General features: G+C 46.9%; 2 protein-coding genes, 1 long non-coding RNA gene and 2 pseudogenes across 3 annotated transcripts; 3 read left to right on the forward strand and 2 right to left on the reverse strand.

Moving 5' to 3' along the window:
- The first annotated feature begins 8,685 nt into the window (after positions 1–8,685).
- On the forward strand, positions 8,686–11,384 carry LOC147989958 (uncharacterized). Its single transcript, XM_087536699.1, has 3 exons — positions 8,686–9,096; positions 9,148–10,107; positions 10,152–11,384. Exons 1-3 carry the CDS (start codon positions 8,686–8,688, stop codon positions 11,382–11,384), a joined length of 2,604 nt encoding a protein of 867 aa, XP_087392825.1.
- A 12,542-nt stretch (positions 11,385–23,926) lies between these two features.
- LOC147989959 (uncharacterized) lies at positions 23,927–25,772 on the reverse strand (annotated as a pseudogene).
- A 654-nt stretch (positions 25,773–26,426) lies between these two features.
- LOC147989960 (uncharacterized) lies at positions 26,427–27,499 on the reverse strand. Its single transcript, XR_015602174.1, has 2 exons — positions 27,295–27,499; positions 26,427–26,695 (listed from the first exon to the last, which is right to left on the reverse strand). It is a non-coding gene; the product is annotated as an uncharacterized LOC147989960 (long non-coding RNA).
- A 1,484-nt stretch (positions 27,500–28,983) lies between these two features.
- Positions 28,984–48,950, forward strand: LOC147989961 (uncharacterized; annotated as a pseudogene).
- Positions 48,951–66,609: 17,659 nt separating this feature from the next.
- Positions 66,610–70,677, forward strand: IQD2 (IQ-domain 2). The gene is made up of 5 exons (XM_087546600.1): positions 66,610–67,260; positions 67,801–68,103; positions 69,007–69,222; positions 69,458–69,577; positions 69,674–70,677. The coding sequence occupies exons 1-5, from the start codon at positions 67,186–67,188 to the stop codon at positions 70,400–70,402; spliced, it is 1,443 nt and encodes a 480-aa protein (XP_087402726.1). The 5' UTR covers positions 66,610–67,185; the 3' UTR covers positions 70,403–70,677.
- Positions 70,678–72,089: the final 1,412 nt, after the last annotated feature.

Raw genomic sequence — 72,089 nt, forward strand, 5'->3', positions numbered from 1 at the left:
GGTTCTAGAGGTCACTCCAGCCCCCATGCACACCGATGGGTAAGCTGGAGATCGTTGTTGAGCCACCAGCTCAGCCTCTCGACGCGCCCCGCTTTGATCCACCAAAACCTGAGCATTGTTATCCGTACACGCCGGGTCACGGCTATGGTGCTGCTCACTGCTTGAAACCGCCGGCGACTCAATATGCCTGCTATAGCTCCGACTGGGACGTGGAGTCGAATGAATCTGGTCGTGGCTGTATGAATAAGCCACTTTCTAAACTAGTGCTATGTTAAGAAGTTCCACAGCCTTCCGGGTCTCAACCACCACGGGAAATTCACCTTGTACTGGAAGAGCCGCCAGCCGTGTTGCCGCAACAACCAAATTATCCAGGGGGTTGGAATAGTGACCCGGCGGTATTAACTTCTGCTGAGGCGGAGTTAAATTCAAACAAGGCGGATCCACGCCGCGCGACTGCACCGTTGCACCGGTCGTAGGTGCATCCGGAGCCCGGTTCACCTCCGGCAGGTTACTTGGCCCTCCCCCTGGTGTGTTGAATAGATTCTGTGCACTATAGTCGAGGGGCAGGCGGCTCTCATGCCTTCTTCGCAAAACAGCGTTTGATGCATTCTGGTCCAAACTTAACCGGAAATTTTCAACATGAATCCGTTGGGACTCTGCATCCAGGGCGGCTCGCTCCATGTCATCCTAGCATTCTCTGCATTGAGCTCCTCCTTAGCCTGAGCTATCTCACTCTTAGCTTTGCAACATCCACCTTATGGTGTGCTTGAGTCGTCGGGGTGACCTCAACCTCCATGAGTGCTGCTAAGGCGTCCAAAAGCTTGGATAACACTTGTGCCAGAGGGCACGCTGAACCGCTAGCACTAGTCATCGCCGCAGCCGTTGAGCTGGAGGTCATAGCCACGGCGGTCGTTGAATCGAGCACCGGTTGTGTACCAGCCATGAAGATTGCAACCCTATTCGGCGGCTCATAGGGGTCCGGAATACAATCACCATCGGAACAACCACCAAGCATGTCGTCCTGCAGTTGATACATTGAATCGGTTTCACCGGTTGACGACTCGCCATCAGAGCAAATCACCGTCTCTTCCCTGGACACAGATCTTTCCTCAAGATCTGCCCCTTGGATGAAACCAACAAAGGCACGCTTCGCAGCGGCTTGAACCTTGGCGGGTCGTGCGCGCTGAGCCGTCTCGACGAGGTCGGTGCAGGTGTCCGGCTCAGGCCCCGGCTCGCCGATCTTGCCGATGAAGACATGGATTCCGCCGAAGGGGGCCCGGTACCCGTACTCAATTGAGCCGGACTCAGGGCCCAGCCAGCGTCGTCGATGTAGAGCCTGCCACGGCGACTCTTGGTCATCCGGCCCATGGTGTATCCCTTGATCCCTGAGAAGCTGCCCTTCAAGAACTTGAAACCACCGTGTGCTGGCCCCATGGTGGGTGCCAACTGTCGTGGACTTAACACGACAAATGCCCTAGCGAAATGACTTAGGTGTGGAGCCATCGCCACTAGGTTAGCTTGAAGGGGTTAAACGGGACAAGGGACACAGAGAGTTTACCCAGGTTCGACCCCTCTCAATGAAGTAAAAGCCTACTCCTACTTTAGGTTGTACGTATTGCTAGGGTTTCGTTTACCAGGGAGCGAATACGCTTGACCTAGCTCTCGACTTGTTGTTTCTTGAGTTAACCCGCCGCCGGGTCACCCCTTTATATACACAAGTTGGTGCCCGGCGGCTTATAGAGTCCCGGCCGGCTTATACACAACATGTCCGGCTCGGTGACTAACTAAGCTTGCCTTACAATACAAGTTAACCATATGGCGGTTCATCCTCTCGAGCCTCAAGTCGCCTTTGGGCCTTGGGCATTCAACAGGCTACTTTCATGACCCGCCATCTTCACTATTAACTCGCCAGTAGTATGACCCGGCCCCTCCTAGGCGGGTTATACCTAATAGTTATATCACCAACACCTGCAGTGCATATAGATATTGGAGTGTAACCATAGTTGATAAACCGTCCTCACAAAAAAGATGATCTAGATACTTCAAAATATACAGACTGAATTGAGTGGATAGGCATTAACATAGACTGTTCTCAGGACTCACCACACAACAAAAGCGGCAATACTAAACAATACAAGGTTCACACACACAAATCAAGTACTGAACAATAGTACTTACTACAGACAAGCAAAGTTGCACTAATTAAACTCTGCAGACTATTTCTTGCCACCGACCTACGGGATGTACCCCGCATAACTGACTAGGCCATGGACTTCGTGAGAGATGTCTACCAGCACCATCACCATCTCGTCAACCTTGGAGAACCTAACAGAGTGGTCTTTCCCCTCATAAACATGACGATGAAGACAGTCCTCATCAGATTTGTCGGGGATCTTTACAAGAACCACATCCTTCATAATCGAAGGCAGAACCAGGAAATTGTTGTGGTGAAGTACACCCTCGAGAACACGCCTGACAACAATGCTACACGAAAACACTAGTTCACGACACGTGGCGACAAGGACACAGCAGCTGGGTAGTTTAGCAGTAGAACTCATCCTCAGTCTTCCAGTTCACACGGCATGACTTTGAGAACTTCATCTCCACCGCGGACCTAGTTCTAATTCAAACAGAAACCAAATATTTTATTACTACCTCCGTTCAGAAATATAAGATGATTTTCAATATTTTACTCCATATAAGACTACATATATGAAGGAAATATGCCCTAGAGGCAATAATAAAGTTATTATTTATTTCATTATTTCATGATAAATGTTTATTATTCATGCTAGAATTGTATTAACCGGAAACATAATACATGTGTGAATACTTAGACAAAACATAGTGTCACTAGTATGCCTCTACTTGACTAGCTCGTTGATCAAAGATGGTTATGTTTCCCAACCATAGACATGAGTTGTCATTTGATAAACGGGATCACATCATTAGAAGAATGATGTGATTGACTTGATCCATTCCGTTAGCTTAGCACTTGATCATTTTAGTTTACTGGTATTGCTTTCTTCATGACTTATACATATTCCTATGACTATGAGATTATGCAAGTCCCAATTACCGGAGGAACACTTTGTGTGCTACCAAACGTCACAACGTAACTGGGTGATTATAAAGGTGCTCTACAGGTGTATCCGATGGTACTTGTTGAGTTGGCATAGATCAAGATTAGGATTTGTCACTCCGATTGTCGGAGAGGTATCTCTGGGCCCTCTCGGTAATGCACATCACTATAAGCCTTGCAAGCAATGTGACTAATGAGTTAGTTGTGGGATGATGCATTACGGAACGAGTAAAGAGACTTGCCGGTAACGAGATTGAACTAGGTATTGAGATACCAACGATCGAATCTTGGGCAAGTAACATACCGATGACAAAGGGAACAATGTATGTTGTTATGCGGTTTGACCGATAAAGATCTTTGTAGAATATGTAGGAACCAATATGAGCATCCAGGTTCCACTATTGGTTATTGACCGGAGACATGTCTCGGTCATGTCTACATAGTTCCCGAACCCGTAGGGTCCGCACGCTTAAAGTTCTGTGACGATCGGTATTATGAGTTTTTATGTTTTGATGTACCGAATGTAGTTCGGAGTCCTGCATATGATCACGGACATGACGAGGAGTCTTGAAATGGTCGAGACGTAAAGATCGATATATTGGATGACTATGTTCGGACACCGGAAGTGTTTCGGGAGGTTTCGGACATTTACCAGAGTACCGGGGGGTTACCGGAACCCCCCGGGGAGTATATTGGGCCTAATGGGCCTTAGTGGCAGAAGAGGAGGGGCGGCCAAGGGCAGCCATGCGCCCCCTCCCCCTCTAGTCTGAATTGGACAAGGAGGGGGGCGGCGCCCCCCTTTCCTTCTCTTCCTCTCTCCCTTCCTTCTCCTCTCATACTCCAACTAGGAAAAGAGGGAGGAGTAGGACTCCCCCCTTGGTGCGCCCTCCTCCTTGGCTAGCCGCCTCCCCCATAGCTCCTTTATATACGGGGGCAGGGGCACCCCATAGAGACAACAATTGATATGTTGATCTCTTAGCCATGTGCGGTGCCCCCTCCACCATAATCCACATCGGTTATCGTAGCGGTGCTTAGGTGAAGCCCTGCGTCGGTAGCTTCATCAACATCGTCACCACGCCGTCGTGCTGACGAAACTCTTCCCCGAGCTCTACTGGATCGTGAGTTCGCGGGACGTCACCGAGCTGAACGTGTGCTGAACACGGAGGTGTCATACGTTCGGTGCTGAGGATTGGTCGATCGTGTAGACGTACGACTACATCTACCACGTTGTTATAACGCTTCCGCTTAACGGTCTACAAGGGTACGTGGACGACACTCTCCCCTCTCTTTGCTATGCATCACCATGATCTTGCGTGTGCGTAGGAAATTTTTGGAAATTACTACGTTCCCCAACAATATACGCACAGAAATGAGTGAACAAAGACACTACAACATGTCTTCAAACGCATGAGAGCAGAGGGATTACTTGCAATATCCATAACACAAGTTACTGATGCTAATATACTCTCTTCAAAGGTAGCATTGATGTTCATCAAGTAGTTGAAAGTAATCTATAAGAAATCAATGTCAACCTCTCGCATGTTTTGGTCAAAAGAGCAATTTAGAACCGTCATTTGGCACACAAAAATCACATGCAAGATCACCCAGAAAGTTGTACTAGTAGTACTAGTACTGTGTGTTAGATGAAAAAACATGATCAAGATCGCCAAAAAGATCGTCAAGAAGAGATATTACCTGGACTTGCTTAATGAGGGATCCCGGAGAGGGGGCCTTGGACAGGGCGATGCCCTTGAGCTTGTCTGCGGTAGTCTCGGTGGGGTTCTTGCGCTTCTTTGTACCCTGAGCCTCGACGGTTTTGGCCAGAGTCATAGACATCACTTCGGCTGGTGCTCCAGGGTCCATCAAGAAACTGTCAAATAGAAAGAAAAGAAAAAAAACCATAATCACAAACTGTCAAATAGAAAGAAAGGAAAAGAAACTGTCAAATAGAAAGAAAAGAAAAGAAACTGTCAAATAGAAAGAAAGGAAAAATGTGCATGTAAAAGTATATTGTATCAAACGTACTACCTATGGTTCGACCTCGGGACCCAGCCAGTCCGTCGAAAACACCCCACTAGCCACACAGCTTTGTCATGCTAACGTGGCACGGAGGATAGGTGTGGTTAGCTCCGTCTCGACCAACAACAATGTATCTTGCTCTAGGTGATCCTTCTATTTCCAAGCTTTTTAGTTATAATAACACCACGACAAGCTCGTGCGGCTCTTCGTGTGTGTGCCCGTGTGTCTAAAGATTAGACGATTGAGAGGGGAGAGAGATTGCAGACATGGGACCCACCAATAAGTGAGTCAACGGTCATGCACGTGTTAGAGAGCCACTCCCCCTACTCTACTCAATGTAATATTGTATAAAATCAAGTTATGGGACAAAGCCAACAACCGTTGTTGTTTCAGGCTATCGACTTACGCTATGTAGTCCAGGTTGCCAGTTCAAATCTCATCTTTTAGATTTGTTAGTTTTAGGTCCAAATTTGATCAATGACAAGTGGGACCCCCGTGTGTTGTTCCGATATTTCAGTGTAGGGTGGTTTTTTTGCACAAACACTTTGGGCGGTTAGACAAGTAACGGCACGAGTTACACGTATTTTGCAAGTCTAGGAACAAAAATGACAGCGGCATAGAATATCACATCCACCCCGCAGCTTAGATGCTATGGTGATACGAGTTTTTACGTCGTTGGATCTGAGATCCAATGGCTTGGGAGTAGTCTTTGTAATTATGCACAATTTACAAACTCTCCAAGGTTTTCTGCAAATAAAACATTCAGGCCTCGTGTGTGCCGCTGCATCTTGGATCCAACGGCTCCCAATAGCTCATATTAGGTGATCCCCGTAGCTTAATTAGCCGCTACGGTGATACGAGGACCTAGGTCGTATGATCTGTGATCAGATGCCACATGCATAGTACTTGTACTTTTTGCGCAATTCCCAAACTCTTTGGGGCGTATATTGCATAAACATTCAAACCTCCTACTGTGAGCCGTTAGATCTCCGAGAACTCGTATCACCATAGAATCTACGATGTGGGAGCACCTCATATTCTCCTGTACGAGAAAACATCAGGTGCTCTCGCAGCTTGGATGCTATGATGATACGAGCTTCGAGGTCGTTCGATCTGAGATCCAATGGCATCTGAGCAGTCTTTGTGCTTGTAAGCAGTGGCCGAACTCTTTGGGGGCTTTTCTACAAAAAAATATTCGAATCACCAAGGAGTTGTTGGATCACAGATCCAACGGCTCCGAAGAGCTTGTATCACCAAAGCATCTAAGGTGTGGTAGCACATGATATTCTTACATACAGGAGAATATGAGGTCCTCCTACATCTTAGATGCTACGGTGATACGAGCTTCGAGGTCGTTGGATATGGGACCCAAGGGCATCTGAGTAGTTTTTATAAAAATTGTGTGCAATTCTCAAACTCATTAAGGTTTCCTGTAAAAATATTAAGACATCCTGTGAGCTGTTATATCTCAGATCTACAAAGTCCAACCAACTCGTATCAGCATATAGCATCTAAGGTGTGGGGGCACATGATATTCTCCCGGGGAGGGGGTGCACAACAAATCGGTGTTTGGGAGGGTGGGGACAAATATAATGTTCAAAAAATATAATTTAAACAATCCTAGATAGAGGTTCACAATTTTATCTAAGGTCGAGTGGTTAACCCCCGACAATCTACATAGCTCCGCCTGTGCAAGAGGTGTAGTGTGAGCGTTTATGTGTGAAAGATACGACGCGAAAAAGCAAGGTCAATGGAGTCATTTATAGAGGGAGAGATCGAGGGAGTGTGGCCTAGCGTACACTCGAATGTTAAATACGATACACCGAGATATCATGCGGCGAAGTTGTGGTGAGGGCTGGAGGGAGATAGTTACCGAGAGAGTGGCCTAGATAGACTTTATGTGTGCGCGCACGGTGAAGGTGTTTTACAAAGGCAACACATGTGTCTTGAGAGAGAGATAGGGAGCGTTTGTCATGGAGGGAACGAGGAGGTTGTGTGTGAGAAATACATTTGTTGAGAGTGTGAGGGCGGGAATGACATAAATGGAGATTGAAACGTGAAGAGCAATAATGAGCGCGCGTGTGATGGATACCAATAGCTCTATTAACAAAGAAATGAACAACAATCGATACATGAAGTATATGTGGGGGGGGGGGGGCTAGGGGTCGATGGAGAGACCTAAACACAACATTTGCATGTATGTAGTACTGGACTTAATATTCATGTTTCACTTTCCTATTCATTTTAAATATTGAATTAAGGATTATGCATGGCTTACATTTTACTCCCTTCGTTCCTAAATATTAGTCTTTTTAGAGATTTCAAATGGACTGCCACATACGGATGTATATAGACATATTTTAGAGTGTAGATTCACTCATTTTGCTCCGTATGTGGTTAGTTGTTGAAATCTCTAAAAGAAAAATATTTAGGAACAGAGGGAGTATTTTTAAATTCGTGCCATACATGCATGGTTTGGTAAAATAGATGCACTATACTTACTGGATTGTTGTGTGTGTGTGTGTGGTCATATGCTTGATACATACAAAATTTTCTCACTACCATACCTTTCATCTTTATAATTTGAATTTGCAATGGAAAACTTACTAGGGATACCATGAAATGTGAAATCCACGTTGAGATCACCCTATCACAAACTCACTTTAATTCAAGAACTTGTCATAAATCAATTACCATGCCTTTTGGAATGATCAGTAATTTGCAAGGAAAATACGGACATTCTAGTTTGTCATCAATCCGTACACAAAGTGTAAATTCGAACAACACATGTCCTATCATGCAAATACATCGAGCAAGACTAGTCAGAGATATTGCCCTACATTAAGGATCAACAATCATTAGTTCATCATCATATATATATATATATATATATACATATATATATATATATATTTCATACTTATTAGTTACTAAGGAATCGATGGCATATCACCACTACATGTGCATGAATAGAGCGAAGTCAGATGTTCTGTTTAGTAGTGATTATCTGACTTTGAATGTTGCCCTCTCAATGGAAGATAAGTTTGAGGTTGCACATGGAAAAATATTATGAATATACCCTTAGAATACACGTTATTAATGTGTTGCAGCATGGATTAACATGTGTTGTGTGCTACGGATTGGGGAGAGGCTCCCCCGGGGGGGGGGCATAGAAGAACAAATCATCTAGCTCTTGATTGCTTTATTCATAGAGGGCCATGTTATGACCGGTTTGGTATATACTAGGAAGAGGCTCACTGGGCATTAGTATTAGGGGCTTGGCTCACAAGTTATCTTAGGCAACTTATTTTAGGTAAGTTATCTTAGGCTAAAGTTATAAATACTAGTTGTAAGACACCGTTGAAATTAAGCAATAAAGATATTATCATCTTCTGTTGCCCGGCTCCTTGAGGAGCCGGAACCCTAGCCGCCGCCGCCTCTAAACCCTAGCCGCGACGGCGCCTGTCCGCCGGCGCGCCCGCTCAAGCCCTCGTCCCCCTCCTCCTTGCACATACAATCTGCGCCGGAGGCCTGGTAGGAACCCTAGTCCTACCAATTTGGTATTCAGAGACACCAGCTCGATCATGTCGCTTCCTCCATCACCGCCGCCGCTGCCAAACACCACCGCCTCGCCTATGCTGCCGCCAGCCCCGTCCGTGTCCATGCCGGCGCTCACATCCAGGACGGCCACCCCGACAGCGTCGACCGCCACCACGGCAGAGCCGCCCCCCATCCTCTCGCCCGAGGAGGTCTCGGGCACCCTTCGGGAGCTCGTCCAGGCGGTCAAGGGCATCAGCCTCTACCTCACCAGGAACCAGCCCCCGCCGCCAAGCGCCGCCACCACCGCCTACGGGCCGCCGCCGCTCCTGTGGGCCGCCCCGGCCTTCCAGTCGCCCTACGGAGGGCCGCAGCATTACCCGACCACGGGGCACCCTTGGCCCGCCTGGCCGGCTGCCACCGCACCGCTGGGGGACCCCTCCCAGCAGCTTCTCCAGGCACCTCTGCCGGCTACTTCGACGCTGGCTGCGGCGCCACAGCTCCTCTAGGCGCCACCACCGTCAACTACATCACCACTCGCGCCCAGGCCCACGGGTCGGCCCCTGCACCAGGTGCAGTTTCCGCCATCACCGTCGCCAATTCCCGCATGGGCGGTCGGCTCGTCTCCGGGCCCGGTGTATACCACGGCGCTGGAGCACCCGACGCCCTCCCTCCGGTTTGACCGTCCCTCCGGCTCGGCGACCTACGCCCCGGCGATCCCCGACCCGGCACACTCGCTGCCGCCGACTGCAGAAACCCCCGGGCACGGCGGTCCGACACCCCCTCGCTTCGCCAAACTGGATTTCGCCACCTACGAGGGCACGGAGGACCCGCTCAACTGGCTCAACCAGTGCGAGCAGTTCTTTCGCGGGCAGCGGACGCTCGCTTCGGATCGTACCTGGCTCGCGTCCTATCATCTCCGCGGCACGGCGCAGACCTGGTACTACGCCCTCGAGCAGGACGAGGGCGGCATGCCACCATGGGAGCGCTTCCGGGAGCTCTGTCTTCTCCGGTTCAGGCCTCCTATCCGCGGGAGCCGCCTGGCGGGCCCCGGCCGTTTACAATTCACCTCCACGGTTCAGGACTACGCCGACCGCTTCCAGGCCCTGGCGTGCCACGCGCCGAGCGTCTCCGGGATTCAGCGCGCCGAATTATTTGTGGGAGGTCTGCCGGACCATATTCGCGTGGACGTCGAGCTCCGAGATCCCCCCGACCTCCAGACGGCCATGTACTACGCCCGAGCTTTCGAGCAGCGGGCCCAGGCACTGCAGCAACAGCCCGGACGGGGCGGCCGCCAGCCCAGTCGACCAGCGCCGACTTCCCCAGCACCGGGCCGGCCTCCTCCAGCCGCGACGACCATGCCCCCGGCCACCACACGGACTTTCCGCCGGTTTTCACCGGCCGAGCAGCAGGAGCATCGCCATCAGGGACTCTGCTTCAACTGCGATGAGCCCTACACGCCGACCCATGTCTGCCCCGCCTCTTTTACTTGGAGACGGTCGACTACACCGAGGCGGACGACTCGACCGATGCGACACCACCACCCGAGGCAGCCGCGGACACGCCCGCGGATCCCACGGCGACGGCGTGCGTCGTCTCCCTCCACGCCCTCGCCGGCATTCGTGGCGAGCGGACCATGCTGCTGCCGGTGACGATCCATGGCGAGCGGCCGGTGGCACTGCTGGATACTGGCTCCACCCATAACTTCTTGCCCGAGGTGACCATGCGTCGGCTAGCCCTTCCGACGATGGGCGGGGAGCGCTTGCGGATCACGGTGGCGAACGGCGATCGCCTCCGGTGTCATGGGCTCGCCCGTGACGTTCCCATCTCCATTGGTGGCGAACACTTCTCCATTACCTGCGCAGGGATCGACCTCGGCTGCTTCGACTTCATCCTCGGGGTGGATTTTCTACGGACCCTCGGTCCCATCCTATGGGACTTCGACGCGCTCACAATGACGTTCTGGCGGCTGGGTCGCCGCATCCGGTGGGACGGCATTGGGGGCGCCGCGCCGGCCATGCCATATCTCCAGCTGGTCGCCGCGTCCTCGGAGGCCGAGCAACCCCTGCTGGATTCCCTTCTACAGCAGCACAGCGACCTCTTCGACGAGCCACGGGGTCTTCCGCCCGCCCGGGTGTACGACCATCATATTCACCTCATGCCGGGTACCCCTCCCGTGGCAGTTCGGCCCTACCACTACCCTCAGCTGCAGAAGGATGAGTTGGAGCGCCAGTGTGCCTTGATGCTCGCCGCGGGCATCATCCGGATCTCCAGGTCACCCTTCACCGCCCCGGTGCTGCTCGTCCGCAAGTCAGACGGCTCTTGGCGTTTCTGCATCGACTACTGCACCCTGAACGCGCTCACGCTCAAGGACAAGTTCCCTATACCGGTGGTCGACGAGCTCTTGGATGAGCTCCATGGGGCGCGCTTCTTCACCAAGCTCGATCTCCGGTCGGACTATCATCAGGTGCGTATGCATCCCGACGACATCGCCAAGATGGCGTTTCGCACCCACCATGGCCACTTCGAGTTCTTGGTGATGCCCTTCGGCCTTGCCAACGCCCTAGCGACTTTCCAGGCCCTGATGAACGACGTCCTCCAGCCCTACTTACAGCGGTTTGTGCTTGTTTTCTTTGATGACATTCTTATCTACAGCGCCACCTGGGCCGAGCACCTCCAGCACGTCGACATCGTCTTCAATGAGCTTCGGGCGCACCACCTCCACCTTAAGCGCTTGAAGTGCTAGTTCGGGACACCTACTGTCGCCTACCTCGGCCATGTCATCTCTGCCGACGGGGTGGCTATGGACGCCGACAAGGTGGCGTCCGTCTCCGCATGGCCGACACCTCGCTCGCCGCGGGCTCTCCGCGGGTTCCTCGTCCTTGCCGGCTACTACCGGAAATTTATCTGGGAGTTCAGGCTCATCGCGGCGCCCCTCACGCGGTTGCTTCGCCGCGACGCTTTCGCTTGGGACGACGAGGCGACAACGGCGTTCGAGGCCCTCAAGGGGGCTCTCACGACGGGCCCCGTCCTTCAAATGCCCGACTTCGACCGCTCGTTCGTGGTGGACTGTGACGCCTCGGGCGCTGGTTTCGGCACCGTGCTTCATTAGGGCGATGGACCCCTCGCCTTCTTCAGCCGGCCTTTCGCTCCTCGCCATCTCAAGCTGACGGCATACGAGCGGGAGCTCATTGGCCTTGTGCAGGCCGTTCGTCATTGGCGACCGTACTTGTGGGGACGGTCCTTCCACATTCGCACAGACCACTATAGCCTGAAGTTCTTGCTGGACCAACGGCTGTCGACCGTGCCACAGCACCAGTGGATCGGCAAGCTCTTCGGCTTCGACTTCTCCATCGAGTATCGGCCAGGCCGCCTTAACACCGTGGCCGACGTGCTGTCCCGTCGCGACTCCGACATCGCTCCCTCCGTCGACGAGTCCGCCGGGGCGGTCCTGTGCATCCGCTCGGGGCCGACGTTCGGTCTCTTCGCCAACATCCGCCGCGCAACTGCGACGGCCGACGACGTCGTCCTTCTTCGGCAGCAGCTCACGGCCGGCGACCTGGAGGAGCCGTGGCGCTTCTCTGACGGCCTGCTTCTCCATGGGCACCGGATATTTGTTCCGGCGCATGATGATCTCCGTCACCAGGTGTTACAGCTCGCCCACTCGGCAGGTCATGAGGGTGTGCAAAAAACCCTCCATCGTCTTCGCGCCAATTTCTACATCCCTGGCGATCGCGCCCTGGTCCGCGACTGGGTTCGGTCGTGTCAGACATGCCAGCGCAACAAGACGGAGACCCTGCGGCCGGCTGGGTTACTTCAGCCCTTGGAGATGTCGTCTCAGGTCTGGGTGGATATCTCCATGGACTTCATCGAGGGCCTTCCCAAGGTGGGCGGCAAGTCGGTCATCCTCACGGTGGTCGACCGCTTCTCCAAGTACGCCCATTTCATCGCACTCGGCCATCCGTACACGGCGGCGTCCGTGGCCCGGGCCTTCTTCGACGGCATTGTCCGTCTACACGGGTTCCCTACTTCGATCGTCAGTGATCGGGACCCTGTATTCACGGGCCATGTCTGGCGCGACCTCTTCAGGATGGCGGATGTCCAGCTCCGCCTGAGTACGGCGTTCCATCCTCAGACAGACGGTCAGTCCGAGGTGGTTAACAAGGTCATTGCCATGTATTTGTGTTGTGTGACAGGTGATCGGCCTCGCGCTTGGGTGGAATGGCTTTCTTGGGCGGAGTATTGCTACAACACCTCCTATCACTCCGCCCTGCACGCTACGCCGTTTGAGGTGGTCTATGGTCGACCACCCCCGCCTATACTACCGGTGGACCCGGAGACGGCTCGGACAGCGGTTGCGGGTGACCTTATCCGCACCCGCGACGAGATGCTTGCTGAGGTCCGTCAGCGTCTCCTTCAGGCCCAGCAACTGGCCAAGCATTACTACGACGATCATCATCGCGAGGCGGAGTTCGCGGTGGGTGACTGGGTGTGGCTGCGTCTTCTCCACCGCTCTACGCAGTCGCTTGACCCGCGCGCCAAGCGCAAGCTCGGGCCTCGCTACGCCGGGCCCTTCCCTATCTTGGAGCGCATTGGGATGGTGGCCTATCGTCTTCAACTTCCAGCCCGCGCTCGCATCCACGACGTCTTCCATGTGGGGCTGCTCAAGCCTTTTCGTGGCGAGCCACCGGCGGCTCCTCCAGCGCTTCCGCCAACCGCCGATGGTCGCATTCTTCCAGAGCCGGCAAAGGTGTTGCAGGCACAGCTCCGTCGTGGCGTCTGGTTCGTCCTCGTTCAGTGGGCAGGCCTTCCGGAGGAGGAGGCTACTTGGGAGCATCGTGAGGATTTTCGCCAACACTATCCAGACTTTCAGCTCGAGGACGAGCTGTGTGCGCAGGCGGGGAGAGATGTTATGACCGGTTTGGTATATACTAGGAAGAGGCCCACCGGGCATTAGTATTAGGGGCTTGGCCCACAAGTTATCTTAGGCAAGTTATCTTAGGCTAAAGTTATAAACACTAGTTGTAAGACACCGTTGAAATTAAGCAATAAAGATATTATCATCTTCTGTTGCCCAGCTCCCTGAGGAGCCGGAACCCTAGCCGCCGCTGCCGCCTCTAAACCCTAGCCGCGATGGCGCCTGTCTGCCGGCGCGCCCGCTCAAGCCCTCGTCCCCCTCCTCCTTGCCCATACAATCTGCACCGGAGGCCTGGTAGGAACCCTAGTCCTACCAGGCCATCTTTACATGAAGGCCTAACAATCCAATGTAGGTAACAAATCATATATCATATCTCTAACTGGATGAAGGCCCAAGCTAAAAGATACCTTCCTAATTTAAAAGATAAACTTCCAAACAAAGTGATCACAAGGATCCTCTACCAAACTTGGCACTGGATGAGCCATGTACTATACGCAAATAAAAACATGCATATCACAAACTTGCAAGTGGTGTGATAAGAACAGTGTGCAGGTAGAAAGATGCAAGTTGTTAGAACTACAGTATCCCGCTTCACATTTACAGCTTCATAATTATCAATCCCACACCTGTAGACATAATGGCGCAAAGTTTCTCAACCACATCACATGCTGCGAAAAAACCAAATATCTTGGCACATGCAGGTTGGGCGTGCCGATAGCCAGCAATTTTGATATCAATGAACTGCAGTACGCTGGTCGAATTGCAATGGCAGCCATGTGAGCAATCAATGGTCCTAACATATTGTTGTCTACATTAACAGAAAAAATAATAAAGGAAGCATGTGATATATTCAGAGATTCAAATTAGTAAGGGTACACTCATATAATGTATGGCAGTGCGGCAGTGTCGCAAAAAAATCAATTTGCCTAAATAGACACATTCTTTCAGACTCATCATATACTCCTTGGTGATCAAAGCAATGTTTGTGCTTCTCAGCAATGGGGTCATTGAATGCACAGAAAAGATGATCGTCGGAGGGCCTAGTTGAATATCTGGATTTAGGTACAGAGCATCACCCTGCTCACAATGGTCGCTGCTAACCCTTGGGAAATCATCAACTGTAAAATGGTGGTGTTTATCTACATGCAAAATCATTGAAATAATCAATCAAGGATCTTGAGTTTAATCCAAGCAGAAGTACCATATATTACTGATACCAGAGATATCATTGGATGGTTCAAAATTCTGATGAATCAACTGAGGAAGCTTAGCATGAACCTGGTTGCGACCCAAAATATAGTATATATGCGTTGGAATCTATGTTTCTGAAGATAAAACTGTGATGTGTGTGCGTGTGTGTGCTGCAAATATGTTCAACGGGGAATCTAGGCATTGGAATCTATGTTTCTGAAGAGAACCTGGTTACAAAATAAGTTCACAGCAGGTATAATCTGGCAGGAACTGCACTACAGTTAAAATTAGTAAATTAACCAGATTACGGTTTTAAGTCACTCGAACATTGTCCTTGAAACTCTAACCATAGAATAATTGGTGGTATTAATTATTATTAGTCATCTTATTTTCGATCGGGCAGCAGAATGCTACACTGCTACTCAAATGCCAATAACATGCCAAAACCTTTGGATCTACCACATTCTTCTATCCAAAATAAAACTAGCAATGCAATCTATCCGGTTGAAATTGAAACAGTTTCTTGATCTTTTATTCTCCCTCGTCTTTTGGGTATGGGGATTACACAGCAGCATATATTCTTTAATGTTTGAACATCAAAATCGTACCTTTTCTTACAGAATTTGTTGGATCAAGGCGAACTGATATGTAATTCAGAGAGCAAATTGCACCAGGATACAGACTGTAATAGGCGGAAGAGAAAGCAAGGTACGGGCGGGGTTCGGCCGGCCCGGTGGATCAGACATTCAGACTGTGTAATAGAGACAAAGGGAATTCTAATGGGCCGCCTATTCGCCTCCGGCCACCTCTTTTTTGAATTGTTTGGATTGCTTACCACATATGTCACGTGGTTCTCCAGCCACTTTTGGTCTGAAGGATTTTAAAAGAACTTCATAGAATTTTAATCTAAAGAAAAACTTTTATCGAAGATTGTTTTTCTTCTATCAAAAACGCCAAATGCCACATACTAAAGTCGAGCAACCTTTACAAGACCATCATTAAAGAAATTTAAATTGCACTTAGGTCCTTGAAGAAATCAAGGTGATCTTCTTCTTGTACTTGCCAGCAGCGGAGCCTTGAGCAAAGCTCGATGCTGCTTTGGACCTCCATAGCCTCATCAGAGTCAGAGAAACATTGACACAACGGTCGGAAAGTTGCCATTCGAAGCCAGAATACACCAACGACAATGATCTAGAAAACAGACCGCAAACACGGAGAAGAAGGCGATGAATATCGTTGAACGACAACCCTACATTATGTCGAGCAGATTCAGGGGGACTCATAAGTTCCCACACAATGCCGAAGCTGATTGAACATTCTTGGATGAAGAAGTTAGAGGACCAAGACATAAAGTGGCCAAAAGTGGTGATCCCCCGCCATCCTCTATGCCGCTGGTGAAACCGTCGGTGATGAGTATGGCATCCTCGTTTAATAGGAATAATAGACAATTGTGCACTTTTTTCTCCGGAGCCCATCCAAAGAAACCATAAAAGTAAGCGTATTTGGCTTGCAGCACTTTGAGGATGTGTGGCCAAATGAGAAGTTGATCCCAGGTTTTTCTTTTCTTTTTCTTTGTTTTTTTATTTCTCAATTTTATTTTTCTTTTACAAAAAATATTCAGAAATTTACAATGTTCACATTTTTTAATATTTATTCAAATTTCCTATAAATGTTCCTGCTATCGTAATTTGTTCAGAAATTTCAAAAAAAAGAAATTTAGAAAAAGTTTAGAATTTCTTTAAAAAATCTCTTCGTTTCAAAAAGTGTTAAAAAATTCAAAATACTATAGAATTGCTAACTTTCAAAAAAGTTTTGTATCTTAACAAATTTTCCCATTTTCAAAACTTGTTTAAAAATTGAAAAATGATCATGTTTTCACAATTTGTTTGCAAAAACAAAATAAGTTTGGGATTTTTTTTAAGTTGATTTATCAAAAAATCGTAATTTTGAAAATGTTTGTGTTTTCAAATATTATAAGTGTTTGGGTTCCTAAAAAAATCACCTTTTTCAAGAAAAGCATCGCGTTCAAAATTTAAAAAATGTTTGGCTTTGTGCTGCCGTTGTTCTTAAGCTTCACGCTGCTATATTAACACGAACGCTCACTACAGCGGGGTGATCTTGGAGTCGAACCCTCGAGAATGCTACAGTAGCCATTCGTTACTGGACTCTAGCTTCATGGGTCGGCCCAATAGAAGATGCGCCTGTGTGTGCGGCCAACAATCTCCCGCAGAGAGTGGCAGATAGGAGCTCCCATACTTTTGCTCGCGGGAGCTCTCATATGCGATGTAAAAATCCACATAAAGGTGTCGACGCACACGCAGAGCCCCCCGACTAGACCGGCCCACTGGCAAATGTTCTGGCCAGCGTGAGATGTACTAGTACTGTTTGATGTAAGAAATCCAAAAAGGGCTTGCCTTCACGCGTTTTAACCGGTGTTGCTACCCAGTTGACCTGACTAGTGTAAGTGACAAATGAACAACACGAAAAATTAATAATTTAATTTTTTGGAAGATCTGAAAATTTTCTAAATCTTTCTAATAATTCTTAGAAAATTATGAACAATTTTATAAAAGTCAAATAATTTTTGAAATCTGAACATTTTCTAAAAAAACACGGACAAAATTTGTACTTTCTTGGAAAGTGTGAACATTTTTTGAATTTTGAAAAACATTTGAATACAGAAACATCTTTCTAACTCTCAACATCTTTTAAAGAAGATGATTTTTTTTTCAAAAACGCAAACAGTTTTTGAATTTACGACTTTTTTGAAAAAACTAGAACATTTTGTGAAATTCTGAACAACTATTGAAAAACACGAACACATTTTTAATCTATGAACATTTTTTAATGCAAGAGCATTTTTGGAAGTTCTGAATGGTTTTTGAAAAAAAAAAGGACATATTTTAAAATTCTAAACTTTTTTGAAATTTCTGAACAAATTTGAAAATAGGAATGTTTTTAAAATTTTGAACGATCTTTTTATAAATTTTAAAATTTCAAAAAAAAATTGAAAATAGGAACAATAAAGTTTTTGTAAAAATAAAAATAAACGTGCAAAATAAAAATAAAAAAGGACAAACAAATAAAAAAAATCAGGCCAGCCCAGTTGGGGGCGCCCTTTTGCAAAGCCCCGACTATTTACCGCAGTGTGCATTAAATAGGGTTTTCCTTGCTCGACAGCCCTGGCAGGGAGGTGCGCTTTTAGCGTTGAATTGGCCAAATCACTATTACTCTGTGCAAAGGTTATTCTCAGCATTTTGTGTTAAAAGGAAGTCATTCTCATCGCTTTTTCCTTTTTTCGTAGATTCGTATATTGAAAACATTTTATCTCTTAAATCATGTGTTTAAATCCCGAATAGCTTTACCCTTGGATTCCTCGCGTCAAGATCTTTGAAACTTGATCCCACGTTGATAAGTTTCAATGAAAAAAATAGACAAAAAAACTAAGCTGCAAGCAGTTTTTTTTTTCGTTTCCAAAGGAACATAGTTGTGCTCACGCAAAAGCAAATTCGTACCTCCATGAGAAGCAAATAAACGTGTTTTTTCCCTCACGAAAACAAATTTGTGCCTCTTGCGAAAGGAAAAAAACATTCTTTTACATGCGCAATAAATCCGTGCTTCTCGCGGAAGCAATAAAAACGTGTGTGTTTTCGAGAGGCGCAGTTGTGCCTCTCGGGTAGAAAAAAACACCCATTTTTCGAGCAAAAAAAATTCAAATACGCATACAGAAAATAAAGAAAATCCGGAAACTGGGCAAAACTGAAAGTCAGCCTTGCAGGCTCCCTCATGGAGTACTCCTTAATTAGTTGCTCCCACGGTGAATACTTGGAGTCTCACGGGCCATGGCCTAGTGCAGTCGTTCGCTGCAAGCTTTGTTTTGTTGCTCATGTGAACAAGAAATCACCACGCGCTGGTTTTGAAAAAAACCCACTAGGATTTTCATAGATTTGAAGTTCATGAATATGGAAAATATTCCTGAATCTCAAAATATGTTCAGGGGTTACAAAGTGCTCGTGAAATAAAAAGAAGAAGAGTTTACAAAAATCATGAATTCAAAAGGTTCAGAAATATGAAAAAAAAATGTATTTAAAATTATTCATTAATTTGAATATAGTGGTATTTGAAAAAAGGTGTTAACATACTGAAAAATATAATGTTCACATATGTCAATAAATGTTCTTGAATATAAAAAAATAAAGATAAAAAGATGAAAGAAGCTAAAAGGAAACAAAAGAATGAAACAGAAACCAGTAAACCGAAAGAGAAATATAGAAAAGAAAGTTCAAAGGGGACTTGCTATTCTTAATGAAAAACTTTGCCTCATATCAAGCAATAATGTTTACACGTATACAAAATTCATCCAGAGGTCGAACGAGACACGCATGACAACCCTTCGAAAGAGAAACTAAAAAGTGACATAAACTATAACAACATCCCCAACCACACTCGGCTAATTTGATCCCATATATGTTCGTGAACACGTCTGCAGACAGAAGCCGACAGACCCTCATTTGTCTACCTAGGCAAACTCACCTTCCATTTTCAAAACCTCAAATGCATATAAACACATGACGTGGATCATTCAATCGATATATCTACATATAAACACATGCACATGGATCATTCGATCGATATAGCACACAACAATTCACGCTTCAACACAAGCCAAAATAATCAATGCCAAGCAAATTCAACAACTCATACATAGACGATCGATCAACATGATTCTAGCTAGGCTCACCTTCTCTTTCTCGAGCTCAATAGTCTCATATGTATTCACCTTATCAACCTTCACTTTTTGCCATCTCTCTCTCTCTCTCTCTCACCTTCTCCCAGTCGTACTACATCTTCTCCCTTTGCATTCAAGAAGAACTCATACATCTCCTCCTTCTTCTCCCTTTTCTCCTCATTTTCTTTGATTCCTCTCGTTTGTTGCGAAAAATGTTAGTCCATGTGGCGGACATTTTGCTTTCCGCGTTGTCACGTGTGGGCCAATCCTTCTCCTACCTCTTGACCCTCAAGTGTTCATTCCTCTTTGGGCCAGTCCCATGTACGTCGTCCCCTCCACCTTGCCCATCATCGTCATCCAATCCAATAGATTGGTGGTAGCTTGTGACATTGTTGTTGTTGTTCTTCTTGGTGGGGTTTCTGGGATCTTCAAAGAAGTTTGACCACTTCGGTTTCCGTTCAACTCCACCATTGTTGGGACATCGTGAATGACTTCTTCTAAAATTTATGGTACAAAGGGGCGGCCAAGTCCATCTATTCAAAAATCACATGTGAACATAATGCCAGAAACAAAGCAAACCAGAAAGATGATGACCAAAGTGAAGGAAACGAAACTTATGTGGCTATTGACTCAAATACCACTTTGGTGCATATTCACCACTTGCACATAGAAAACGCAAAACTTGTTCATGAACACTTGGATGGCGGTCCTTCTATGTTTGATAGAGCCCTCAATGTAGGTGTTAATGGATTGGACTAGTGGGAGGGGCGCGCCCTTGGCGCGCCTCCTCTGCCATCCTCTGCGCACCTGCCTTAGTGGTACACCTGCGCGCGTGCATATGCAGCCCAATAGCTATTACTGCGGATGAAAGCTATTGGGAAAAAGGGGGAAACAATTCTGAGACAGGCCCCCCATCGCATTTTCATTCACCTCCTTGTGTAGGAGGCATTAACTCAGGCAGATTAACCAAATGTAATGGAATATCAAATCTTTGGTTAGTATTAGGAGGGTATTCATCTATGTGTAGGAATACTCATCTAAAACTGTTAATAACAAGCACAAACGGTTGGTTAGCCATGCATATATCTAAATGGAGACCGTAGAAGTCAAGGGGCAGAAAACAAACAAAAGAGACTCCCAGTAGTAAAATACTATGAAAACCTGTCAACTTTGTAGCATTACACATTTCAACTAATATGCTCAAATTTGATGTAATCACACAACCGAACTGGAATACATCTCCAACCAGAAATTGATGTCGAACAAGAAACCGCCCAACATATAATCTGGGTGAAGGATTCTACCTTGCAATCCTTGGCCATGGTGAGGCATCCAAAGTGTAAACTTTTGGAATGCTTTGCTTGATTGATACAGAGTACATCAGGGGATACATATAGTGCTGGCTAGACCAACTATCGCTAGATCGTGGAGCAGATCGTGCAACGATCGTGGGCAGAGGGAGTCTGCTTACTAACACCCCCCCGCAGTGTCAGCGGCGGGCTCGACGACGTTGAGACTGGCACGGATGGCGAAGAAGGGAGCTGACGGCAGGCCTTTGGTGAAGATATCTGCAAACTGAGCACTAGTAGGAACGTGTAGAACGCGAACGTCGCCAAGCGCCACCTTCTCGCGAACGAAATGGATGTCAACCTCGATGTGCTTGGTCCGACGATGCTGGACAGGATTGCATGACATGTAGACAGCCGAAATGTTGTCACAATAAACGATAGTAGCCTGATGAAGAGGACGATGTAGTTCACCGAGCAGCTGACGAAGCCACACCGTTTCGGCAACAGCGTGAGCAACAGAGCGGTACTCAGCCTCCGCGGACGACCTGGAAACAGTTAGTTACCGCTTCGAAGACCATGAAATCAGGTTGTCACCCAAGTACACACAGTAACCTGAAGTGGATCGTTGAGTATCCGGACACCCTGCCCAGTCTGCATTAGAGTACACGGTGAGGGTGGTAGGAGATGAGGGGGTAATGGAAAGGCCATGATCTAGAGTGCCCTTAAGATAACGCAGAACACGCTTGACATGATGCATGTGCGGAAGACGTGGATCGTGCATGTACAAGCAGGCTTGTTGGACAGCGTAGGTGATCTCCGGACGCGTGAGAGTGAGATACTGGAGAGCGCCGGTGAGACTGCGATAGAGAGTGGGATCATCAAGAGGGTTGCCGGCGGAGGAAAGCTTAGAACTGGTGTCAGCTGGGGTACGAGCGGGGTGACAGTCAGTCATGCCGGCTTTGGAGAGAAGGTCGAGAACATATTGGCGTTGCGACAGAAAAAGACCCGAGGAGGACCGGGAGACGGCAATGCCGAGAAAGTGATGCAGCGGACCAAGATCAGTCATGCAAAATTTCGAACAAAGAGAAGAAATGATGTGGGTTAGGAAAACCTCCGAGGAGGCAGTAAGCACTATATCATCGACGTAAAGGAGAAGGTAGGCAGTGTGCTCGGGAGAGTGGAAAATGAAGAGGGAAGAATCCGAACAAGAGGGAAAGAATCCAATGCGCTGGATAAAAGTAGCAAAACGCTGAAACCAGGCGCGTGGTGCTTGTTTAAGACCGTACAAAGATTTCTGGAGGTGACAAACGTGATCGGGAAAAACTGGATCAGAGAACCCGAGCGGCTGTCGGCAGTAGACAGTTTCAGTCAGAGAACCGTGTAAGAAGGCATTTTTTACGTCTAACTGATGAACAGGCCAGGACGAGGAGACAGCCAAGCTGAGAACCACCCGAATGGTGTTGGGTTTGACGACAGGAGAGAAAGTTTCGTCGAAGTCAACCCCGGGTTGCTGAGAATCGCCACGACGGACCCAACGAGCCTTGTAGCGAGATAGGGTGCCGTCAGAATGAAACTTATGGCGAAAGACCCATTTACCGGACACAACATTTGCGCCAGAGGGACGAGGGACGAGAGACCACGTGTTGTTGATAAGGAGCGCATCGTATTCGTCTTTCATGGCCTTGAGCCAATGAGGATCGAGAAGAGCAGCTTTATAGGACTTGGGAATAGGAGAGATAGGTGTAGCAGTGACAGAGGTTTAAACGATCCACTGGTAGCCCAAATCCTGCTTTACTACGAGTGTGCATGGGGTGGTTGTTATGTGGGACGGGAACAGGAACAGTAGTGGCTGGAAGTTTGCGGGAAGAAGGCGAGGGCGAAGAAGACGCTAGTGAGGAAGAGGGAAAGGTGGGTGCTGATTGGGTGGTGGCGGGCGAATCAGTAGCAGAGGTTGGGATGGGAGACGCAGCGGGCCCGGAAGAATCTGGGCAAAAGCTGGTGGTGGGTGAGTGGTCGATGATTGGTTGGGTAGAGGCGGATTGGGGCGCAGGCGATATGATGGAGGAGGATGGCGCCAGATCCGAGGCAGGTGGGTGGTGGGGTTGGTGCGCAGGAGATATGTCGGAGGAGTACGGCGGCAGATCCGAGGTAGGTGGGTGGGTGGTGGTGGTGGGTGGGCCTGGTTGGGGGCGGGGTCCAGATGAACAGGGCTATGCAGGCCATGCACGTCGATCGTGCGGGGTCTGGCGGAAGCTGATCTGGGGCCAGAAATTGGTGCAGAAAAATCCGGAGGCTGGTGGGAGGCAAACAGAAAGATAGTTTCGTCAAAGGTAACGTGGCGAGAGAGGATGACATGGCCGGTGGGGAGGTGAAGACAACGATACCCTTTGTGCAAGTCAGAGTAGCCAAGAAAAATACAGGGCATCGATCGTGGAGCTAGTTTGTTCTCTGAAGTAGCGGATAAATTAGGAAAGCAAAGACAGCCGAACACTCAGAGATCAGAATAGGTAGGGGAGGCAAGAAAGAGAGACTCGTAGGGAGAAACGAGGACATAACTTGGTGGGACGAATATTAAGAAGAAAAGTGGCATGTCGTAGGGCTTCAACCCAATATGAAGATGGCATGGAGGCTTGAATGAGAAGAGTGCGAAGAATGTCGTTGATGGTTCGGAGAGATTGCTCAGCTTTTCCGTTTTGCAGGGAGGTGTACGGACAGGAGAACCGAAGAAGAATGCCATGATGGAGAAAGAAATCACGATTGCGAGTGTTATCAAATTCACGGCCGTTATCACATTGAAGGAAACGAATGGGGAGAGAAAAGTGAGTGGAGACATACTGTTGAAACTTGACAAATAACGCATGCACATCAGATTTAGAGCGAATGGGAAAGGTCCATACAAAGTGGGAATAGTCATCTAATACAACAAGATAATACTTGAATCCAGAAACACTAGGAACAGGGGACGTCCACAAGTCACAATGCAATAACTCAAAGGGAAATGAACTACGGGTAGTAGATACACCAAAGGGCAGCCGAACGTGCTTGCCCATCTGACATGCATGGCACAAAGACGAATCATGCGTGGCACGGTCGTGAGGAAGCTGAAATTCTTGAAGAAGCGTGGACGTCGTGGTGGACTGTGGATGACCGAGGCGGCGGTGTCACGTTGTGACAGAAGCCACCATGGCATGAGGTGGAGCGGGCAGTGCTGGATGAACCGTGTACAAGTCGCCGGAGCTATTGAACCGAGCTATCTCCACCTTGGTGCGAAGGTCCTTCACAGACAACCCAAAAGGATCAAATTCAACAGAAACTTGATTGTCAACAGTAAACTGTCGAACGGAAATGAGATTTTTTTTATGAGAGCAGGTGCTACAAGTACTTCGCGAAGAAGAAGAGGGGAAAAGGAGGATGGGAGAGTGGTGGAGCCGACGCAAGCAACGGGGACCGAAGAGCCGTCGCCAAGAGTGATGGAAGGGAAGAAGAGCGAGGGGCGAAGTGAGGTGAGCGTACGATCTGATGCAAACATATGCGAAGATGCCCCAGAATCAAAAATCCATTCAGTACCTGCGTCCTCGGTGGTGAGTGAATTCATGGCGGCGATGAAAGCGGCCTGATCCCAGGCCGGCATTGCCGTAGTGGATGTAGATGACGCAGGCTGGGTCGGCGGAGCAGAGGGCGCTGATGGCGCGACATGATCCCAGGTTGGTGGTGGAGGCGCGCCGTAGGGGTACATGGAGTACGCCGTGGGCGTGGCGGCGGCCTGGTACAGAGGCGCATAGGCAGCGTAGGCATGTGGAGGAGGGTGCGCGCCAAGAAGACCGGGAGCGCCGACGGCAGGCCGGAGGCCGGGCGCCCAGCTGCCAGTATATGCTGGTGGAGCGCCGTACGGAGATGGCGCCGACTAGGGCATGGGCCACGCCTGAACGAGTCCAGTCCATGGGTCATGCGAGGGGCGCCAGGTCGAAGGATCTGATGCAGAAGGCGCCGAAGGCGGCGGTGGAGCCGTTGGTGTGGAAGCCGGCGTGGAGCTTGACGAGGAAGCGGCGGACCCCTGCCTGGGCGGGCGGTAGACGGGGTTTTTTCCCTTGTAATTGGGGTTGGGGCGCCAGCCGGGCGGCGGTTGAGGCGTGGCTGGCGCCGGGGGAGGGGTCGCCGGAACCGCCGCCAGCGCAGCCGCTGGTGCAGGCGCTGGGCGACCCGTCGCGTGGAAGAGACGGGGAGTGTTGGCCTTCCGCTGCTGGTTCTGCTCCTCCATCTGCAACATGGAGCGGGCCTCGGCGAGTGTGGGGAGCGGACGAAGAAGTGGGATCAACGTGGCCTGCTGGGCAAAGCGGTCGTCAAGACCGCCCATCAGAGCGTGAAGAAGGGAGCGGTCGGCGACCACTTCGCCAAGCTCACGTAACTCATCTCCGATGGCCTTGATGCGCTGACAGAAGACGCCAACGGGGCGATCTCCCTGCGTGATGGTGCGCAGCTCCGTGTTGAGAGCGGAGACCCGGGCGTCGCGGTTGTCTTGGAACAGGCGACGAAGCTCGAGCCAAATATCGCGGGCGGAGGCGCCATCAGTGATGACGAGGTTGAAGAGCTCGGTGGAGATGCGAGTGTACAGCCACTGGATGATGGCGAGGTCGTCTTTGAGCCACCGTGGATCATGCGGGGCCGGAGTGCGTCGCCGGAGATATGGTGAAGAAGGGAGCAGCGGCCAAGATGAATCTCGAAGAGATGGCGCCAGTGGTAGTAATTGTGGCTATGAAGATCGAGGACGATGGGGATGAACGGAGTGATGTCTGTAATGGTGTCGCTGAAGGAGAGTGGAGCGGCGGGCATGGCGGCGAAAACTGGCGGGGGCAGCGGAGGGATAGGGTTAACGGGCTGGCCGCCAGGAAGAGGAGGAGGTGGCGGAGCGCCAGGAAGGATAGCAGTTGGCTGGCCGCCGGGGAGAGGAGGAGCAGTTGGCTGGCCGCCGGTGTTGGGGAGGGTGGGTTGTCCTCCACTAGTCGTCATGGCGATCATGGAGAGAGGAGACCGAAACTGGTGTCTGATACCATGTAAACTTTTGGAATGCTTTGCTTAATTGATACAGAGTACATCAGGGGATACATATAGTGCTGGCTAGACCAACTATCGCTAGATCGTGGAGCAGATCGTGCAACGATCGTGGGCAGAGGGAGTCTGCTGACTAACACAAAGCAACGGCTGGATGCTGGCTCCCTTAGAGAATGATGAGATGATCCTTGTGTTGCCTGCGAAATAATTCACAACACAAATATAGCAATACTGATCAGAAGGGTATTATTAGTTTCCAATGAAGTTTCTTTTATTCAAATGTCCAATCTTTGACCAATCTGGCACAAAAAATTTGGTAAGCTTGGCAGATACATGTACAACTTAAATATGAAGCTTTTCATGTACTGTTTTTTTGGCACCAACCAACCAAAGGCCATCAAACAAATAACTGAAGCCCTTTTCTTACAGACCTACAAAGTACATGTAAATAGAGATCATGTGTGCGGTTAATCTCACTAGAAAGTAGAGTCCAATAGCGAATTGCCTAACAATGCATCTGAGCAAATCTCTGCAAGAAAAGCAAAAGAACACTCACCAATTACGCACTGCAAATCCTAGGTCAAGAAGAGAAAATCAACATGATGCGATATGTAAGATCTCACTGTTCTCTGTCCAGATAAATCAATTTTTTGTTCATCTAACAAACCTCGGCTCGCACCAGTTGCGGCAAGGATCTTCTCTGGATGCATGACCTAAAACCATGATTCAAATTTTACAAGCAATCACATCAACACACACGATGCTGCAGCCCCCGACCAAAAACATCATGAATCAATCTTCATTGCCAAAAGCTTGCTCTTGCCGCTCCATGTCAAGTAAAGCAGCAAAGAAAATCCCAATAATACAATTTGAGCGAACTCCTAAAGATAATGGAAGGAACAAAGGGGCAGGTGAGTGTTATCTATAAAAAATTCAAAGAATCAAATAAGAGATGATTCTTTTCAACAGAACAAAGAGTAGAGTATAATGTAGTTATTATGCCTTCTCTATTAGTATGAAAGGACCTTCAGTAAACTGGCTATAAGAATTAAGCCCATCAACTAGGTATCTATTCATGTCAGATCAAGGAAAGTATGTTCCCGGGAATAAGGTATTAATCTTGCTTTTGCTGTACCATTATTTTATAAACGTGCCTGGTCCATGGCGTGTACTGGCGGATCCTTCTTGTATCTCTTGACTTTCATTTCATTTATATGAAATCGGTGAGAGCTCCTCAATTCAAAACTGAAGTATTTGCTGAGAACTCGTAGATAATCAAAAGAAGGAACAAAGGGGTGGGTGAGTGTTATCTATACAAATATTCAGAGAATCTAATAGGAGATGATTCTTTTCAATAGAGTAGAGTATAATATAGTTATTATGCCTTCTCTATTAGAATCCTCCACTTATCTCATGTATGTATAGATACAAAATTCAGATCAGGGATAGAGAAGAAAACAAGAAAGAGATCAAAGCATACCATGAATCAAATGCTTTAAGGAGCTTCTGGACCGCCCATCGCTGTCACCAAACTCGCTGACCATGGCGGCGGAGCCATTGAGCGTGATGATGCGCTTGGACGTCGTCCTCGACACCATCTCTCCACGGTATCATGCTCACCTCAGGGAACCCGTTGAGATGCCTCTCTCGCGCATGGAGATCGTCGTGTGACGCCGCTGAAGAGGCCGCCACCATGACCCCACCCCGAGAATAGCTAATGGCTTCTAATAGCAATGGTAACAAACAAGTTAGAAAGAGAAATATATTGTATAACAACACAACATGGAGCACAGAAACAGAGGTGTCAATACAAGAATGCCCTTCAGAAGTTACCTGGGTGAAATGGAAAATGTTGCCAATAAGCAGAAGCAAATCTTGTCCTTTGGCATCACATAAATGTTCAGCAACAGAGCACACTTGCTTTCACTCTACCACAAAAAATGACTCTGTAAGGAAGGATAACTTGCAGGTATGAACTTCACAACTGAAATTTCAAAATCCATAGCTTTGTATCATGACTAAACTTTCTAAATTTCAAGCAATAGCAAACGGCATTACTTACAAGTTATGACACTTCAAAATAGAGTATACTTTTTGACAGTAGTGCAGCTTGCATTAGACGAGAACCAAGGCATCTTTTTACAAAATGGTTAGCTTTAAGCATCGGAATGATAACTATATCAAACATGACTCATAACCACCAGAGCATTACACAACACATAATGGCAGCCATAGTGCTGAACTTCACACGTGTAAAGCACAAGGACATCAAGGTTTCCACTAAAAGCTAACATGCACATAAGATCAAGAAATCTTTAGAAGCATTAGTAGCACATGTGTGATGTAGTAAATAAATTACCTCAGATTTTGGAGAGAAAATCAAGGTGAGGAGGGATATGTAGCCCTGACTTCCCAGTCGCCTTTGTTAGCCAGGTGACTTGGTCACCGCAGTCTCCCCATGACTCACGCACGATCTCATGCACGTACTAGTTCTGGTTGGGCCTCGCCCCCCTATATATAATCCGTTGTGTACTTGTAAGTCATTAAGGAAAGAACTACAATCAGTTTTCATGGTATCAGATAACTATCCCACGATCCTGTCCTAAACTCCAACGCCATGACTAGCCCCGGCGCCGGCAATCCTTCCCAGCCCGCCGCCGGCAATCAAACCAGCCCGGCGACCACCACTACCCTCACCATCCCCTCTCTCCCCTTCAGCGACACTATCACAGACGTGACTCCCTTCATCCCCATTGTTCTTGATCTCCATAGCAGGAACTATTACCACTGGCGCCACTTGTTCGAGATCCACCTCGGCCGTTGGTCGCTGCTCCACCACATCTCCGATGAGTCTCCCCCCGAGCCGCACAACCCTCGCTGGCTCAAAGATGATCTGGCCATCATCCAGTGGTTATACACGCGCATCTCCATCGAGCTGTTCAACCTCGTCGTCAAGGACGGCGCCACGACACGCGACATCTGGACGGAGCTCCGGCGTCTTTTCCAGGACAATCATGACGCGCGCATCTCCGCCCTCAACACCGAGCTTCGCACGATCACCCAGGGCGATCGCCCCGTCGGCGCCTTCTGCCAGCAGATCAAGGCGATCGGCGACGAGCTCCGTGAACTTGGCGAAACCGTTGGCGATCGATCTCTTCTTCACGCGCTCATGGGCGGCCTTGATGAGCAGTTCGCTCAGCAGGCGTCGCTGATCCCGCTCCTGCGTCCCCTGCCGACCCTCTCCGAGGCAAGATCTATGCTGCAGCTCGAGGAACAGACGCAGGCGCGTAAGACTACCGCTCCCCGTCTCTTCCACACCACGGCGCGGCCCGCTCCACCACCGGCGGCCCCATCACCGACACCGCCCGTCGCGCAGCCGCCTGCAGGATGGCGTCCCAGCCCCAACTACAAGGGGAAGAACCCCGTTTATCGTCCACCAAAGCACGGGGCATCGGCTTCCTCATCGTCTTCTGCACCTTCACCTTCGGGTCCCGCGGCGCCACCACCACCGCCCTTGACGCCTTCATCATCAGCTTCTCCGGCATGGCGTCCTTCTCCTGACCCATGGACTGGGCTTGTTCAAGCCTAGCCCATGCCATGGACAGCGCCTTCTCCCTATGGCGCTCCTCCCGCGTGCAGCAGGGCTTGGGCGCCGGGTATGCGCCCGTCTGTCGGCGCCCCCGGCCTCCTCGGCTCCAGGCCGCCGCCACACGCCTACACAGCTTATGCGCCGTTGTACCAATCTGCTCCAGCTCCCACGTCATCATCCATGTACCCCTACGGCGGTATTGTTGGACGAAGCGGCCCGGACCGACATTACGCGTACGCTTACGCGAGACCGGTTCTCCCGACGTGCTTTGCACATAGGTGGCTTGCGGGTGACAGTTTCTCCAACTTTAGTTGAACTGAGTGTGGCTACGTCCGGTCCTTGCGAAGGTTAAAACAGCACCAACTTGACAAACTATCGTTGTGGTTTTTGATGCGTAGGTAAGATTGGTTCTTGCTTAAGCCCGTAGCAGCCACGTAAAACATGCAACAACAAAGTAGAGGACGTCTAACTTGTTTTTGCAGGGCATGTTGTGATGTGATATGGTCAAGACATGATGCTAAATTTTATTGTATGAGATGATCATGTTTTGTAACCGAGTTATCGGCAACTGGCAGGAGCCATATGGTTGTCGCTTTATTGTATGCAATGCAATCATGCTGTAATGCTTTACTTTATCACTAAGCGGTAGCGATAGTCGTGGAAGCATAAGATTGGCAAGACGACAACGATGCTACGATGGAGATCAAGGTGCCGCGCCGGTGACGATGGTGATCATGACGGTGCTTCGGAGATGGAGATCATAAGCACAAGATGATGATGGCCATATCATATCACTTATATTGATTGCATGTGATGTTTATCTTTTATGCATCTTATCTTGCTTTGATTGACGGTAGCATTATAAGATGATCTCTCACTAAATTATCAAGAAGTGTTCTCCCTGAGTATGCACCGTTGCGAAAGTTCTTCGTGCTGAGACACCACGTGATGATCGGGTGTGATAGGCTCTACGTTCAAATACAACGGGTGCAAAACAGTTGCACACGCGGAATACTCAGGTTATACTTGACGAGCCAAGCATATACAGATATGGCCTCGGAACACGGAGACCGAAAGGTCGAGCGTGAATCATATAGTAGATATGATCAACATAGTGATGTTCACCAATGAAACTACTCCATCTCACGTGATGATCGGACATGGTTTAGTTGATTTGGATCACGTAATCACTTAGAGGATTAGAGGGATATCTATCTAAGTGGGAGTTCTTTAAGTAATATGATTAATTGAACTTAAATTTATCATGAACTTAGTACCTGATAGTATCTTGCTTGTTTATGTATGATTGTAGATAAATGGCCCATGCTGTTATTCCGTTGAATTTTAATGCGTTCCTTGAGAAAGCAAAGTTGAAAGATGATGGTAGCAATTACACGGATTGGGTCCGTAACTTGAGGATTATCCTCATTACTGCACAGAAGAATTACGTCCTAGAAGCACCGCTGGGTGCCAGGCCTGCTGCTGGAGCAACACCAGATGTTGTGAACGTCTGGCAGAGCAAAGCTGATGACTACTCGATAGTTCAGTGTGCCATACTTTACGGCTTAGAACCGGGACTTCAATGACGTTTTGAACGTCATGGAGCATATGAGATGTTCCAGGAGTTGAAGTTAATATTTCAAGCAAATGCCCGGATTGAGAGATATGAAGTCTCCAATAAGTTCTATAGCTACAAGATGGAGGAGAACAGTTCTGTCAGTGAGCATATACTCAAAATGTCTGGGTATAATAATCACTTGATTCAAATGGGAGTTAATCTTCCAGATGATTGCGTCATTGACAGAATTCTCCAATCACTGCCACCAAGCTACAAGAGCTTCGTGATGAACTATAATATGCAAGGGATGAATAAGACTATTCCCGAGCTCTTCGCAATGCTGAAAGCTGCGGAGGTAGAAATCAAAAAGGAGCATCAAGTGTTGATGGTCAACAAGACCACTAGTTTCAAGAAAAAGGGCAAAGGGAAGAAGAAGGGGAACTTCAAGAAGAACAGCAAGCAAGTTGCTGCTCAAGAGAAGAAACCCAAGTCTGGACCTAAGCCTGAAACTGAGTGCTTCTACTGCAAGCAGACTGGTCACTAGAAGCGGAACTGCCCCAAGTATTTGGCGGATAAGAAGGATGGCAAGGTGAACAAAGGTATATGTGATATACATGTTATTGATGTGTACCTTACTAATGCTCGCAGTAGTACCTGGGTATTTGATACTGGTTCTGTTGCTAATATTTGCAACTCGAAACAGGGACTACGGATTAAGCGAAGATTAGCTAAGGACGAGGTGACGATGCGCGTGGGAAACGGTTCCGAAGTCGATGTGATCGCAGTCGACACGCTACCTCTACATCTACCTTCGGGATTAATATTAGACCTAAATAATTGTTATTTGGTGCCAGCGTTAAGAATGAACATTATATCTGGATCTTGTTTGATGCGAGACGGTTATTCATTTAAATCAGAGAATAATGGTTGTTCTATTTATATGAGTAATATCTTTTATGGTCATGCACCCTTGAAGAGTGGTCTATTCTTATTAAATCTCGATAGTAGTAACACACATATTCATAATGTTGAAACCAAAAGATGCAGAGTTGATAATGATAGTGCAACTTATTTGTGGCACTGCCGTTTAGGTCATATCGGTGTAAAGCGCATGAAGAAACTCCATACTGATGAACTTTTGGAACCACTTGATTATGAATCACTTGGTACTTGCGAACCGTGCCTCATGGGCATGATGACTAAAACACCGTTCTCCGGTACTATGGAGAGAGCAACAGATTTGTTGGAAATCATACATACAGATGTATGTGGTCCGATGAATATTGAGGCTCGTGGCAGATATCGTTATTTTCTCACCTTCACAGATGACTTAAGCAGATATGGGTATATCTACTTAATGAAACATAAGTCTGAGACATTTGAAAAGTTCAAAGAATTTCAGAGTGAAGTTGAAAATCATCGTAACAAGAAAATAAAGTTTCTATGATCTGATCGTGGAGGAGAATATTTGAGTTACGAGTTTGGTGTACATTTGAAACAATGCGGAATAGTTTCGCAACTCACGCCACCCGGAACACCACAGCGTAATGGTGTGTCCGAACGTCGTAATCGTACTTTACTAGATATGGTGCGATCTATGATGTCTCTTACTGATTTACCGCTATCGTTCTGGGGTTATGCTTTGGAGACGGCCGCATTCACGTTAAATAGGGCACCATCAAAATCCGTTGAGACGACGCCTTATGAACTATGGTTTGGCAAGAAACCAAAGTTGTCGTTTCTGAAAGTTTTGGGCTGCGATGCGTATGTGAAAAAGCTTCAACCTGATAAGCTCGAACCCAAATCGGAGAAATGTGTCTTCATAGGATATCCAAAGGAGACTATTGGATACACCTTCTATCACAGATCCGAAGGCAAGACTTTTGTTGCTAAGTTCGGAAACTTTCTAGAGAAGGAGTTTCCCTCGAAAGAAGTGAGTGGGAGGAAAGTAGAACTTGACGAGGTAACTGTACCTGCTCCCTTATTGGAAAGTAGTGCATCACAGAAAACTGTTTCTGTGACACCTACACCAATTAGTGAGGAAGCTAATGATAATGATCATGAAACTTCAGAACAAGATACTACTGAACCTCGTAGATCAACCAGAGTAAGATCCGCACCAGAGTGGTACGGTAATCCTGTTCTGGAAGTCATGCTACTAAATCATGATGAACCTACGAACTATGAAGAAGCGATGGTGAGCCCAGATTCCGCAAAATGGCTTGAAGCCATGAAATCTGAGATGGGATCCATGTATGAGAACAAAGTGTGGACTTTGGTTGACTTGCCCAATGATCGGCAAGCAATTGAGAATAAATGGATCTTCAAGAAGAAGACTGACGCCGACGGTAATATTACTGTCTACAAAGCTTGACTTGTCGCAAAAGGGTTTCGGCAAGTTCAAGGGATTGACTACGATGAGACCTTCTCACCCGTAGCGATGCTTAAGTCTGTCCAAATCATGTTAGCAATTGCCGCATTTTATGATTATGAAATTTGGCAGATGCATGTCAAAACTGCATTCCTGAATGGATTTCTGGAAGAAGAGTTGTATATGATGCAACCGGAGGGTTTTGTCGATCCAAAGGGAGCTAACAAAGTGTGCAAGCTCCAGCGATCCATTTATGGACTGGTGCAAGCCTCTCGGAGTTGGAATAAATGCTTTGATAGTGTGATCAAAGCATTTGGTTTTATACAGACTTTTGGAGAAGTCTGTATTTACAAGAAAGTGAGTGGGAGCTCTGTAGCATTTCTGATATTATATGTGGATGACATATTACTGATCGGAAATGATATAGAATTTCTGGATAGCATAAAGGGATACTTGAATAAAAGTTTTTCAATGAAAGACCTCGGTGAAGCTGCTTACATATTAGGCATAAAGATCTATAGAGATAGATCAAGACGCTTAATTGGACTTTCACAAAGCACATACCTTGACAAGATTTTGAAGAAGTTCAAAATGGATCAAGCAAAGAAAGGGTTCTTGCCTGTGTTACAAAGTGTGAAGTTGAGTCGGACTCAATGCCCGACCACTGCAGAAGATAGAGAGAAGATGAAAGATGTTCCCTATGCTTCAGCCATAGGCTCTATCATGTATGCAATGCTGTGTACCAGACCTGATGTGTGCCTTGCTATAAGTCTAGCAGGGAGGTACCAAAGTAATCCAGGAGTGGATCACTGGACAGCGGTCAAGAACATCCTGAAGTACCTGAAAAGGACTAAGGATATGTTTCTCGTATATGGAGGTGACAAAGAGCTCATCATAAACGGTTACGTTGATGCAAGCTTTGACACTGATCCGGACGATTCTAAATCGCAAACCGGATACGTATTTACATTAAACGGTGGAGCTGTCAGTTGGTGCAGTTCTAAACAAAGCGTCGTGGCGGGATCTACGTGTGAAGCGGAATACATAGCTGCTTCAGAAGCAGCAAATGAAGGAGTCTGGATGAAGGAGTTCATATCCGATCTAGGTGTCGTACCTAGTGCATCGGGTCGAATGAAAATCTTTTGTGACAATACTGGTGCAATTGCCTTGCGAAGGAATCCAGATTTCACAAGAGAACCAAGCACATCAAGAGACGCTTCAATTCCATCCGGGATCTAGTCCAGGTGGGAGACATAGAGATTTGCAAGATACATACGGATCTGAATGTTGCAGACCCGTTGACTAAGCCTCTTCCACGAGCAAAACATGATCAGCACCAAGGCTCCATGGGTGTTAGAATCATTACCGTGTAATCTAGATTATTGACTCTAGTGCAAGTGGGAGACTAAAGGAAATATGCCCTAGAGGCAATAATAAAGTTATTATTTATTTCCTTATATATCATGATAAAAGTTTATTATTCATGCTAGAATTGTATTAAACCGGAAACATGATACATGTGTGAATACATAGACAAACAGAGTGTCACTAGTATGCCTCTACTAGACTAGCTTGTTAATCAAAGATGGTTATGTTTCCTAACCATGGACAAAGAGTTGTCATTTGATTAACAGGATCACATCATTAGTTGAATGATCTGATTGACATGACCCATTCCATTAGCTTAGCACCCGATCGTTTAGTATGTTGCTATTGCTTTCTTCATGACTTATACATGTTCCTATGATTATGAGATTATGCAACTCCCGTTTGCCAGAGAAACACTTTGTGTGCTACCAAACGTCACAACGTAACTGGGTGATTATAAAGGAGCTCTACAGGTGTCTCCAAAGGTACATGTTGGGTTGGCGTATTTCGAGATTAGGATTTGTCACTCCGATTGTCGAAGAGGTATCTCTGGGCCCTCTCGGTAATGCACATCACTTAAGCCTTGCAAGCATTGCAACTAATGAGTTAGTTGCGGGATGATGTATTACAGAACGAGTAAAGAGACTTGCAGGTAACGAGATTGAACTAGGTATGGGATACCGACGATCGAATCTCGGGCAAGTAACATACCGATGACAAAGGGAACAACGTATGTTGTTATGCGGTCTGACCGATAAAAGATCTTCGTAGAATATGTAGGAGCCAATATGAGCATCCAGGTTCCGATATTGGTTATTGACCGGAGACATGTCTCGGTCATGTCTACATTGTTCTCGAACCTGTAGGGTCCGCACGCTTAAGGTTATGATGACAGCTATATTATGAGTTTATACATTTTGATGTACCGAAGGTTGTTCGGAGTCCCGGATGTGATCACGGACATGACGAGGAGTCTCGAAATGGTCGAGACATAAAGATTGATATATTGGAAGCCTATGTTTGGATATCGGAAGTGTTCCGGATGAAATCGGGATTTTACCGGAGTACCGGGAGGTTACCGGAACCCCCGGGAGCTATATGGGCCTAAGTGGGCCTTAGTGGAAAAGAGAAGGGGCAGCCCAAGATGGGCCGCGCGCCCCTCCCCTCCCTTGGTCCTAATAGGACAAGGAGAGGGGGCCGACCCCCCTCTCTCTTTTCCCCCCTCCGCGAATCCTATTCCAACTAGGATTGGGAGGGGGAATCCTACTCCCAGAGGGAGTAGGACTTCTCCTGGCGCGCCTCTCCTAGGCCGGCCACACCCCCCCCCCCCTTGAGCCTTTATATACGGAGGCAGGGGCACCCTAGAGAAACACAAGTTGATCCACGTGATCATATTCTTAGCCGTGTGCGGTGCCCCCTTCCACCATAGTCCTCGATAATATTGTAGCGGTGCTTAGGCGAAGCCCTGCTGCAGTAGTGCATCAAGATCGTCACCACGCCGTCGTGCTGACGGAACTCTTCCCCGACACTTTGCTGGATCGGAGTCTGGGGATCGTCATCGAGCTGAACGTGTGCTAGAACTCGGAGGTGCCGTAGTTTCGGTGCTTGATCGGTCGGGCCGTGGAGACGTACGACTACATCAACCAAACGCTTCCGTTGTCGATCTACAAGGGTACTTAGATCATACTCTCCCCTCTCGTTGCTATGCATCACCATGATCTTGCGTGAGTGTAGGAGAATTTTGAAATTACTATGAAACCCAACATCTTCTCCGCTGCTCATGTCCCTACACCTCTTCCCAAAACGGAAAGGCGGAGCGCTCTCTTCTCACGATCAATGACATCCTCCGTACCCTCCTCATTCAGGCTTCCATGCCACCAAAATTCTGGGTTGAAGCCCTTCGCCATGCTACCTATCTTCTCAACATACGTCCAACAACCAAATCTCCTAAGTTCTCTCCATATGAATCTTTATTTCTGGCTGCACCTTCCTATGACAGCCTACGTGTTTTTGGTTTTCTGTGCTATCCCAATCTCAGCGCCACCACACCTAACAAACTTTCTCCTAGATCCTTGCCATGTGTCTTTCTTGGCTACTCTGATTCTCATAAGGGCTGCCGTTGTCTTGATCTGCAGACCGGCCGTGTCCTCATCTCTCGCCACGTCACTTTTGACGAAATAGTCTTCCCCTACGCCTCCCACTCCCCGCTCGATTTTTCTGCACCTATTTCTGCCACAAAAACCACTCCATCCAGCTCTTCTCAGATCGACATGCATGATGCCCGCATGCATGGTCCTGTTCACGTGGTCATGTCGCCTGCCAATCAGCCACCTGCCCCCACCACCCCTCCCGCCTCGCCTGTCTGCGCATCCACTCAGGGCTCCGTGCCTTCTCTCTTTCCCAATCATTGCCTACCTACCCCACCCAGCGACCATTCTCCCGCACCCAATTCACCAGGGCCCGCCATCCCATCACCTATGCATGTCCCTTCCCCTCCCTCGCATGCAACGTCCACTGCCTCTCTTCCGGCATCACCGGATCTCGCCTCTGCTTCTACTTCTTCTCCTCCATCCCGACCACCACGCAGTCTCCCTCCCACTGCTGTCCCCGTACCGATTCCATCCAATGCTCACACTATGAGTACACGCAGTAAGTCTGGCTTCATTCTCCCTGTTGACCGCTTAAATCTCACCGCCTCATCCACTCCTATCTCTCCCATTCCTTCCTCTTACAAAGCGGCTCTCCTCGACCCCAACTGGTTCCACGCCATGAAGGAGGAGTATGATGCTCTTCTTCTCAACAACACCTGGTCCCTCGTTCCTCGTCCACATGGCGCCAATGTTGTCTCCAGGAAATGGGTTTTCCGGCATAAATTCAACTCCGATGGCTCTCTCTCCCGCTACAAGGCTAGGTAGGTTTGTCATGGTGATTCTCAGCAAGCCGGCATTGATTTTGACGAAACCTTCTCTCCCGTGGTTAAACCCAGCACGATCCGCGTCGTTCTCAGCCTCGCTGTTTCGTCTTCTTAGCCAATCCACCAATTAGATGTAAAGAACGCCTTTCTTCATGGCTCCCTCCACGAAACAGTTTTCTGTCGGCAGCCACTTGGCTTCGTCAACCCCTCATTTCCCGATCATGTTTGTCATCTTAACAAATCTCTCTACGGTCTTAAGCAGGCGCCACGTGTATGGTTTCATCATTTCGCCACGTTCATCCATACCCTCGGGTTCCTCCCTTCCCGCTCGGATTCCTCTCTCTTTATTCTCAAAACACAACATCACACTGCCTACCTTCTTCTATACGTTGACGATATTGTGCTCACTGCCTCTTCTGATGCATTTCTCGACCAGATCATTGTGTCCCTTCGCCGTGAATTTTGCATGACCGACCTTGGCTCCCTTCATCATTTTCTTGGGATCACTGTGTCTCGTTCTTCCTCTGGTCTTTTTCTTTCTCAGCGCCAATACGTGCTTGATCTTCTTGTTGGGGAACGTAGCAGAAAACAAAAAATTTCCTACTCGTTTCACCAAGATCCATCTAGGAGTTCATCTAGCAACGAGTGATTAGATGCATCTACATACCTTTGTAGATCACGAGCGGAAGTGTTCGAAGAACGGGGTTGATGTAGTCGAACACGACGTGATTCAAATCACCGGAGATCCTAGCACCGAACGGACGGTACCTCCGCGTTCAACACACGTACGGAGCGGATGACGTCTCCTCCTTTCTTGATCCAGCAAGGGGGGAGGAGAGGTTGATGAAGATCCAGCAGCACGACGGCGTGGTGGTGGATGCAGGGCGTCACAGTAGCAGGGCTTCGCCTATACTACGAGAGAGAGACGTAACGGGGACAGAGGGAGGCGCCAGGGGCTGTTATCTCAAGTCTCTCCTCTCCCCCACTATATATAGTAGGGCCAAGGGGGGTGGTGCGCCAGCCTAGGAGATCCAATCTCCTAGGTGCGGCAGCCAAGGGGAGGTTTCCCTCCCCCCCAAGGCACCTAGAGGTGCCTTCCACCATTGGGACTCTTCCCTTAAGTGGAACCCTAGGCGCATGGGCTTTTGGGGCTGGTGCCCTTGGCCCATCTAGGCCAAGGCGCACCCCCTACAGCCCATGTGGCCCCCCGGGACAGGTGGCCCCACCCGGTGGGCCCCCGGGACCCCTCCGGTGGTCCCGGTACAATACCGATAACCCCGAAACTTGTCCCGATGGCCGAAACAGCACTTCCTATATATAATTCTTTACCTCCGGACCATTCCGGAACTCCTCGTGACGTCCGGGATCTCATCCGGGACTCCGAACAACATTCGGGTTACTGCATATACATATCTTCACAACCCTAGCGTCACCGAACCTTAAGTGTGTAGACCCTACGGGTTCGGGAGACATGCAGACATGACCGGGACGACTCTCCGGTCAATAACCAACAGCGGGATCTGGATACCCATGTTGGCTCCCACATGCTCCACGATGATCTCATTGGATGAACCACGATGTCGAGGATTAAACAACCCCGTATACAATTCCCTTTGTCAATCGGTATGTTACTTGCCCGAGACTCGATCGTCGGTATCCCAATACCTTGTTCAGTCTCGTTACCGGCAAGTCACTTTACTCGTACCGTAATGCATGATCCCGTGACCAGACACTTGGTCACTTTGAGCTCATTATGATGATGCATTACCGAGTGGGCCCAGTGATACCTCTCCGTTATATGGAGTGACAAATCCCAGTCTCGATCCGTGTCAACCCAACAGACACTTTCGGAAATACCTGTAGTGCACCTTTATAGTCACCCAGTTACGTTGTGACGTTTGATACACCCAAAGCACTCTTACGGTATCCGGGAGTTACACGATCTCATGGTCAAAGGAAAAGATACTTGACATTGGAAAAGCTCTAGCAAACGAACTACACGATCTTGTGCTATGCTTAGGATTAGGTCTTGTCCATCACATCATTCTCCTAATGATGTGATCCCGTTATCAATGACATCCAATGTCCATAGCCAGGAAACCATGACTATTTGTTGATCAACGAGCTAGTCAACTAGAGGCTTACTAGGGACATATTATGGTCTATGTATTCACACGTGTATTACGATTTCCGGATAATACAGTTATAGCATGAATAAAGACAATTATCATGAACAAAGAAATATATTAATAATACTTTTATTATTGCCTCTAGGGCATATTTCCAACAGTCTCCCACTTGCACTAGAGTCAATAATCTAGTTACATTGTGATGAATCGAACGCCCATGGAATTTTGGTGTTGATCATGTTTTGCCCTAGGGAGAGGTTTAGTCAACGGATCTGCTATATTCAGGTCCGTATGTACTTTACAAATATCTATGTCTCCATCTTGAACATTTTCACGAATGGAGTTGAAGCGACGCTTGATGTGCCTTGTCTTCTTGTGAAACCTGGGCTCCTTGGCAAGTGCAATAGCTCCAGTGTTATCACAGAAGAGTTTGATTGGCCCCGACGCATTGGGTATGACTCCTAGGTCGGTGATGAACTCCTTCACCCATATTGCTTCATGTGCTGCCTCCGAGGCTGCCATGTACTCCGCTTCACATGTAGATCCCGCCACGACGCTCTGCTTGCAGCTGCACCAGCTCACAGCTCCACCATTCAATATATACACGTATCCGGTTTGTGACTTAGAGTCATCCAGATCTGTGTCGAAGCTAGCATCGACGTAACCCTTTACGACGAGCTCTTCGTCACCTCCATAAACGAGAAACATTTCCTTAGTCCTTTTCAGGTACTTCAGGACATTCTTGACCGCTGTCCAGTGTACCTTGCCGGGATTACTTTGGTACCTTCCTACCAAACTTACGGCAAGGTTTACATCAGGTCTGGTACACAGCATGGCATACATAATAGAACCTATGGCTGAGGCATAGGGGATGACACTCATCTCTTCTATATCTTCTGCCGTGGTCGGGCATTGAGCCGAGCTCAATTTCATACCCTGCAAAACAGGCAAGAACCCTTTCTTGGACTGATCCATCTTGAACTTCTTCAAAATCTTATCAAGGTATGTGCTTTGTGAAAGACCTATGAGGCGTCTTGATCTATCCCTATAGATCTTGATGCCTAATATATAAGCAGCTTCTCCAAGGTCCTTCATTGAAAAACTCTTATTCAAGTAGGCCTTGATGCTGTCCAAGAGTTCTATATCATTTCCCATCAAAAGTATGTCATCTACATATAGTATGAGGAATGCTACAGAGCTCCCACTCACTTTCTTGTAAACGCGGGCTTCTCCATAAGTCTGCGTAAACCCAAACGCTTTGATCATCTCATCAAAGCGAATGTTCCAACTCCGAGATGCTTGCACCAGCCCATAAATCGAGCGTTGGAGCTTGCACACCTTGTCAGCATTCTTAGGATCGACAAAACCTTACGGCTGCATCATATACAATTCTTCCTTAAGGAAACCATTAAGGAATGCCGTTTTGACGTCCATTTGCCATATTTCATAATCGTAGAATGCGGCAATTGCTAACATGATTCGGACGGACTTTAGCTTCGCTACCGGTGAGAAAGTCTCATCGTAGTCAACCCCTTGAACTTGTCGATAACCCTTAGCGACAAGCCGAGCTTTATAGATGGTCACATTACCATCCGCGTCTGTCTTCTTCTTAAAGATCCATTTATTTTCTATGGCTTGCCGTTCAACGGGCAAGTCAGTCAAAGTCCATACTTCGTTTTCATACATGGATCCTATCTCGGATTTCATGGCTTCTAGCCATTTGTCGGAATCCGGTCCCGCCATCGCTTCTTCATAGTTCGAAGGTTCACCGTTGTCTAACAACATGATTTCCAAGACAGGGTTGCCGTACCACTCTGGTGCGGAACGTGTTCTTGTGGACCTTCGAATTTCAGTAGGAGCTTGATCAGAAGTATCTTGATCATCATGAATAACTTCCTCTCTAGTCGGTGCAGGCACCTCAGGAACATTTTCTTGAGTTGCGCCATTTACCGGTTCAAGAGGCAATACTTCATCAAGTTCTACTTTCCTCCCACTTACTTCATTCGAGAGAAACTCTTTCTCTAGAAAGGATCCATTCCTGGCAATAAAGATCTTGCCTTCGGATCTGAGGTAGAAGGTATACCCAGCAGTTTCTTTAGGGTATCCTATGAAGACGCATTTTTCCGACTTGGGTTCGAGCTTTTCAGGTTGAAGTTTCTTGACATAAGCATCGCATCCCCAAACTTTTAGAAACGACAGCTTAGGTTTCTTCCCAAACCATAATTCATACGGTGTCGTCTCAACGGATTTCGACGGAGCCCTATTTAAAGTGAATGTGGCAGTCTCTAAAGCATAGCCCCAAAAGGATAGCGGTAAATCGGTAAGAGACATCATAGATCGTACCATATCTAATAGAGTGCGATTACGATGTTCGGACACACCATTACGCTGAGGTGTTCCAGGCGGCGTGAGTTGTGAAACTATTCCATATTTTCTTAAGTGTGTGCCAAATTCGTGACTCAAGTATTCTCCTCCACGATCTGATCGTAGAAACTTGATTTTCCTGTCACGTTGATTCTCAACCTCACTCTGAAATTCCTTGAACTTTTCAAAGGTTTCAGACTTGTGTTTCATTAAGTAGACATACCCATATCTACTCAAGTCATCAGTGAGGGTGAGAACATAACGATAGCCACCGCGAGCCTCAACACTCATTGGACCGCACACATCAGTATGTATGATTTCCAATAAGTTGGTTGCTCACTCCATTGTTCCTGAGAACGGAGTCTTGATCATTTTTCCCATGAGGCATGGTTCACACGTGTCAAATGATTCATAATCAAGAGACTCTAAAAGTCCATCTGCATGGAGCTTCTTCATGCGTTTGACACCTATGTGACCAAGGCGGCAGTGCCACAAGTATGTGGGACTATCATTATCAACCTTACATCTTTTGGTACTCACACTATGAATATGTGTAGTAATACGCTCGAGATTCATTAAGAATAAACCATTGACTATCGGAGCATGACCATAAAACATATCTCTCATATAAATAGAACAACCATTATTCTCGGATTTAAATGAGTAGCCATCTCGTATTAAACGAGATCCTGATACAATGTTCATGCTCAAACTTGGCACTAAATAACAATTATTGAGGTTTATAACTAATCCCGTAGGTAAATGTAGAGGTAGCGTGCCGACAGTGATCACATCGACCTTGGAACCATTCCCGACGCGCATCGTCACCTCGTCCTTCGCCAGTCTCCGTTTATTCCGCAGCTCCTGCTGTGAGTTACAAATGTGAGCAACGGCACCGGTATCAAATACCCAGGAGTTACTACGAGTACTGGTAAGGTACACATCAATTACATGTATATCAAATATACCTTTGGTGTTGCCGGCCTTCTTGTCCGCTAAGTATTTGGGGTAGTTCCGCTTCCAGTGACCCTTCCCTTTGCAATAAAAGCACTCTGTCTCAGGCTTGGGTCCATTCTTTGACTTCTTCCCGACAGCTTGCTTGCCGGGCGCAGCAACTTCCTTGCCGTCCTTCTTGAAGTTCTTTTTACCCTTGCCCTTCTTGAACTTAGTGGTTTTATTCATCATCAACACTTGATGTTCCTTCTTGACTTCTACCTCTGCTGATTTCAGCATAGCAAATACTTCAGGAATGGTCTTTACCATCCCCTGCATATTGAAGTTCATCACAAAGCTCTTGTAGCTTGGTGGGAGCGACTGGAGGATTCTGTCAATGACCGCGTCATCCGGGAGATTAACTCCCAGCTGAGTCAAGCGGTTATGTAACCCAGACATAGTGAGTATGTGCTCACTGACAGAACTATTTTCCTCCATCTTCCAGCTGAAGAACTTATCGGAGACTTCATATCTCTCGATCCGGGCATGAGCTTGAAAAACCATTTTTAGCTCTTCGAACATCTCATATGCTCCATGTCTCTCAAAACGCTTTTGGAGCCCCGGCTCTAAGCTGTAAAGCATGCCGCACTGAACGAGGGAGTAGTCATCAGTACGTGTCTGCCAAGCGTTCATAGCGTCTTGGTTCTGTGGGACGGGTGGATCACCTAGCGGTGCTTGTAGGACATAATCTTTCTTGGCAGCTATGAGGATGATCCTCAGGTTCCGGACCCAGTCCGTATAGTTGCTGCCATCGTCTTTCAGCTTGGTTTTCTCTAGGAACGCGTTGAAATTGAATACAACGTTGGCCATTTGATCTACAAGACATATTGTAAAGATTTTAGACTAAGTTCATGATAATTAAGTTCATCTAATCAAATTATTAATGAACTCCCACTCAGATTAGACATCCCTCTGGTCATCTAAGTGTTACACGATCCGAGTCGACTAGGCCGTGTCCGATTAACACGTGAGACGGACTAGTCATCGCCGGTGAACATCTTCATGTTGATCGTATCTTCCATACGACTCGTGTTCGACCTTTCGGTCTCTGTGTTCCGAGGCCATGTCTGTACATGCTAGGCTCGTCAAGTTAACCCTAAGTGTTTTTGCATGTGTAAAACTGTCTTACACCCGTTGTATGTGAATGTAAGGATCTATCACACCCGATTAACACGTGGTGCTTCGAAACGACGAACTGTAGCAACGGTGCACAGTTAGGGAAGAACACTTCTTGAAATTGTTGTAAGGGATCATCTTATTTACTACCGTCGTTCTAAGTAAACAAGATGCAAAACATGGTAAACATCACATGCAATCAAATAATAATAGTGACATGATATGGCCAATATCACATAGCTCCTTTGATCTCCATCTTGGGGCTCCATGATCATCCTGTCACCGTCATACTCATCGACATGTAAGTTGTGATTCCTTGTACAATAGCATGAACATCTCATACATCACATATAGATCATTCATCATTCATCACAACTTTGGCCATATCATATCACAAAGCACTTGCTGCAAAAACAAGTTAGACGTCCTCTAATTGTTGTTGCAGGTTTTACGTGGCTGAAGTAGGGTTCTAACAAGAACGTTTTCTTACCTACGTGAAAGCCACAACGTGATTTGTCAACTTCTATTTACCCTTCATAAGGACCCTGTTCATCGAATCTGCTCCAACTAAAGTAGGAGAGACAGACACCCGCCAGCCACCTTATGCAACTTGTGCATGTAAGTCGGTGGAACCGGTCTCACGTAAGCATACGTGTAAGGTTGGTCCGGGCCGCTTCATCCCACAATACCGTTGAAGCAAGATAAGACTAGTAGCGGCAAGAAAGTTGACAACATCTACGCCCACAACAAATTGTGTTCTACTCGCGCAAGAGAACTACGGATAGACCTAGCTCATGATGCCACTGTTGGGGAACGTAGCAGAAAACAAAAATTTTCCTACTCGTTTCACCAAGATCCATCTAGGAGTTCATCTAGCAACGAGTGATTAGATGCATCTACATACCTTTGTAGATCGCGAGCGGAAGCGTTCGAAGAACGGGGTTGATGTAGTCGAACACGACGTGATTCAAATCACCGGAGATCCTAACACCGAACGGACGATACCTCCGCGTTCAACACACGTACGGAGCGGATGACGTCTCCTCCTTTCTTGATCCAGCAAGGGGGGAGGAGAGGTTGATGAAGATCCAGCAGCACGACGGCGTGGCGGTGGATGCAGGGCGTCACAGTAGCAGGGCTTCGCCTATACTACGAGAGAGAGACGTAACGGGGAGAGAGGGAGGCGCCAGGGGCTGTTATCTCAAGTCTCTCCTCTCCCCCACTATATATAGGAGGGCCAAGGGGGGTGGTGCGCCAGCCTAGGAGATCCAATCTCCTAGGTGCGGCAGCCAAGGGGAGGTTTCCCTCCCCCCCAAGGCACCTAGAGGTGCCTTCCACCATTGGGACTCTTCCCTTAAGTGGAACCCTAGGCGCATGGGCTTTTGGGGCTGGTGCCCTTGGCCCATCTAGGCCAAGGCGCACCCCCTACAGCCCATGTGGCCCCCCGGGACAGGTGGCCCCACCCGGTGGGCCCCCGGGACCCCTCCGGTGGTCCCGGTACAATACCGATAACCCCGAAACTTGTCCCGATGGCCGAAACAGCACTTCCTATATATAATTCTTTACCTCCGGACCATTTCGGAACTCCTCGTGACGTCCGGGATCTCATCCGGGACTTCGAACAACATTTGGGTTACTGCATATACATATCTTCACAACCCTAGCGTCACTGAACCTTAAGTGTGTAGACCCTACGGGTTCGGGAGACATGCAGACATGACCGGGACGACTCTCCGGTCAATAACCAACAGCGGGATCTGGATACCCATGTTGGCTCCCACATGCTCCACGATGATCTCATTGGATGAACCACGATGTCGAGGATTAAACAACCCCGTATACAATTCCCTTTGTCAATCGGTATGTTACTTGCCCGAGACTCGATCGTCGGTATCCCAATACCTTGTTCAGTCTCGTTATCGGCAAGTTACTTTACTCGTACCGTAATGCATGATCCCGTGACCAGACACTTGGTCACTTTGAGCTCATTATGATGATGCATTACCGAGTGGGCCCAGTGATACCTCTCCGTTATATGGAGTGACAAATCCCAGTCTCGATCCGTGTCAACCCAACAGACACTTTCGGAAATACCTGTAGTGCACCTTTATAGTCACCCAGTTACGTTGTGACGTTTGATACACCCAAAGCACTCTTACGGTATCCGGGAGTTACACGATCTCATGGTCAAAGGAAAAGATACTTGACATTGGAAAAGCTCTAGCAAACGAACTACACGATCTTGTGCTATGCTTAGGATTAGGTCTTGTCCATCACATCATTCTCCTAATGATGTGATCCCGTTATCAATGACATCCAATGTCCATAGCCAGGAAACCATGACTATCTGTTGATCAACGAGCTAGTCAACTAGAGGCTTACTAGGGACATATTATGGTCTATGTATTCACACGTGTATTACGATTTCCGGATAATACAGTTATAGCATGAATAAAGACAATTATCATGAACAAAGAAATACATTAATAATACTTTTATTATTGCCTCTAGGGCATATTTCCAACACTTCTCTCTAAGGCCGGCATGACTGACTGCCACCCCTGCCGCACACCGGCTGAAACGGGTTCCAAGCTTTCCTCCGTTGGTGAGCCCCTCTCTGATCCTACCCTGTACCGCGGCCTCACCGGAGCTCTACAATACATGACTCTCACTCGTCCTGAGATTACCTATGCCGTGCAACAAGCATGCTTATTCATGCATGATCCTCGCCTTCCTCATTACAATCATGTCAAACGCATCCTCCGCTATCTCAAGGGCACACTAGATCATGGCCTTTCCATTACACCATCCGCCCCAACTTCTCTCACAGCGTACTCTGATGCAGACTGGGCTGGATGCCCGGATACTCGTCGATCCACTTTCAGTTATTGTGTGTACCTGGGTGATAATTTGATTTCATGGTCGTCAAAACGACAGCTCACTGTTTCCAGGTCCTCTGCCGAAGCTGAGTACAGGTCCGTCGCTCATGTCGTTGCTGAAACCGTCTGGCTCCGCCAACTCCTCACCGAGCTGCACCGGCCACTTCACCAAGCTACCATCATCTACTGTGATAACATCTCTCATGTTTACATGTCTTGTAACCCTGTGCAACATCGTCGTACCAAGCACATAGAGATAGATATACACTTTGTGAGGGAGAAGGTAGCTCTAGGTGATGTACGTGTTCTGCATGTTCCGACCAGCGCGCAATTTGCCGATATCTTCACCAAAGGACTGCCCACTGCTGCATTCGTCGACATCCGAGCTAGTCTCAACGTCGGCGAGCCCGACGCTGACACTGCCGGGGGGGGGGGGGGGGGGGGGTGTTAGCCAGGACTCACGCACGATCTCGTGCACGTACTAGTTCTGGTTGGGCCTCGCCCCCCTATATGTAATCCGCTGTGTACTCTGTAAGTCATTAAGAAAAGAACTACAATCAGTTTTCAGCCTTGTCCCTTTTAGCTGCTGCAGGAAAAAAATACAATACAGCGTGTGTCAGCCACAGAAGTCGTTGCAAGCTCAAGGCCGGCTTGATACTTCAATTAGTTAGTCAGAGACTCATTTCGTGGAGTAGTACTTATCCCCACCCGACGGCATGAGTAGTGTGTCCGAAGGAATCACCCGCTCTAAATTAGGTGCTGCTTCTACTGACTTGATTTATCTGATCTGGCCAAATCCAAGTCAATACGCTAGTGAATTAGGAGTGGCTGGAACGAACAGACACTCAACCAGCACACCAGCGCGCACACACCACATAGCTAGCGCACACGCATGCCACCAGCAGCACGCAGCCCACGCACATCACGGACGCACGCCCACGCTGTGTCCTCAGCTGCGTCTGGCGTCGGCACTGCACGTAGTTGAGACTTCCGCCGCCGCCAAGATCTCCGCGACTTTTGCACGACAGAGAGAGAGAGAGATGGGAAGGAGAGATGGCCGCCGCGCACTCACCTTTGAGTTGTAGCTGCCGACTCGATTTGCAGCCGCCGCAGACTGGTCCCCTCCCTGCGTCCTAATGCGGCCGCCCCCCTTCCTCGCCTTAGACAGTAGCCGCCCCAGGGACCTAGGTCTGTCAGATCGACGGAGCCGACGGGGTTCTCTCAGGTGGAATGCAGATTTGTGAGATTATGCACCCGGGCCTCATTATCCTAGCACTCAAATGTTGCTTTGAGATCTGTGCTACACAACTACCTTATTACATGAAATTTTCTCTTTTTTATTCCTCTCTTATAAAACATGTCTTGAACTTCAAACTTTGCAGTACAACATAACTTTGTAATTAGAATGTGAGATAAAACTTTCAGATTTTTTTGTTCGACATAAATATGAAAAATAAGATTTTTTTTAATCAAACAAATCTCATTTTGTATATTTATGTTGGACCAAAAAATCTGTAAATTTTATCCCACATTCTACATAGAAAGCTTTATTGTGCTGCAAAGATGAAGTATAAATACATGTTCTATATGAGAGAAACAAAAAAGAGAAAATTATTTGCACGAATCGTGATGCAGGAATGAGTGGTTGGATAAGAAATAACCGTATGCATAGGCTCTAAAACATGTTTTCGCTCTCAGGTATCGCGCGCCGATGGGGGAGGACGGCGATTTGGGATGGGAGGAGACGGCGGAGGAGGCGAGAAAGAAACAAAGGAGGCAGCCGGACGAGAATAGGAAGGAGAGGAGGTGGCGGCGGCGGCGAGAGTGGAGGGTCGCGAGGAGATGCCCTTGTTAGGCTAGTGGGAGTAACTTAGCTAGTAACATAGCGCACTCCAAAAAAAAAATTTGCTTATGTGGCAAAGAGTTAATATGAAGGTGGTACTACCTCCGTTTCAGTTTATAAGTCCTACGCGTATACCTAGGTTGCCAATTTTATCACCTTAATATAAACTATATAACACAAAAATTATACGATTTGAAAATAGAGCATCTGAAGTTTATATTGGTATTTTTTTGTAATATATGACTTGTATTAAGTTGGTCAAATTAACGACGTAGGGGCACACACACGTCCTGTAAACTGAGAGAGAGGTAGTAACATAATATGATACTGTAACATAGCGCTTTTCAAGACAATATGAGTCTACAACCTAATAAATGATGCCATTTATGACACTAGTACTATGTTATTTTGCACTATGAAAGTGGTAACTTAGACTAATGTTTTATGCATGACACTAGCATAAGTTACTCCCCACTATGACCAGCCTTAGGTCATGGATATTTCGATCGCTCTGTACTTCATCGTGATTTTTTTTCCACATTGCTATTCTCGACCAACCGCTGCGCACAACGTGGAACGCGTGAGAGATCGCCCTTTGCGCCACCGTTAATGGGTTTTATGTGGTCCATATAGTGCTCGTGTTCATGATACCATGCGTGAATCCCCCCCCCCCCCCCCCCCCCCCTCAATACTTAGAGTCCTTTTTCTTGGTTCCACATATAGAATCAATGTTTCTGTGCAATCAAGCTTGACACAACAAAGACATTTTCATGGGTTGAGTATGCATTTCCTCTTGCCTTCACCCTCTTTTTCTGAGTTCCCTATGATTGTCCAACATAAAAATAAGGCGAATTTTGATCACCATCTCATAATTGGGAGTATCTTGACAGTCATTTATCATATCCACCATGAATGAGTCCTAAACATGCATCACAATGAAAATATACAATCCTAAAATTCGGTCGATAAATGCGTATGGGGAGAAAAGAAACCTATAGATTTGTTGAGGAATAGCCTCAAACATCTGGTGGGCGTGTCTATTGCCGGAGCCTCCCTATGTATGGGCTTAGTCAGAAGGGTGTCGGATAGCACAGGCATATGGGCTTGAACGAAGCCGTTTGCTGGCCTTCTTTTTGTTCAGATAGTGTTCGAGCTGTCCATCCAGGCATAGGGTGTGGAGGGGCGAACCCTATTTGACGCTCGCGTGCGTCCATCTGCTCCACTTCCGCTGAAGCGCACGAGCGAGCAGTGCAAACGGGCTGGCCCATTTCGTGCGTTGAAGCAGGGCCAGGCAAACGGTTTTGGGAACCTTCTAGAGGTTTCCTGGACCGATTTTTTTCATGTTTTTTTCTTTTACTAGTTTTCTGTTTTTCTTGTTTTCTTCTGTTTCTGTTTTCTATTTATTTTATTTTTTTTCCTTTTCTTTTATGTTTTTTCGTTTTTATTTTCATCCTATGTTTTAAGAAATGTTCGAAATTCCAAAAAAATTTCATGATTTCAAAACTTGTCCACAATAGTAAAAAAGGTTTTTATAAAAAAATCACAATTGTTCAGCGTATATTACAAAAATGTACAATGTATATATAAAAATTGTTCAACATATATCACAAAAATGTTCAATTTCTATTTCAATATTGTTCAGCTTATATCACAAAAGTGTTCAATGTGTAGTTAAAAAATGTTCAGTGTATATTTACAAAAAATATTTTATGTATATTTAACAAAACTAGGTAATTGCCCGTGCGTTGCAACGGGGCATAAATATTCTAATGGTTCAGTACAATCATGGCAAATATATACCTTTACAATCCTCATGCACATCTTGCCAAATCATGTCTTGTTCATAAACATTTAGCTAGAAAGCAAATATAAGATGTAATGCATCCTTCGGTCCCATTTTTATATGGACAGAATATGAAGGGGCAATGAAACCCCAAGATTGAGTTCTACTCCCTCTACAACAAGATATGTTTTGACACTACAATAATGTCTAAAAATATCTTATATTATGTTACAGAGGGAATAGTTGCTTGTGTTTTTCGAACACCAGCACATACGTAATCATATTGTCGTCTACCTCGCTTGGGAGATGAAGTGTATTGTATGTCTAATTTGCAAGTGAAACAACTATTACCTGCACAGGAGACGTCATATTAAATTTCTTATTTACAAAAATAATGAAAGATGCATGCAATGATCACTCTAAATACAGAGTAGTACAACATGATGTTATGTGGTCCAGCTTCCACCCTTGTCACCTTGCTCTTCGATGACGATCGAGTCTCTGGAGACGAAATCCCATCAGCAGTGCCCATGGCATATGATCACAATTTACAGGTTATACATTAACATATATCAACATACTGGAATGTATGGAAATCTGGACATTAGTGCATGCCTTGAATCATTGACTGTCTTGAGCTTGTACTCCTTAACTGTTTCACCACCTGAATCTGTACTTCCCCTTTATAATTTCTCATGTACAACATCAGCATGATCTGAGAAGATAAGCACTGTCCACTACCGCAGGATTGTTATTATCTGAATTCTAATTGGAGTCACATGCTCTCGCTGTCCTGTCTTGCTCTTGCAGCAGTAGCTGCTGCTGCCGCCTTTTTATTGGTGATCTCTCTGCTTTCTTACCACGCATAAGCACAATTAGAAAGCTGATGTGATGGTTGCTAATGCACGTACGCGAATGCAAGGAGCTCACCTCAGTGGGTGCTACGGACATGGCGGGCGGCCGTGGCGCAGCATCTTGAGAATCATGGTCTTGAGGTGCGGTACACCGGTGAGCCCGTTCGGTCGCCCGCGTCTATACAGATGAAACGTGCCCACAACGATAGGCCATAGGGATAAGAAAGAGATATATGAATCACGTTTTCAGAAAATCCAAATGGGTAGTGCATGTGCAGGGCCGTTGATGGGGGAGTGCGAGCAGCCTAGAGATTTCTTTCCTTCGTTTCTGCAGATCTCGACAATTTCTTCCTGCATGCCACGCGCGGTCTCCGCGATTATCTTCCATACATGCATCTGTTTGCTTCCTTCTGATTTGTTTACCGATTGGTGGAAAAAAGAAAGGAAATTGATGACCTCCATTGAGTTTATTGCATTACCAAAGAGGATATTCATTTTTTTTGCGCAATCAAGGAGGGTATTCATTACCGTACCATACATGTACTGATCACGTTTGTATTACAAAACAAAAGATTGGTTACCATACATGAATTATTTGGTTGCCAAAAATATAGCGGGTCTAGCCAGCCAGATGTGAATAAAACCGGCAAATAGGGAACCAGCAGAAAGAAAACCGGTGGAGGAAGGAAAGAAAATCGGTGGTGGGGTGGGGCCGTGGGGGTCGTACGAAAGGATGGACGAAGGGTGGGCGACGTAAGAGGGGAGAGGGAACCTTACGTTTCTTTTAGATAGTAGAGATATTCAGCCTATATCACAAAAATATTCAATGTGCATTTCAAAATTGTTCAGCGTGTATCCAAAAATGTTCTTTGTCTATTTAAAAATTGAACGTTGTATATTTACAAAAATGTTCAATGGTTGAATTTTTTTTGTATTTTTTCTAGATCTGTCACGGCATTGAGTTTAAATAAAATTGCGCGATCAACTAACCAAAAATGCTTAGTAGCTCAACTGGTGAAGACCGGTTACTCGTGGTTGCCAGGTCTCCAGTTCTTTTGTTCTTTTATATTTAATAAAGTAGCCTCTCGCTACAACGCCATCAAATGGGCCGGCCCATTCAGTTCGCGCCTGCGCGAAAGCTCATCCTTTTGACGCTAACGAGCGTCAGCTAGGGACTCCCGTGTGGAGGAGGGTTTGAGGGTCAGATTGAAGATGCTCCAAGCTTCCATATTACCTTTCATTCATAACGGAAGTCCACTAGATACCTGTCATAAAATCTGACTAATTGGGCCTGCCGCTATCACAAAGCCCATGGAGAAAGCAGACATGATGTTGTGGTCCGTCCCAGTCTGCTAGTTCTAAAAATATATTTTTAGTCCGCCTAATAGCCTCTCATAGAGATCCCCTTCTCTCAAAAAAGATTCAGTTATTACGAGAGTTAGACCGAAATACTTGCTCCAGCATGCCCCTTTTCTCAAAAATAAATAAATAAATAGGATGTCCGGCCCAATAATTCACCCTAACTCCCTTAGTTTTCTTTTGATAAGTGGATTACCCCGGCATCTGCATCACATGAAGCACACAACCATACCCCAACTCCCTTAGTATCCTGAGAAATTTTGGCTCTCCCAACACTTCTTCCAATAAGGCCACACCAGTGCCCCGTTGTGGGAGTTTAAGAGCATATACAATCGGAGTACCCACACCCACCCCAAGCGCCCGCACGGGCTGTTCAGACAGTGCAGACTGAAAAACGGCACCCAACTGGATTTTTTATAGCCGGCCCAAACGCTCGGACTAACATCCAACCCAAATCTGGGGCAGATATGGGGACGTCCGGACGTGCTCGGACCCGCCTACCGCGTCGGATCCGGCCCATGCTGGACCACCAGGCCCCACATAAAATGGACCCTATCCGCACTTCGGCCGAAACCCTAGCCGCATTCCACTCCACTCCCTCCACGCGCAAGCCCTCGTCCAGCAACTCCTACCCTCTCCAGCATGGCGGGCTACGGATCCGAGCCCTACACCTCCAGATCCGTTGACCCCAAACTCATCCCACACTGCCCTGAGGATGGGATGACCGTCCGCTTTGCGCTCCGTCATTCCTGGGAGGAGGCCGCCTGAAGGCAGCGCTCGGACTCCTTCTGTCGGGAATCCATTACGTTCGCCCAAATGACGCATGGATCCGTCGTGAGGTGTGTTCCCGTTGTCTCGCCGGAGGTGGTGCGGTCCGTCCGGCATCCAAACGCATCGACGGATGTGCAACCACTTCGTTGGTGCGCTGAGGCGGAGGTGAACGCATGGGCGACCGCCGATGCAAATATGGTGCGGCGTGCCCGCCATGCGAGGCAGTGGGTGCGGGAAGCGGCGGCGGACGTTGGCGAGGCGGAGTCGTATTCTTCGGCGCCTCGTGAGGTGCACGACCACCCCAGGCGCCACAACCGCATCGTGGTGGACATCGTCGGCTCCTCCGAAGACGGATCCATCGTCGATCTCACGTCCACCAGCACTGTGAAGGTTCCAGATTCCGACGAGGAAGAGTAGGACATGGGAGACGACAACGCCTTGAGTCCCGTGAGCCGATCGGTGTTCCATGTTCTACTCTACTTCGCCGGCGACCGGACCAACACTTTGAGGGACGCAGCCGGCCGCCAAACAAGGGCATGGCGGAGTCGGAAAAGCTCTGCTTAGACTAGGTTTTACGTTGCATGTAATAATATGGATTTGGTGATTCGAAAATGGTGTTTGGAGGTGTGAAATCAATTTTCTATGTTCTATCCGGTCACTGTTTGGACGCATCCGCGGACGTTTGAGATCCGGATTTTGACCTCTGTGATGTTGGACTTTTGCTAGTAGGCCTTTGGCCCAAAGCCCAACTAAAATTCTGAAATTCTCTTGGCCCATTCATGCACACATGTGAGGCTAAAGTTTAGTCCCACCCCGGAAGTTGAGAGAGAGTTGCACCTCTTTATAAGGTGAGCTCTTCTACCACTTGTATGAGTATGAGAAGAGGAGACCTACACGCGCGCTCCTCCTCCTTGCTCGCCTCGCCACGCCACGCCTCGTCACGACGCGCCGCGGGTTGCGGGATTGAGCCGAGCCGAGGACAGAGCTATGCATGTTGTCTATATTTTTGCTGCATGGGAAAATTAATGAGTCATTAATTAATAATTAACGGACGCGTTAATTACTGAACCGTTTCCGATTCTTTTGGATCGTGACGACTCGGACGTGGGGTTTACTCCCACGACCTACCCGGCCCGCACTATATAGTCACGCAGACGTCTACCCTAGCCGCGGCCGCTTCGTATAGTTTCTCACCACCGTTCCAGATCATTGCGCCGCCAAGCAAGTCTTCTCCATCCCTCCTTCCGGCGTGCACCGCGAGAAGGGACAGCAGGCCTCCGGAACCCCGCCTCTCGTGATCCTGTACGGGAGAGGGGCGATTAGATTTTTGGGGAGCGCACTAGCGCGACTGCTGGCAGCGACGACTTCGCGAACGACGACTTCTTCCCCGACCTCGGCAACATCGTCCTCGACGACATGGGCGACAACGTCAACGCCGGCGGTGCTGCACCCGCTGCACCGTATGTGATTCTATCCTTCCTGTTCAAGATCGTGGTAGAGTTCATGCTTCTAGTATGTGTCCTAGATGTGATATGTTCATCTGCTATGCTAGTTCGCATGATTAGTTTAATCTCTGCTGCTGTGGTCATGATTTATCTTCTGTTTATTCGGATTAAATCTCGTAGTAATTTGCTCATATTTCCAACAATCCAAAAACCTGATTATAGGCAATTTACTCCGAGTGGTTTTGCTGCGCATCTGAAGCCGCCTGCCTTTAAGGGGGCGCAATATAAGAGGTGGCGCACAAGAGCAGTCTACTGGTTTCAGATCATGGGCTGCTATGATGCCACCAAGGGCAAGCCTGAGGGCGATCTTAATCCAGCACAGCTGGAAGCTTTTGAGAAGATCGATACCCTCTTTAAAGGCGCTCTTCTGAGTGTTCTTGATGACTCCATTATGGATTCGTATATGTCGTTTGACAACGGTAAGGACATGTGGGCTGCGCTCGAGGCCAAGTTTGGTGCCTCGGACGCCGGCAGCGAGTTGTACGTCATGGAGCAATTCTATGACTACAAGATGACTGATGAGCGCCCTGTTGTACAGCAGGCTCATGAGATACAGTCGCTCGCAAAAGAACTTGAGTACTTCAAGTGTGTGTTGCCGGAGGCATCATTGCCAAGCTTGCACCTTCGTGGAACAATTTTGCTACTTCCCTGAAACACAAGAGACAGGAGTTTTCCGTTGCGGATCTCATTGGTACTCTTGATGTTGAAGAGAAGGCGAGAGCAAAGGACACACGTGCTCGAGTTGCTGAGGGAGGTTCTAGTGCCCACATGGTACAGAAGAACTCCCAGCCCAATAAGTTCAAAAACAATAAGAACAAAACTCAGGGCAAAGGCAAGTTTGATACAAAGAACAAGCCATCACATTCTACCAACTTCAAGAAGAATTTTCATAAGAAGGGGAAGGGATTTTGCCATGTCTGCGGTGATCCTAATCACTGGGCTCCGAAGTGTCCTAACCGCTTTGAGGAGCGCGAACATGAGAAGAGCGGCAAGTCCGCTGATGTTGTCATCGGTGATACTGATATGAAGGAATCAGGGTACGGTATTTTTCCTACCATCCTTTTAGTATTTTAATCCCCTGATTGGTTAATTGACACCGGTGCCAATGTACATGTTTGTGCTGACGCCTCCATGTTTTCTTCTTACCAGGCAACAGGGAATTCACCCGTGCTGATGGGGAATGGGTCACATGCCATTGTTCGAGGTGTTGGTACGGTCGATCTGAAGTTTACTTCGGGGAAGACTGTGCGTCTGAAGAACGTTCATCATGTGCCGTCCATCAATAAAAATCTCGTTAGCGGTTCCCGTTTATGTCGAGATGGTTTTAAGTTGGTTTTTGAATCCAATAAAGTTGTAATTTCTAAGTGTGGACAATTTGTTGGAAAAGGCTATGAGTGCGGAGGCTTGTTCCGCCTATCTTTGTCAGATATTTGCACTAAAGTTATTAATAATGTTTGCCACAATAATAAGTCTGATATTTGGCATTCACGACTCTGTCATATTAACTTTGGTTGCATGACGCGGTTAGCCAATATGAATTTAATTCCGAAAATCTCTACTGTCAAAGGCTCCAAGTGCCAAGTATGTGTGCAAGCTAAGCAACCTCGCAAGTCCCATAAGACTGCAGAGGTAAGAGACTTGGCGTCACTTGAGCTTATACATTCTGATCTTTGTGGGATGAATGGCGTGTTGACAAAAGGTGGAAAGAGATACTTCATGACGTTGATTGATGACTCCACTAGATATTGTTATGTGTATCTTCTGAAATCAAAAGATGAGGCTTTGACTTTCTTTAAAAACTATAAAGCTGAGGCAGAGAACCAACTTGATCGAAAAATTAAACAGCTTAGGTCTGATCGTGGTGGAGAGTATTTTTCCAATGAATTTGATCTGTTTTGTGCGGAACATGGTATAATCCATGAGAGGACGCCTCCCTACTCACCCCAGTCAAATGGGGTAGCCGAAAGAAAGAACCGAACTCTAACTGATATGGTTAACACCATGTTAGACACTTCGGGTCTATCCAAGGAATGGTGGGGGGAGGCGCTAATGACTGCGTGTTATGTCCTAAACCGAGTTCCCATAAAGCATAAGACCATGACTCCATTTGAGGAATGGGAAAGGAAAAGGTTGAAACTCTCTTACCTACGTACTTGGGGTTGTTTGGCGAAAGTCAATATACCAATTCCCAAGAAGCGCAAGCTTGGACCAAAAACCGTGGATTGTGTTCTTCTGGGCTATGCTTTTCATAGCATCGGCTATAGATTTTTGATAATAAAATCTGAGGTATCCGACATGCATGTTGGTACGATTATGGAATCAAATGATGCAACTTTCTTTGAGGACATATTTCCTATGAAGGATATGTCGAGTTCATCAAATCAGGAGATACCTACTCCATCTAGTGAGGAATTCACTGTAATTCATGAACCCACCATTGCGATGGAACACGTTGGGAATCCTGTTGAGGGTAACAATGGAACTCCTATGAGGAGTAAGAAACAGAGGACTGCAAAGTCTTTTGGTGATGATTTCATTGTGTACCTCGTGGATGACACACACATGACTATTTCATAAGCCTATGCATCTCCTGATGCTGACTACTGGAAGGAAGCTGTACGTAGTGAGATGGATTCCATCTTAGCTAACGGTACCTGGGAGATCACTGACCGTCCTTATGGGTGCAAACCTGTAGGATGCAAGTGGGTGTTCAAGAAGAAGTTTAGACCTGATGGTACGATTGAAAAGTACAAGGCACGGCTTGTGGCCAAGGGTTATACCCAGAAACAAGGTGAAGACTTCTTTGATACTTACTCACCCGTGGCTAGACTGACCACAATTCGGGTGCTACTATCACTGGCTGCCTCACATGGTCTTCTCGTTCATCAAATGGATGTTAAGACAGCTTTCCTCAATGGAGAGTTGAAGGAGGAAATTTACATGGATCAGCCAGATGGTTTTGTAGTACCTGGTCAAGAAGGAAAGGTGTGCAAGTTATTAAAGTCTTTATATGACCTTAAACAAGCTCCTAAGGAGTGGCATGAGAAGTTCGAAAGAACATTAACTGCTGCCGGCTTTGTAGTAAACGATGGTGACAAGTGCGTGTACTATCGCTATGGTGGGGGCGAAGGAGTTATTCTTTGTCTGTTGTCGACGACATATTGATCTTTGGAACCAAACTTGATTTAATCAAGGAGGTTAAGGATTTCTTATCTCGCTGTTTTGAGATGAAGAATCTAGAAGTAGCTGATGTTATCTTAAACATCAAGCTGTTGAGAGATGAGAATGGTGGGATCACACTGCTTCAGTCTCATTATGTGGAAAAGGTCTTGAGTCGTTTTGGGTATAGCGACTGCACGCCTTCTCCAACTCCATATGATGCTAGTGTGTTGCTTCGAAAGAATCGACGGATTGCTAGAGATCAACCGAGGTATTCTCAGATTATTGGCTCGCTTATGTATTTGGCGAGTGCCACGAGGCCTGACATCTCTTTTGCTGTGAGCAAGCTAAGTCGGTTTGTGTCAAAACCGGGAGATGATCATTGGCATGCGCTTGAGAGAGTTATGCGCTATTTGAAAGGCACCGCGAGCTATGGGATTCACTACACCGGGTATCCAAGGGTACTGGAGGGTTATAGTGACTCAAACTGGATATCTGATGCTGATGAGATTAAGGCCACAAGTGGTTATGTTTTTACACTTGGTGGTGGTGCTGTTTCCTGGAAGTCTTACAAGCAGACCATCTTAACGAGGTTAACTATGGAAGCAGAACTCACAGCATTAGACACTGCCACTGTTGAAGCAGAGTGGCTTCGTGAACTCTTGATGGACTTACCTATGGCTGAAAAACCGATACCCCCTATCCTGATGAACTGTGATAATCAAACTGTGATCGTCAAGATAAATAGTTCTAAGGACAATATGAAGTCCTCAAGGCATGTGAAGAGGAGACTAAAATCTGTCAGAAAATTGAGGAACTCCGGAGTTATTACGTTGGATTATATCCAAACGTCGAAAAACTTGGCAGATCCCTTCACAAAGGGTCTATCACGTAATGTGATATATAATGCATCGATGGAGATGGGTTTGAGACCCACCGCATGAGTTGTCCATAGTGGTAAACCACTCTATGTGATCGGAGATCCCGTGAAGTAGAAGTGCGAGACAAGCTGTTGGTCAGCTGGGAGGAGAGTATCCCTATATTAATTATCCCACTCCGTGAAGATGCAATACTCTCCTGATCTGCATGGCAGGTTGATACTTATCTTAATGTGTTCCAAGTGGCTTATTCGGGTAAGCAGAGATGTTGTCCTGCAGAACATCTTCTGAGGAACACACCTATATGAATTTGACTGTTAACGTCGCAGTCTGTGAGAATTGTGTGTTCTCTAATAAGTTCATGAAAGGCCCTGGAGTATGACGTATACGCTCCACCCGCGGGGAAGCCTTGCGGCAGCCCAGTATCGGTCAAGAATTTGTGTGAAACTAGTTTCACAGAAAACTTGTAGTTCAAGGCATAGTCCACTATTCAAGTTGTGATCTAGTGTAGCATAAATTTCTAAGTGGAAGTTCAACTTCACAATCTTCACTAAGCACCGATATATAAAACAATGTTTTGGAACTAAATGATGAGATGTGCCAATAAGACTTTGTGGGGGATTGTTGGAATTTTGCTAATAGGCCTTTGGCCCAAAGCCCAAGTAAAATTCTGAAATTCTCTTGGCCCATTCATGCACACATGTGAGGCTAAAGTTTAGTCCCACCCCGGAAGTTGAGAGAGAGTTGCACCTCTTTATAAGGTGAGCTCTTCTACCACTTGTATGAGCATGAGAAGAGGAGACCTACACGCGCGCTCCTCCTCCTCCTCGCTCGCCACGCCTCGCCGCGTCGCGCCGCGCCGCGCCGCGGGTTGCGGGATTGAGCCGAGCCGAGGACAGAGCTATGCACAGGCAGACGTCTACCCTAGCCGCGACCGCTTCGTATGGTTTCTCACCACCGTTCCAGATCATTGCGCCGCTAAGCAAGTCTTCTCCATCCCTCCTTCCGGCGTGCACCGCGAGAAGGGACAGTAGGCCTCCGGAACCCCGCCTCTCGTGATCCTGTACGGGAGAGGGGCGATCAGATTTTTGGGGAGCGCACTCGCGCGACTGCTGGCAGCGACGACCTCGTCCTCAACGACATGGGCGACAACGTCAACGCTGGCGGTGCTGCACCGTATGTGATTCTATCCTTCCTGTTCGACATAGTGGTAGAATTCATGCTTCTAGTATGTGCCCTAGATGTGATATGTTCATTTGCTATGCTAGTTTGCATGATTAGTTTAATCTCTGCTGCTGTGGTCATGATTTATCTTCTGTTTATTCAGATTAAATCTCATAGTAATTTGCTCATATTTCCAACATGTGATTGTAGTGATTGTAGATCCTCTAAGGCGATTCCCCCGTCGCAGTTTCCGTTCTCTTGATGCTTCATGCAGGGCTACACCATCCGATCAATGCTTGCTCAGATGCAGATGCAGGTGGAATTGCAGCAGCGGTGGCCGGCCTCCAGCACCTAATCGACGGATCTTGATGACAGACCTGCCGTTGTTGCTCAGACTCGCTGTGCCGCGGTCTAGTCCAAACAGCTAAACGCCTAGACAGATTGAAGCAGGTCACGAGCGTGCATGGAGGAAGATGTTTACACTCGCACCCGCAAGGACACGCTTCCTCAGGCATGCCGTGTGCTCCTGGATCTGTAAATGCTCGTGATTTCCGTATATACATACAGTCATACACAGTGCCCTACATGAATATGCACCTCCCTCGTGTGTGTGTCCTTCGTTCTGAGAGAGGGGGGGGGGGGGTTTCCTTTGTTGAGTTGATATACATGGGCATCAGTCATCATGGATGTGCCTTTCGTCTGCAAGGGGAAAGAGAAAGCCAAACTAATAAAAAAACTAAAGGAGGAAAGCCAAAGCCGAGCTAGCATCAAGCAGTTACCATAGCACCCCCGATGGATGGATGGATCGATTTGGCAACCACTTGGCCACGCTTTATCAAAGGCGAAAACGGCTTGCTACCTGCAAATGCACGTTGTCACACACACGACACTCACATTGGTTTGGCCCCAATTAGTCGTATAGTTTCCCCTTAATGCATGGCCGACACATTCTCCTAGAGACAGTCTCCAGGTTTTATGACCAGCCATTTTCTCGTTTACAAGAGAGGTACGGACGAAATTTGTCTCCGATACGCCTTCTCCATCGCCATCGCGCCTCGACAACGGAGAGAAAGTTTCTATCGACGCGTTCATCTGCGTCACCTGGGTTGCATAGAAGGAGAAGAACCATCGCATTCTGTACAGGCAAATCAGTCCATGAACATTGATGCTGGAAGCCGTCATCCAATGATGTCATACATTTCAACCCGCATTTTAAATAACCGGACAAAATTCATACAAACCGGCCCATATTCATCAAAGCTTGAATAGAAAATAGCACAAATCATTCATACATATCATGCAAATTAAGTCTAGTACAACAATATCTTAAATTCGACTAGATTAACAGGATGTCCAACAAATTTTTCATCAACGGACATGTCGTTCCACACATACTCTTCCTTTAGCTTCATCCAACCGTGTGTACGTAAATGGCCGTCCCTCTGTCATGTGTGTACGTAAATGGCCGTCCTTCTGTCATATGGTACATCACGGTAGTACGCGTACTACTAATGTATAGACCAACATTATTGAGTGAATGAATCAATCAACAAGTTCAGCAAGAGAAAGCAAAACTTACGATCTTGTCATCTGCCGCGTGCAATGGCCAACTTGCGTCCAGCTGACGAACCACGTTACAAAACTTGGTGACAATGGTCTGAAAAGCGTACCAGCGATACGATAACGACCTCACATTGTGTGCTTGAATGATGTACATGCCGTAGGGCGCAATGTGCTTTCTTGCGTGAAACGATTCGTGCACTTGCTGCCAGAAGGTCCCCCTCTGCTCCTGCCTACGAAATCCGTGGATGCAACCAACCACGCATCGCACAACAACTCATCATCCATGGTCGAGTAGCTCGCCATCCTTCGTACTCTACAAAACTACATACCGTTCGAAAATAAGCTCAATGGCATTTGACCGAACACCTGCCGGACGTGGTGTCTGACATGGAGGTCGTCAACAGGAGGACGGAGTGTATCTGGGTACAAACGGCTCCAGGATGGACAGTGCCGTCGTAAAGGCAAGTAGACGTGTCGGTGCTAGTTGCGAACGTCCGGCAATGCCTCTGCGGCGGCCGGAGAGGTACAACAACGATGGCAGAGGTGGAGGATGTGGATGCAAATCAAGGGGAAAAAGGGGCGGAGTGGAAGGAATGAGACCGGGAGGGGGGATTGAGTGGGACGGGGTGTCGGAATCCTACGTGGCTATTGTCCGGACTCCCGCAACCCCCCCCCCCCACCCCACCACCACCACTTTGTCTCCAATTTGCGGGAGAAAACACATCCGAACCATTCAGCGGACCGATACACGTCCCACACTGGATGACTTCCATGGTCTGGACCACAAGGTGCGAACGTATGCGGGCGGTTTGAGAGTCGGTGTTGTAGATGCCCTGACCAGCAGTATTCAGACTAACATTTACCTCGGTTTTTGAACTGATATTTTTTACTCCCTTCTTTTCGGTTTATATGGCTCAATTCAAAAATCTCACCAATCAAGATAGATGATGAATGGTGGAATATTTTTTGTAATTTGCAAAAGCACTCAATTAATGCTCTTGTTTTTCTTAAAAAATTATGTCTACCAATGTATTAATTACAATGCATGCATGCATAAAGTACATGCATTGGTTAATTTTCTCTTAATAGTTGCATGCAATGATTTAATGCATCTTAGAATCTAAACTTGTGATGAAAAACAATCAAATTGAGCCTTATAACATGGAAAAACTAAAATTTTGAGATAAGTCCTATAAATCGAAAAGAAGGGATTACCTAATCTCTCACCCACTAAACCAACACCATTATTAGTAGCCGCAAGTAGCAACACTACTAACTGTAGTTAATTTCCCGAATCATGGGTGTGGTGGGCCCTAGCTATCCGAATGAAGTTCCATGAGACGTGCAAAAAAGGCAGCATGCATCATTTGAGGGGAGTAGATACAGAGCTAGCCATATGTGCCTAGCTTGACTGATCCACAATCACGGGACAGTCAGGTTTTGTCTCAAAGCAAAGCAGCACGAAAGTTTAACGGTTTTCGCATACACGACCAAGACCCAAGTTAGGAACTGTATTTGGTAGGAAGCCGGGGAAATTACGATGATTTTAACCCCATTTGAAATTATTTTTGAACACCAACCACGTTCGAAATTTGAACGACATATTTTCTTTAGAGGAAAAGGGCTCCCATCCCGGCTCCATTTGAACGGCATCTCACACCTTAGGTCGGCCTTACACTACCCCATATTGTCACCGTTTCAGAACTACACTTGTCGTGCCGACGACTGCAAGGTAGCAACATGTCAGTGAGTCGACCCTGTACACCGATGTTAGCGCAATGGCACCGACATTGTGAGCTCAGGGCCATTGAATATGGCTCCAACCCCAAAGGCTAGCATGTGGTTCAACTTTTGTTTTGTTTTGCCAAGAACATGATAACATGATATGGTTCAAGTTTTGGTAACGGTTCATTGGATTCATCATCATCAATTTGCCGCCAAGATTCGGTAGAGACGAGTCGATCGGCCTGGTTTCTTTTCACACCAGAGCCGGATGGCAGTTGTTGCGAAAAATCAAACACACCTAAACTTTTCTAAGATGATTAGTTGAAAAATAATGCGTGCATTGCATGAATCCGGTGCATAAGGGCGCGTTAGGCTGTCGCTTTGCAACTCGTGACATTTTCTAATCTCCGATGGGGAACACAACGAAAGGCGATCAGTTATATAATCAGTCCGTGTAAGTGTCTCCTTGACCATGATTACAGTGCTTGACCTGTAGTTAATGTGTGTCAGGTCATTGAAAAATTAACTATCAATTTCTTAGGGCGCAGCCTGTTATAATTAAGTATCCACATGGCTAATGGCTAAGATAACAAAGAGACAAACCTCAGGTTGATATCACTCCACATGCATATCTGTACTTGACCTTCTGCCCATCTTTCATAGATAGATATATCTTGCCCTTTGGCATTTTTATTTTTGCAGGGTGCCCTTTGGCAATTGTTAATTTCTTATGTTTAGAGTACAACCAAGGAATATATAACTGAATTCAACAGGCTGTTATTTGGATTTATCTGTAATATAATTTAAGATCTGGTGAACAGCTAGAGAGAATTATTTGATGTGTGCCTGTAGAAAAAATTATGATATAAGAATTAGACTTTAATTAGCAAAGTCTCAGCCAGCACAACACGCAAGCATGTGGGAGCCAAAGTATGAACAAGAAAGAGAGATATACACAGTGGCGAACTGGCGATGAGTTGGCGTAACGTCGAAATATCATCCGCCAAATAATTCCCTGCCACCAAGGCATATTATGATAGTAGGTTTTTGTTTTGTGCACTAGCAGTTTAGGGCTGCCCATATTTTAGGTTTTGTTTTCTCTTTATAGGGGGGTGGATGCACAGTACCGTGGTGGTTACAGTGTCCTTGCACACAATTATCAGCTAACCACCTATTTTACTATAATCTACTCATATGAGTACATAGTACATCACATAATTTAAGGTTAGGATGTTTATATAATTATATTGTACTGTTTGTGTGATGCAGAATTTAACTTTGAAACTACTGTCGGCACTATTTTGTTAGTCGATGCAGGCACCAAATGCCAGGTTGTGCATATTTCTGGTAGTTCGAAAAAGATAAACACTCAAGCGCTTTGGGAGGTGCTTAAGAAACTTAGCTGGATTGGATGTAGTGCAATGCCACTTCAATTGGGTTAATACCCTCAACTTAAATAAGAGAGCTTATTATTTCCTTTTTATTGGAAAACATGTAGGGTCTCTTTAGTAAATATTTTGTTAGAGGATTATATTTCTTAGATTTCTTTATATGGAGCTTATTTGGTTTGTATGACTGGAAAACCTAGAGTTTTGCTATGATATATTTTACCTAAAATTTCAAAGAAAATTTCCCATTGAATACAACATCACAGTTTTGTTTCGGTGACAACTATAACATGCACATCAGTAAAAGAAAACTATAACACGCACACTTTTAGTAAAATTCAAGGGGATTTTGACTATTTTCTGTGGTGCAATCAAACTGCATATTTTACACATATTATGTTTTCCGATCCTGTAAAACCCATCATGCCAACGACATTCAACTTCAATTTTTTTTTCTAGTTCTATGTTTTCAGTCCCACAAATCAAAGATGCATGCATTATTTTTCATAAATTTTATCTATTAAAAAAATAAGCAAGCCCTCATTTCCGAGTTTAGGATCAGGGACTGCCAATTTGACAATTGACTGATTTCCTGTTCAGCATCATCAAACTTTTGCACCATACAAACAACGAAACGTGACACTATCAACTTGAATGATTTTTAATATGGTATCAATCAAAATGCTGCACCATACAAACATCAACACATGTCACTATTAAATAAAAACCCATTTGACATGATTACAAAACCTCAATCATGACCTTGCTTGTTATGCTTTACATGGTCCAGAGCTTGTAACAAGCGAGTTTGCATTCATCACAAACTATTCAGATAACAAGCGAGTTTGCATTCATCATATTATTAAAACATACACTCTCTAAAGCCAAATTCGGATTTTGATGATCGATGGACTCGACTCTTGCCGGAACTAACAACTAACAAAAAGATAAAAACAATTATAAAAGAAGAGAAGTAAAATAAAACCATAATTCAACTACAAGAAAAAAACCATCCATGCCAAAGTCTATTACCCAAAATAAATAAATAAACAGGGACCAAAACTACCAACTAGAATATCCATTAGCTCCCCTAAAAAAAAAGAATGCCCAATAGCCAAAACACAGAAATGAAAGAAATATATGGAAACTAATAGGCACATAAAGAGAAGAAATGAGAGTAAAAAAAATGTTGACTGAAGCTGAAAATAAAACATTTCAACTGAAAAATAGCAATTCTGTAGAAGTATTTGCACCGACATTTCAGATCACTTGCCGCTAGTTATGGAAAATAAATTAGCAATTCCGTGGGAGTATTTGCACCAGTATTTGGAATCTCTTGCGGATAGTTTATCCCCATCCAGCCGAACAGCCGATCCTATCAACATTAAAGTGCATCCAAGAATACCCAGAACACCCAAGCACCCAATCCCAAAACATAAAGAACACCAAGTGGAGATACCACTCCCACTCCAATCCCTTCCCTCTTCTGTATCCAAGCTGTCCAACCCCAAAGAGGGAGAGAGAGAGCATCCCAACAGGCACCAAGCAAGTGCACACGGACCATCCCTCACTCTCCCTCCCCTCACCACCCCAGCAGCTACCTCTCAGCTCCCCGCTGTGCCCTCCTGTCAGTCCTACCACCTCCAGGCTCCAGCCAGCCAGCTACAATTCCCAGCTCCTCGCCCTCCAACCCCGCTCCACCACCTCCCACATGATGCCATCCCCGCAGATATACCCGCAGCAATTCAGCTGTCCTCTCACGCCAACCTGACACACCCTCCCATCCTTCCCGTTAGTTAGTTGCCGCTCGCCACCGCACCGCACCGCAAGGGCACTCGCCCGCCCTGCCCGCCCTCCTCACCTTGCTTCCGCAGAAAGATCCATTTGGTTGGACTGGCGGTGGTTCCCCTGCAGACTGCCTGCAGCGGTAAAGCCGCGCCCTTTTGTGTGTGCGCTTGCCTTGCCGCCGCGGCATCCGTCCCGCCCCGCCCCGTGGATAACTAGTGATAGATCTGGGAGGCGCAGATCTGACTGACCGGCCGGTGTTCGTCCTCCTTCCCGTCGGTGAGTGTTTGTTGGCTAAGAATTTGTTGGGGCCATGGGGAAGAAGGGCAAGTGGCTGGGCGCCGTCAAGAAGGTGTTCAGCCCTGAGTCCAAGGAGAAGAAGGAGGAGGTAATAATTAATTTGTGGCGGTGGCTCTTGCTTCGGGTTCTCCTCTCTACTAATTTATTTATGGAGTTCTTGTGCTGGATTTACTTAGATTTTACTGCTAGCTGCTGTGAGCTTGCTGTGGGTCTGATCAGGATTTGGCTGTTTCCTCCATGAATTAATTGCAAACAGTTCAGCTTATTGGTTCCTCTAGGGGATTTTTTTAGGCAGCAGAATCTTGAAATTGGCATATTGTTTTGCTCACGCCAGCAATTAATTGCAGAGATTTCTTACTAGTACTAGTTTTGATAGCCTGTCTATTCATGGTGATGGTTTCAGTTGGGCTGTCATGTTTGGACAACATCTTTTCATTTCTTACTTGCCATTCAGTAATAACTGTAATAAATAGGGGATACCATCTTTCCACCTACAATTGGATTGTCCAGTAGTTAATTTCACATATCTGTGATAAAACTAGTATTGTCTTTGCGATTGTGTTATCATAGTACTGTAATTTGAACTGAATTGTGATGACAACCCAAGCTTTGCCTTTCAAATGTACAGAAACTGAGGAAGAAGTTGGCTGCAAGAGACCCCAGTCCACCAGATCTAACACCTTCCACTTCCTTGGAAGTCAATGTTTCGATGCCGCCGCCGCCGCCGCCTCCCGCCGTTCCATCCCCGCACCAAACTGAGGAGGTTCAGGTCCGTGATGTTGAGCTGGAGCAGGAGCAGGAGCAGAGCAAGCATGTGACCGTGGAGGCAGCCCCTGATGCTCCTGCACAGACATCGTCGGCATTGCCACCTGGTGTATCGAGGGAAGAGCTAGCAGCAATCAAGATCCAGACCGCCTTCAGGGGATACCTGGTAATTTGACATCAGCTCTTGAATTAGCAATTTCATGCCATTTGGAATGTTTTGTGAGCTCATTGTGACAGTTGGAATACTTAAATGGCTGGTTTCATTCTAACTATGTCATGAAATTTATAAAAATTAAAGATTAAACGTGCTTGCATGCAGTCTTTTATTTTCTGATGGCCGCTGATCCGGTCTTTGCATTTTTTCAACTTTGGAAGAAAAACTCTTGTATTGTTTATGGATTATGTCGCTGTACGAACATGCCTGAACACGCAAGCAAATCCCCATGGTGGCCTTCCTCAAAACTTTCTCTTATCCTCTTCTGAGGTTTAGGTATTATCAGCTCAACAACTTGGTCAGTTGCTTTTAATTTGAATTGAGGCCTCTTGGTGAAATTTCTTAGCTACTTACAGTTCCTCTGTTCTGTTCACAAATTTTGCATGGTAAATCAACTTTTATGGTTCAACAAGCCAGTATTCTTGCCTACCAGAATCCTCTGTTCTTTTTTCGACAAACCAATCCTCTCTTACTCCTTAAAAGCACTCATCGCCCCTTATGATTTACTCACTAATGTTCATTTACTCTGTATATGCTGTTGAAGAGGGCCTACAAAAAAAATCTTGCCAAATATCACAGAATAATCCATGCACATCTGTCAGTTGGTGGCAGCCACCTTTCATTATTCATTTGATTTTTTAATCATTTTTTGATGTTGATGGCATTGCTTTGTGGTATAGCCTTGATACAAAGGTAGCATGTCTTGAACTTGACTTTGTAGTTCCATTCCAAAAACATGATACCATATCCTGTGAAATTTTTATTTACTGAATAAGATTATGCTTTTCTTCCGCTATACATACTCCTTTTTCTCCCAACCAGGTACATATTCTGAGAGTCAATGTAATAATGCAGGCAAGGAGGGCACTACGAGCCTTGAGGGGCCTTGTTAGATTGAAGTCATTGGTCGAGGGTAATTCGGTTAAGCGTCAAGCTGCAAGTACTCTGCGCTGTATGCAGACTCTCGCACGGGTGCAGTCACAGATACGTTCAAGAAGGCTGAAGATGTCTGAGGAGAACCAAGCCCTCCAGCGCCAGCTCCTGCTGAAACAAGAATTGGACAGTTTGAGGGTAGGCAAACCATCTCAAAACCTTCATCAGTAAAAATATTGTGTGCGCCACTGTTGTCCACTCAACTCGCTAGGCATCTACTAGTTTTTGTTATTGCACGAAAGAATTTTGCTTGATGAGTACTCCAATTTCCAGAAGTATCGCTTTCTCTTTTGCTCTAAATCTCGCAGTCGTGGGCAATTACATCTTTTAAGTGAGAGCATTAAGCATACTCTATTTTTTGAATGAATACCAGATGGGGGAGCACTGGGACGACACCACTCAATCCAAGGAGAAGATCGAAGCAAGTCTAATAAGCAGGCAAGAGGCTGCAATAAGAAGAGAGAGAGCGCTCGCATACGCGTTTTCCCATCAGGTAGGCCTTCCCGATTCTTAAAAATAGATGCCAATCTTCGTTTCATCTCATTCGACTATGTCATTCTTAAAATGCTTGAAAATTTGCACTATGCAGTGGAAGAGCAGTTCAAGGTCCTCCAACCCAATGTTTGTAGACCCAAACAACCCACACTGGGGCTGGAGCTGGCTGGAGCGCTGGATGGCAGCAAAGCCTTCTGAGGCCGGCCGCACTGGAACCGGCAAGGAAAGCAACATTGACCAGGGATCAGTGAAGAGCACGAGTTTGAACCTTGGAGAGGGCGAGATCACTAAAGCCTTCAACCGTAGGGGCTCCAAGCCAGACAAGTCGTCACCGACGACTCCAAAGCTGACCCGCCCAGCCTCCCGGCTGTCCCCTTCCACACCCACTGCCAAAGTGACACCAATAGTTGTGAAGAAGAAACCTGCTACACCGAAGAACGGGATTTCACAGGTGGATGACGATGCAAGGAGCGTGCTCAGTGTGCAGTCCGAGCGACCAAGGCGGCACAGCATAGCCACCTCAACAGTGCGGGATGACGAGAGCCTCGCAAGCTCTCCATCAGTCCCAAGCTACATGGCTGCCACAAAATCTGCTAGGGCCAAGTCCCGCCTCCAGGGGTCGCCACTGATCGATAGTGCAGAGACGACACCAGAGAAAGGAGGCTCTATTAGCGTTGGGTCAGCCAAGAAGAGGCTGTCCTTCCCAGCTGGAGGGGTGCCCCCCTCGCCAATGAGGCGGCATTCTGGCCCTCCGAAGGTGGAGAGTGTGGTGAAGGACATCGCTGTGACACCGCAGCCAGAGGCCCTGGCGATCAGCGGTTGAGACAAACAAGCAACTCATACAAGTGGAGACGGGACTATGGATTATGCAGATACACATATTTCACCCATGAAAAAAAGGTCAAAGTTCTTCGAATTGTTGCATTGTTTTCATCCAATTATTATTGTGACTACATTGTCGGCTTCATTAGGGAAGACTCTCGGTGTCGTCTGTTGGTCCATTCCATTTGTTGCTTGTGTAAAACCATATGGGGTTTGCTGTTTGTATGTACACAGGTCTTCTATTTATGCGAGCAATATATTTCTTCCATGCCTTTACGATGGTCCCAAATTCCCAATGAACTTGTTAATGTCAATGTAGCACTCTGCCCCAATAAGTACCCTATTTTTAATGTCTACACAAAAGCATATCAAATTAGTGGTTTTGTTCACTGGGTTACGCATGTACAAAATAAAACGATGGTTGGTGGCGGCCATGCTCTCACCATGGTTGGTGTCGGCCATGGTAGCGACCTCTAATCATGTTGCCTTTCTTATTACGGCAATTGCCCAGCATCCAGTTGAAATTTTTTTATCTTATATTATTCAGAAGTGCATTTCAAAGTGTCGAAGACATTCTCCCTTATCTTTTCTTTTTTGCTGAGGAAAAAAGATAAGGGAGAATGTCTTTGACGCTTCCAAATGCACTTTTGAAATAATATGATATTCTTGCTTATCTATGTGGAAATACACTGTAATTATGCAAACTTTCCTGCAAAATTCTGTTCATTGGGGCCTGCACAAAAGTATGAAAAGGTTGTCCAGTAAGAACCATTTTTGCCTTAATTTTGTTCTCTGCAGATGAACCCGAAACTGGTGTCAGAATGACAATACTACCATTGAGCTCGGTTAATTAGTAAATACAGTCAAGGTTCAAGCCAAAACATGGCATGTTTCACACCTTATCAGGTCCATGACAAGCCTCAGAAACATACTCATATCTCCACTTCTTAAACAGCTAACAGCAGTTTTAGATAGATGGACAGTAACAGCCAAGACATCCAAGCACAGTTCCATCACTAATCATGGCAATTGATCAAGCATTCATGGTCGAAGCACATTGCACAATCTATTAAGCATTAGTTTAGTTCATGCTAAACGAGCCCCAACATGGAAGTAGATAACTGAAATCTTCCAGGGGATGATCGGGTGTCTTAACTCCTTCCATTCACGTCTATGTTCACAAGCTTCAACTAACAAGTAAAACTATTATACCTTCTCGCCAGTGCTCGATCATCACACGCGCTTCAGCGTCTTCAGGAGGGTTGACGCGGCGGGCCCAAATCCCCTTCTGGTTGATCGGCAGTTGCTTGCAGAGAATGGACTGTAGAAAATATACCTTCTCTCCAACAAGCCAAGCTGGATTTGAGTTTGAGGCTGAAGATCTGCAAACTCTTTCTTCGGCACATAGGATGGAATCAACCTCGTGATAAACTGCGCGCTCAGCACCGACCTCCATATCGGTATGAACTGGTCCCTTGAGTACCAGAGGTCCTCTCCTCTGCGTGGTTTCCTTCTGACAGCCTGTTAAACACATAAATGATGGGAGATATCAGTGTTGATAACACAGTGCATATTTCGACGTGCATAAGCATTACTATGTAAGAACAATCAAATGAAAAACAGAGTCTTAGTCGAGTTTTTTGATCTCGACAGGTCGTTGCCAATGCAAGAAAATTAAACACCCCCAG

Source organism: Triticum urartu, chromosome 1A (assembly GCF_056163025.1).
Source record: "Triticum urartu cultivar PI428250 chromosome 1A, HENAU_Tu73, whole genome shotgun sequence".
Lineage (NCBI taxonomy): Eukaryota > Viridiplantae > Streptophyta > Magnoliopsida > Poales > Poaceae > Triticum > Triticum urartu.

Bases quoted from the DNA above. Each gene is read 5' to 3' on its own strand.
- IQD2 (XM_087546600.1), top strand. From the start codon at position 67,186: ATGGGGAAGAAGGGCAAGTGGCTGGGCGCCGTCAAGAAGGTGTTCAGC. The intron at 68,104-69,006 runs GTAATTTGACAT...GTAATAATGCAG, and splicing joins CCGCCTTCAGGGGATACCTG to GCAAGGAGGGCACTACGAGC. The intron at 69,578-69,673 runs GTAGGCCTTCCC...TGCACTATGCAG, and splicing joins CATACGCGTTTTCCCATCAG to TGGAAGAGCAGTTCAAGGTC.
- LOC147989958 (XM_087536699.1), top strand. From the start codon at position 8,686: ATGTCGCTTCCTCCATCACCGCCGCCGCTGCCAAACACCACCGCCTCG. The intron at 9,097-9,147 runs GCACCTCTGCCG...CAGCTCCTCTAG, and splicing joins CCTCCCAGCAGCTTCTCCAG to GCGCCACCACCGTCAACTAC. The intron at 10,108-10,151 runs GTCTGCCCCGCC...GACTACACCGAG, and splicing joins AGCCCTACACGCCGACCCAT to GCGGACGACTCGACCGATGC.